This window comes from Hippocampus guttulatus, chromosome 21, assembly GCF_054856545.1.
Source record: "Hippocampus guttulatus isolate MCC_2025c chromosome 21, RoL_Hgut_1.0, whole genome shotgun sequence".
Taxonomy (NCBI): Eukaryota; Metazoa; Chordata; class Actinopteri; order Syngnathiformes; family Syngnathidae; genus Hippocampus; species Hippocampus guttulatus.
The window spans coordinates 1,037,742-1,098,689 of NC_141281.1; the positions used below are offsets into that span (position 1 = coordinate 1,037,742).

Here is a 60,948-nt window from a genome sequence, read left to right on the forward strand (position 1 = left end):
CCAACTATTGTGTGGTGTTCCACGAGGCTCAATTCTGGGGCCTTGGCTGTTCTCACTGCATCTTCTCCCATTGGGTTCCACCTGAAGGAAACATGATATTTCCTTCCACTGCTATGCGGATGACTAAGGCCACTAAGGACATTAAGGCCACTTTTATCCTGCCTGGAGGAAATCAAGACCTGGATGGCACTAAATTTCTTGAACTTCAATGAAAAGAAGACAGAAGTGATGGTGTTTGGTCCCAGTGGCCCTTGTACATCCCATTCTGTAGAATTTAGCCCCCTGGCTCCTTATCTTAAGCAAACAGTCTCAAACTTGGGTCATAAACTGGACAGTGTTTTTAAATTGGACCGACAAATTGGTGCCGTTGTTAAATCCAGCTAATTTCATCTTCGGCAGTTGGCTAAAGTAAGACCTCTCCTTTCTCATGACCATTTTGAAACAGTAATTCATGCCTTCGTCAAATCCCAGCTGGATGACTGTAATGCACATTCCTTTGGAGTCAGCCAATCCTCCATTAAGTGTCTCCAGTTTGTCCCGAATGCTACTGCTCGCCTCTTTACTGGTACTCATAAGAGGGAGCACATAACTCCTACTCTGGCATCCCTTCATTGGCTCCCTATACATTTTAGAGTTCTTTCTTCTGATCTGGCAGCCTGGCGCCCTTCGCCATGGAATCTGTGTTGTACCTCATCAATCTCAAGTTGTGACAGCAATTGCCGTTTGTGGATGTTGGAACAATGAACTACTAGTTGTTTCGTGGTCAACCGTGACTGTGGGTTTCGAAGTAACCATTCAGCCCATATTCTCTGCATGTAACCCCTCTGACTAGGGTTGCTTGTGTAGAAGCATTCCAACCGAACCATGTTTTCACATAGCGCCCATCTCCGCTTTGTTCCACTCGCCCATTTTTCATCAAGGTGCTCTGGTTCCCCAGCACCTAACGCAGACCTTGTTTGGCCGGGCCGGGCGACGTCTGATGTCATTCGTTTTATTGTCTCTCATCATTGTATGAAGTAGGCATTAGCGTGAAGGGTCTTGCCCAAGGACCCACACTGGATGGTGTGATGTGCTAATTTTTGCCCCAAGCATATATATATATATATTAAGATTAAGATATGCTTTATTTGTCCCGCAATGGGGAAATTACAATCAGAATTCAGAAAGGAAAAACGCTGGGTAGGGAGAGGGAAAAAAAACCACGCTCGAACTATCCTCTTCCGAGGATAATTTAAGTCCAGGATAAAAAAAGACCCTAGCACATGAATAAGCAATTGACAGTTACAACAAGTCACGAGACATAACATGTATAAGGGGGGGATGAATGGGAAGGGGGGGGGGGGGGGTAGGGTAGGGTAACCGCGACGCGTCCGAGAATGACCAGCTGCACGGTCACCGTTGCGCTCCGCATTATCGAACCACGTCACGGGGGAAAAAGAATCGGAGCGATGAAGACGGTGATAACAAGGATGTGTATGCGCGTGTGGTTGTCCAGTTGTGTATGTGTATGCGTGTACAGGTCATAGCTGCTTCGTCGAGGTCTGCTCATCATGAAGACAGTCCCGGCTTATCAGTCCATGGCCGAGAAGGAGGGGGGTTGGTGGTGGGGGCCCTAGACTCCGTGCGTATTTCCATCCAGGGGAAAGGCCAGATAGCGTTGTTTGTTTTGGAGAGACGGCCGCCAACAATTCCAGACAGCCTTGAGTCCTTGGTCTCAGTCTGATCCCGAAATTCTTTCCGCAGCGTGGATTCCAACGTCTCCATGGTATTATCGATCGCGCGGATTCGCTCCAAGACCGCAACAATATTGCGGCTGAGCTCAGTCACCGCTTGAGTCTGAGTGTTGGACATTCGCGCCAAGCCATCCAGAGTGACCCGCAGCTTCTTCACTTCCAATAGATCCGCTCCCGTCGGTTGAATTTTGCGATAGAACAGCAAGCTGCAAACAGCAGCATACCTGTTATCAGAAGGCCAATAATGTAGATGTCTTCCACATCCTCCACGGACAGTACTGTCAGGCACACCGGTCTCCACTTTCTCCATGGATCCAGGGCGTATCCGGCAGCAAGTGTCCCCAGAGGGCAAGCAGGCTCCCCACTGCCCGCTCTTTTCGTTGAAAATTTTTTGTCAATTACATCGAGAGACCAGCCAACTAATTCCATGGTTAGTTCTTCGGATGAAAACACGGTAGGAGGCTAGGGAAAAAAAGTTAGACAAAGACTGCACAAGACTAAGTGGCGAGCAGGGAAAAAAAGGTGGGAGGGCAGGGGAGCAGTGCAGAAGCGTCCGCCTTCGTCGAAGCCAAGCAGAAGGCCTATATATATATATATATATATATATATATATATATATATTCCTTTTTTTTTGGACCACTAACAAAAATGTTTTCTCAATATCATTTTTTTATTATTTCGTTTTTTTTTTTTTGGTTAACTAATAACCTTGCAACACAAATGAATGAAACATTTACCACATAATATGTATCCTGCTCATCTAAAATAGATATGCACATATAAGTTATAGAAAAGACTGCTTAAAGTTCGGTGTGCCAAGCTTGCGGTATCACATTCAAAATTAGATGAGGCTGGAATTGATGCCAGAAGTGCATGGGGAAAGTAATGAGCAAATGCTGATAATACAAATGTGATTTTTTCCTTTATTTTCAACAAATGTGCACAAAAGAAAACAACAACTAACAAATTTGAAAAGAATGTAAATGTTCTCGGCTCCAGCACGCCCGCGACCCTTGTGAGTATAAGTGGATTGGAAAATGGATGGCTGGATGAATGGATGGAGGAAAATGTTATTGATGTCATTGGGGTGTTGTGTGGGGAATTTTAGTGTGGGGAATTGTGATGGAAAAAATTCATACATACTATGATGGAAAAAAAAGCCAACAATGTGAACATTTTTTTTTTCTTTTCACATTTTTCTGAACTTCTAAACTAACTCAGTGGTGGTTACCTCGGTAAGCAATTAGTTTATAGATGGATTCATTTGTCTGTTAATTCCTATGCAAAGCCAAAGAAGAAAAAAATAAAGTGCAGCAGCGAGCTTAATCAGCAAAATTTACATGATGAGAGAAAGTTTCAATGTGCTGCATGGGAAATGTATTCAGTTCATTGTGACTCCCACCATTGTCCCAAAATTCACTGTACACTTCCTTTATTTATTTTTTTAAAATTTGATAGATCTGGATAAGCCCTCGGGTGCCCCCGGGACAGTCATATTTTCTCAGTGAGGACACCATAGAATGTGAGGGGCACATTCCCTGGAAAGCGTCACAGTACCGGTGACGTTTAGACTGCCATGAGATAGTCATGAGTTTAGTTTGACCCTACCCAGGATGTGTTGTCGTGAAAGCAATCCTGCTCAGTACGACAGGAATCACAGGTTCGGACATTTGGTATGTGCTTGGCTGAGGAACCAGTGGTGCAAAGGATGATGACTGAACGCCTCTAAGTCAGAATCCCGCTTCGATGCGGCCCCCCGGTTGGTCAGGGTAAGCAGCGCCGGCGCCATTCAACACTGGGCTGGGGTGCGCCTGGACGATGGGTGCCCCCTCTCCGGTTTACTCCAACTCGTGTGTGGAGAGTTGGGTGTTAAATGACTTGCAGACAAACCAATTCTGGGTCAGGCTTTCATTCATAGCAGAGCAGCTCCCTTGCTCCAATCTATTAAAAGTCATTCCTCGATCCGAGTTTTTGTTGGCGGGTTCCAACCACACCCTTCCCTCTCTACCTCCGCCGGCGGGTACGAAGGGGCGGGAGGGCCTGAATCTAAGTGCGGCAGGGCAAAGGACACCTGTGTCAGAACCAGGCTTGGACACAGAACACAGTTGCAGGGTTGAGAGTAAAAGAAGATATTTATTTGAAGATCAGCCACTGACTACTCAAAATGACAAGGCTGTGGAACCAGGGCAAGGACCGGTCAGATCTGTGGCGAGAGGCTGGGGTGCATGCATAAGGACGAAACACACTGGGACAGGACAAAGGGAGACAAAGAACCATTAAAACACAAGGTAAGGGTGGAAACAATCTGAGCGGGGCTGACAATCAGACTGGCACAGGAGGAAGGGTAAGTGAGCTGAAACGAGAGGAGAGTCATTCTTTCAAAATAAAACAGGAAGTGACCATACAAAAACAAACAACTCTCACCGCGGTGTGACAGCCTGCTTCTGGCAGTGGAATAATTCAAAGTGCCATGGCCTGAGCTCCGGGTGAAACAGGCCAGTGTGTGTCCAAGTGTGGCAAAGGACACCTGCCTCGGACAATGCAATAATTCCAAGTGTTGTGGCCCAAGCTCCGAGTGCGACAGGCCGGTGTACGTCTACGTCAGGGGTCACCAACGTGGTGCCTGCAGGCACCAGGTAGCCCGTGAGAACCACACCAGTAGCCTGCCAGTGCTGGGATTGTGCTAGTCGAAATTATGATTTCAAAATGCAAACACGGGCAGTAGTATCGATTCTACAGCTACCTATTTGGCTATCTAGCTAGCTAGCTACAGTATCTATCTAATATTCTAATATTATTAAATGTAATTTGTACAAATGTTATTTCAGGCATGTATCTGTATTTGGTAGCGCTTCACACTATCAGGACACATGAAGTAGCTCTCACTCTCAAAAAGGTTGGTGACCCCTGGTCTACGTCAAACCGTGGCTGGGCAAAGGACACCTGCCTTGGGCAGGTGTCAGTGGCAAAATCCGAAGTGTCATGGCTGATGTAAGCCTGAGCTCCCTGGAATTAAGCCCCAGCACCCTGAAAAGCGCCCAAAAAAAGTGCGGTCGCCACTGGTACTTTTGCCAGCAGACGTGCATAAAAAGTGTGCCTGGGGAGGAAACATCCTCTTGGACAAAGTGGCAGCAAAAACAAACAAACAAACAAAAAAGTCCCGGTAAGCTTCTATCTGTATTAGAAGTCCCTATACCGAAAAGTTCACCTTATTTATTGAATGACCCTTTTTTGTGTGTGTGTGTGTGTGCGTGGATTGCCAAATCAAATTGGAGCAGATTTGCAAAATTGCCACCTGGAAAGAAATATTATAACAGAAAAAAATGATAATGTCATCTTAATTTACTCACAAATTGACTTCGGTTGGTCCCGGTTGAATTGGACACCAAGCTGATTTATTTGCAGGAAGCCATGATTTATTCTGTGTTAATTGCAAGAATGGATCCAACAGCCCTTTCTGCCATCTCATGGAAGTGCGTTTTCTGGCTGTCACAATCTCACCGGCAAAGCTCGATTTAGATATATTTGTGTGTAAGGAAGAATCATTTTCAGACAAACTAGGTAGAAAATTTCCCGTGGCACTCCTGATGTAGGACACGAGTGTGCCATGGCACCCCAGTTGGGCATCAGTTGGGTAGGATGAGCTGATTGAGAGTGGAAAAGCATGCCAGAAGTCTTCTGTTGATGCGCGACTGCACTCTGGTGGTGTGCTTGATAAAATGCATCCTCCCTGCACACTCTGATTGCCTTTGAAACAGTGCAGTACAGTATATTCTTTTTGGGAAAAAAAACCCCAAACAAAACATAAAACTGGAAGGTCATTCAAAACACAATCATCGACGACGGAAATGAGTGAAACAGAAGCGCTAGAGAGAGACATCTGAGCAGTCATTCTGGAGCCAAGATGGCGGTAGCATGGTCACAGTTTCTGGTTCGGTCTCAGTGATTTGGATGGAACTGAGCATCATTTCACCTTGGGAGGCGTGAAGTGTATTCGGCACCTTTCGTTAAAAACCTGAAACAGAGAGTGAAGATTTTAGACTGTGACAATTTCTCAAGGGTTTAGCAAGGGTTTTACTTCCTTTTATGGACCATGGCTCAATAGGAAGAAAAGGACTTGATTCTTGGTTGTCTGCAATTGGTGTTGTGCATTTGAGCCGATTCGTTGGTGCTTTTTGACAAGTGAGGGATTATGTACCGGTAGATTGCTCCGTTAGCTTCTCGGAGGAGCTAGGTTTCTTTTGTTTTGTTTTTGTGAAAATGGGAAATATCGGTGCATGCTTGACCAAAAAAAATCCCCCAAAGGATTCAACGGTAGCGATTTGCTCTCACCGGGTTTCTCCATCCTGCTTTGGTAACATGGTTTGATAAGGACAAAGGAATTTAAATCCATCTGTTTGACCAGAGTGCAGTCGCTGACAAGTACACTTGCCTATCACACGAACCAAACTACACACAAGCACACACACGCAAAAAGCACAAAAATACACTTAGTAACTCAGCCCTCTGCAAAAATTGCCAGCAGTGTGCGGAATGTTTTGCAGAGAAGTGTTCCTCGAGCCGGTCCTTGGCCTAGAGGACCGGCTCGAGGACCGAGGGGCGGTCCTTGGTCCTCGGCCTTGGCCTCGGAGTCAAGTCCTTGGTCCTTGGCCTTGGCCTCGGGAGTCAAGTCCTTGGCCTGGGCCTCGGATTGCCGGTCCTCGGACACAATGAAGGATTAGAGCCTCGAATCCCTTGTATAAGGACCGCAAAAATCACGAAGGAATCTAATAAATTCCATCACAGGAAACCCATATTGATGGATTACCTCTGGCGCTTTAAGAGGAGCGGGTCTGCCACTGATAGGTAACAGTTAGCGCAACGTATAAAGAGCGGCATCACAGTTAGTTTCAATCACGGTTTGTTGCATTCGCGATCGACAGTTTAAATAGCGTGTAAAGCCTTTCTGTAACAGTGGTGTCTTTTATTTCGTTATTTTTGCACAGTCGTCACGTTTGTGCGGTCGCACTAGAATGTTTATTTGAACCAAGTAATTTGCGTTACAGCTGGAGTCAATAATGTCGGCAGTTCACTTCCGGGTTTGGCCGTTGGGATTTGGAGTCCTTTTGCTCGATTCCAGTAATGTTTGCTGAATGCTTTCTCATGTTTGGAATAATGAATATTGATAAAACATAGTTTAAAATCATGGTTGATTTAATAAATTTTTATGATTATTGTGAATTTGAAGGTATTAGATTAATTAATGTAGTATTAGTAGGAGTGGTAATAATAGTAGTACTCAGAGAATGTTTAGAGATCAGCCATCTCGTACCTCTGCGTCCCGCGTCCTAGATGCATAATTTTCCCACAGGACGCACAGTTCCAAACAATGTGCGTTTTTGGGACGCAAGGAAATTTCTCAGTCAAAACAAATAAACAAACAAAAAAACTACGGCAAGCCTGAGGATTTCACAGTAACAATCGTTACCGGTAGCGTGTCGTTTCCGTGTTTTTCACGGTACCGAAAAATAGTTTAATTATAAAAGTCCCCGCACTTGAATTGACTGTTTGATCCATGCGATTTCACTGCGCCTGTATGTGTGTTTGTGATGTGGTGTGGTGTGTGAGTGTGTTTCTTCTAATTTACTTTCGTTTCGTTTTGTTTTGTTTTCAGTGTTGAGGGGGACACAACAGATGATGTTATGTGCGCATGCGGGTTGTTATTTTAGTCCGCAAACTGAGGAATCGCGCGGATGAAAGTTTGAGATGGTGGCGAAAAAAACTCACCAAGGTCTACTAATTACAATACAGTAAATAATCCCATCCCTGGAATTCTATAGAAAGGAATATCCTTCACCCAGAATAAAAACTTATGCATTAACATTTTGACTAGATATTACGTGTTACCGGAAGTTGCGTAGGCGGAAATTCCACAACCCGTAACCCGGATGGAGACGTCATGCCGCGGGAGCTTAAATACACGCAACACCCACCCGATGCGACGGAACTGACTGACGCTAAAACAAGTTTTCACTTCGTGTTTTTCGATCATCAGATTCTAAATGACGACGTGTAAGTGAGTTTTTATTGCCGTGCATTTTACTGTAATTGTGAATGATTTTAACTTTATTCACTTATGTCCTGGAGAACGCGGCACTATCTTAAAAGCAGCACCCACTCGACATGACCGAAGAAACGTGTTCGCTTCGCCGTTTTCATTCATCAGATTCGAAACGAAGACATGTAAGCGACTTTTTATTGGCGTGCGTTTTACTGTAATTGCGAAAGATTTTAACTTTATTCATCGCATCGAAACGTAGAAGAACTGTAACGACTGGAGCGGAGCGAGTGAAATGGATCCGTTTGAGCAGGCTGGACACAAAGTTAAAAAGATCCAGCACACACTTGGAGTCGGAAAGACGCAAATTTACGAAACTTTAAAAAACAAGGCATCGATTCAACTCCTGATGACAAGCCACCATCCATCAAGGAAGCAATGCAAATGGCAACAAAAATCCTTCAGTATGCATAAGAATTACCAGACATCAGTGATCAACGGGACAGTTACTTGCAACTCGCAAGAAAACTGTATGACACGCAGGCAAACATTGTCATAAACCAAAGAATGCATCCAACAAAACAATCCAAAATACACATTTTTTTCCCAAGACAGAAAAAAATAAACATTAAAATACTGTATGTATTTTACTGTTGTGATTTTTTTCAACCTTTCTTGCGGAAATCAGTCTGAGATATGATCCTATCCTCCTAATGGGGGATTTTAATATCCATGTGTGCTGTCCGGAAAAAACGCTAGCAAAGGACTTCTTAATAATAATACATCACATTTGCAAGCACCTTTCATAACACTCAAGGACACTGTACAACCAAGAGCAATAATAAAACACAGATAAAATAATAAACAAAGAAAGAAAGATTTAAGGTGGATAGGCAAGTCTGAATAGGTGGGTTTTGAGCTGGGTTTTGAATATGGAAAGAGAGTCAATATTACGAATGTTGGGAGGAAGTGAGTTCCAGAGTTTGGGGGCAGAGCGACTGAAGGCTCTGCACCCCATTGTACTGAGACGGGCAGAGGGTAGAAAAAGGTGGAGGGAGGATGAGGACCTGAGTGAGCGAGAGGGAATGGAGATTTGAAGAAGATCTGACAGATAGGGGGGCGCAAGGTTATGGATGGCTTTGAATGTATAGAGAAGTAATTTGAAGTTGATTCTAAATTTGACAGGAAGCCAGTGGAGCTGTCGGAGGATGGGGGTGATATGATGGAAGGAGGGGGTTCTCGTGATGATCCGGGCTGCTGAATTCTGAACAAGTTGAAGTTTATGGAGGAATTTTTGATGGACACCGAAGAGGAGTGAGTTACAGTAGTCGATACGGGAAGTGACGAGACTGTGAACAAGTGGTGTGAGGAGTGAGTGAGGGACGGAGGCGGTTTATATTGCGACGGTGGAAATGAGCGGACCGGCTAATGTTATTGATGTGGGAGTGAAAGGATAGTGAACTGTCAAGGATGACACCCAGACTCTTCACCTGGGGGGAAGGAGATATAGTGGCATTATCAATTATGAGGGAGAAACTGTCGGCTTTGTTTAGAGTAGATTTGGTACCGACGAGTAGGAGTTCTGTTTTATTGCTGTTTAGCTTGAGGAAATTATGGGTGAACCAAGATTTGATTTCTGAGAGACAGTGAGAGAGGGATGAGGGTGGTAGAGAAGCGTCGGGTTTGCTGGAGAGGTAGAGCTGGGTGTCATCCGCAAAGCAGTGAAAGTGTAAGCCAAATTTGCGGAAAATGTTTCCAAGCGGAAGGAGGTAGATAATGAAGAGGAGTGGACCTAGGACAGAACCCTGGGGAACACCAGAAGAGACGGGGAGGGATTGTGAAATAAAAGAATTAAGTTGAATGAACTGAGAGCGGCCAGTGAGATATGAGTGGAACCAACGTAGAGGGGTGTTGGTGATGCCTATGGTAGAAAGTCTGTTGAGGAGGATGGGGTGAGAGATTGTGTCGAAGGCTGCACTCAGGTCAAGGAGGATGAGGATGGAGATTAGGCCAGAGTCTGCTGCCATGAGAAGATCGTTTGTGATTTTTATGAGGGCTGTTTCAGTACTGTGACGGGGACGGAAGCCGGACTGGAATTGTTCATAAAGACTATTGTCGGTGAGGTGGGAGTGGAGCTGAGAGGCGACAGTTTTCTCAAGAATTTTAGAAATGAAGGGAAGATGGGAAATGGGGCGTAGGTTATTGAAGTCATTGGGATCTGAACCGTTTTTTTTCAGGATTGGGGTGACAGCTGCAGTTTTGAAGAGCATAGGAACAATTCCAGTCGACAGAGAGGAATGGATAATGGCTGAGATGAAGGGATGCAGAGAAGGTAGGCAGGATTTGACCAGAACTGTGGGGAGGGGATCGAGCTGACAGGAGGAAGTCTTGGATTTAATGATGAGGTCTGAAATTAATGAGAGATGGGGGAGTTCAAAAGAAGAGAACAGTTTGCAAGGGGTGAGAAGGTCAGAGGAGGGGAGAGGTAGAGGAGCCCAGATGCTGGTGGATTTTGTTGATTTTTTCGTTGAAAAAGAGGAGAAGTGCGTTGCAGGTGTCACGAGAATAAAAGTGAGGTGGTAGGGAGTCAGGGGGTTGAGTGATTCTGTTCCAAAGAGAAAAGAGAGTCTTTGTATTTCCAGCATTGGAGCAGATGAGTCCAGAGTAGTAATGTGATTTTGCTTGAGAGATGGAATCCTTGTAGAGGGATAGTTGAGCTGCATAGATGTCCTTGTGAGCAGTGAGACCAGTTTTCCTGTAAAGTCTCTCAAGCTGCCGGGTTTGGGATTTCAAGGAACGGAGATGAGGGGTGAACCAAGGGGCAGACCGAGTAAAAAGGACAGAGCGGGACTTGACAGGGGCGAGCGTATTGAGGATGCTGATGAGACCAGAGTTATATCGGAAAACCAAATCATTAGGAGTGGAATCAATGTCCGGAGTCAGGGTGGTTAGCCATGCAGTAAGAGAGTCTTTAATATTACGGTAAACGATGGTCCGGGGTGATTTGGCAGTTGAGAGCTGGAGCGTAATGTTGAATGAGATAAGAAAGTGGTCCGTTATTGGAAGTTCGTCAGCAGTACAGTTCGAGGGGGAAATACCAGAGCAGCAGATCAGATCCAGGGTGTGACCTTTGATGTGTGTGGGAAAATCTACAAATTGATCAAAACCAAAACTGTTAAGTGAAGAAGTGAAGTCAATGGTGAGAGGAAGAGCAGTGTTGTCCATATGTATATTAAAATCTCCCAGGATTATTACATTTGGTGACAGAGAGGAGAGATGGGTGAGGACAGCAGACAGTTCATTTAAGAAGTCACGGTGGGGTTTGGGGGAGCGGTACACTGTGACAATAATCGTGCGAATGGATCCGGATATTTGACAGGCAAGGCATTCAAAGGAGGTAAGTGGAGGGAGAGAAACCGGAAGTACTTTCCACTTCTCGCGGTATAGTATCGCGAGACCTCCTCCGCGACCAGAATCACGGGGCTTGGAAATGTAAACAAATCCCGGGGGAGTGGAATCGTTCAGCTGTGAGAAGTCCCCGGGAGTTTGCCAGGTTTCATTTAAGCAGAGAATGTCAAGCTTACGGTCCGTGAGGATATCTTGAATGAGATTACCCTTCCCAGTAAGCGAACGGATGTTAAGTAGCCCGAAGTTGACGCCGGCAGTCTCGCTGCTGCGGGGACCGTTAGCCGACCTAGCCAAGCCGGCTAACGCACGATGGTCGATGGATCGGCCGGCGTTTCTGGATGGCCGACGGGAGGAAGACCAGAAGGAGGTGATGGTGTTGGATCGGTTGAGGCAAAAGCCCCGACGAGACCCACGGTGAATGTATTTCCGGGAAGGAAAGCGAACGATGTCCGGGAGCAGGTGTAGAGCAGGAGGAGGGCCCAGCCATTGGAAGCGGAGCCTAAGGAGCTCAGCCACCGAGTACTGGAGCAGACCCTCGACAGGTCGATGGAGGAGCGACAGGTTGATCCACAACAGTAGAACCCAGACACAGGCCCTGCCGACCCCCGTCACGGGGCACAACAGAGCAGAGATGGCACGGGGCCTGGTCCGAGAGCCGAGCAGGTAGGACGCTGAGACGCCGGGACGAAAATAGTCGAAGATGGTTGAGAGTGCGAAGCAGGCGTGGATGGGGGCTGGAGTGGAATGACTGTGAGATGATGATAGTGATTCCATGCGAAACAGTAAAACAATCGAGCGTAAAAACACCGTAAAACACAAAAGTTTGTGGGAGAGCAGCGGCAGCCAAAACACGCCAGTGTTCACTCAACCCGGAAGTCCCACAATGCAGGTAGGGGAATTACTAAGACTTATCGACTCTTTTAATTTCGTGCAGTATGTGACCAGCCCGACACATGAACAAGGACATATTTTAGACCTTGTCCTTGCTTATGGTCTACCGGTGTCAAATCTGGAAGTCCTTGAAAATGGGATTTCTGATCACATGGCAGTTTTATTTGACGTAGTCTTATCGCATGCTGCTGTGAAATCTGCCGCTCCTAGTTGTAAACGCCAAATTTTTAACCCTCGCACTGCTAGTCGTTTCTCTGATGCCTTTAATAACCTTTGCGTACCCTCGTCTAACACAGAGGAACTCACCTCTTGGTTCAACTCATCATGCCGTGCCATCCTGGATTTGGTGGCTCCTTCAAAAACTGTGCTCCCAAAACCTAAACCCGAGCCATGGTTTAACGACATTACCCGCGTAGCTAGGCAGGGGTGTCGCAAAGCCGAACGCAAGTGGAAAAAAGACAAATTGCATGTCTCTTATCAAATTTGGAAAGACTGCTGGCGTAACGACCAGCTCACAGTAAAAGAGGCCAAAAGAGAATATCTGTCAGACCTTATTCAAGCTAACCGTCACAACCCATGCGCACCATTTAAAACGATAGATTCTGTACTCAAACCCCCTCTGCCTACTTGCTCGGATTCTTCACCCGAGATGTGCAACAGATTCCTTCAGTTTTTCATTGATAAGGTCTCTACAGCTAGGACTCCGGTCTCAAATACCGCATCTGACCCCTCTGTCCATGTTCCATGTTCAGCTGTGCTAAATTCTTTTGTCCTGTGTCCTGTGTCCTTGGCGCTTTTGGAGGATGTAGTTCGCCAGACGAAGCCATCTGGCTCCCCTTGCGACTCTCTTCCCCCGCACTTCTTTCAGGAGGTTCTCCCGAGTGTTGGCGCATCAGTCTTGGATATCATCAACAGCAGCCTCTCTTCTGGTGTAGTTCCCCAACAGTTTAAACATGCTGTGGTCCAGCCCTTGATCAAGAAACCTGGTCTTGATCCAGATGTGCTGTCAAGTTTCAGGCCCATTTCCAAACTGCCTTTCATTTCCAAAATTCTGGAAAAAGTGGTGCACATGCAGTTGAAATTTTTCTTGGATGAACATAACATCTTGGAGGTCTTCCAGTCAGGTTTCAAGACGATGCATAGCACGGAGTCAGCCCTGTTACGTGTTTCTAATGACATCCTCCTGGCAAATGACTCTGGAGACCACGTGTGTCTAGTTTTATTGGACTTAACTGCAGCATTTGATACAGTGGATCACAGTATTCTGCTGACTCATTTGCAGCACTTGGTGGGCATTGGCGGTAGTGCTCTTGAGTGGTTTAGGTCCTATTTAGCTGACAGAACCTTCTGTGTCAGCCTTGGCTGCTCTGAGTCACGCACTGCTCCCCTTTCATGTGGTGTTCCACAGGGCTCAATTCTGGGGCCTCTGCTGTTCTCGCTGTATTTGCTCCCATTGGGTTCCATCTTAAGGAAACATGGTATTCCCTTCCACTGCTATGCAGATGACTGCCAGATCTATGTCCCACTGAGCAAGAAAGACACCTTCTCATTAAGGCCACTCCTATCCTGTCTGGAAGAAATCAAAACCTGGATGGCACAAAATATCTTGAGATTCAATGAAAAGAAGACAGAGGTGATATTGTTTGGTCCCAGTGGCCCTTGTACATTCCATCCTGTAGACTTGGGCCCCCTGTCTCCTTATCTTATGTCAACAGTCTCAAACTTGGGCCTTAAACTGGACAGTGATTTCAAACTCGATCGGCAAATTGGTGCCGTTGTTAAATCCAGCTTCTTTCACCTTAGACAGCTGGCCAAAATAAAACCTCTCCTCTCACATGAACACTTTGAGACAGTAATTCATGCCTTTGTCACATCCCGGCTCGATTACTGCAATGCCCTTTACTTTGGAGTCAGCTAGTCCTCCATTAAGCGCCTTCAGCTGGTCCAGAATGCCGCTGCTCGCCTCTTGACTGGTACTCGTAAGAGGGAGCACATAACTCCTACTCTGGCATCCCTTCACTGGCTCCCCATTCATTTTAGAGTTATTTTCAAGATCCTCTTATTTGTTTTCAAATCTCTGAATAATCTCGCGCCACCTTACCTCTCTGAGCTCATCCGCCCCTACACACCTACACGTATATTGTAATATTGCACAGCGTGAGTTGGTTACATTATGATGGTGGTTGATTTTATTTAATTTCTTACCTTCAGACTTCTATCATTGACGACTTCCTCAACGTTCAGCTCTGACTGCATAAGCTTGAGCTGGAGAAAAAAGAAAAGATTGATTCGCGACCCCGAAGCGGAAATCATGAGTGTGCGAATGTTTTTTTTCAAAAAGTGTACTTTGGTTTGCTCCTTCCTGAGCTGTTTGATGAGAGTCGTGTCGGCACTGTCTTTTGCTCTTGCCTCTCGCAGCTGCGCCACCACCTCGGACGTGTGCGTGATGCATCCCTTGATGGCTTTGTCCCGGCTGAGATGGGCCTCCATCATCTGCGTTTCAGGGATGGGCATTCAAACAGAACAGTCCAAAATGCTTCATTTAAAAAAAAAAAAAAAAAAAAATATATATATATATATATATATATATATGCGGCTGGATAGCTCAGTTGGTAAGGCATCGGTTTGGTGTACGGGAGACGGCGGTTCGAATCCCGCTTGGTGCAAAAATGAGCACTTAACACCATCCAGTGTGGGTCCTTGGGCAAGATCCTTCACGCTAATGCCTACCTCATACAATGATGAGAGACAATAAAACGAATGACATGCCGGCTCAGACGTCGCCCGGCCAAACAAGGTCTGCGTCAGGTGCTGAGGAACCAGAGCACCTTGATGAAAAATGGGCTACTGGAACAAAGCGGAGATGGGCTACATGCAGAGAATGTGGACTAAATGTTTACTTCGAAACCCACATTCAAGGTTGACCACGAAACAACAAGTAGCTCAGTCTTCCAACATCCACAAACGGTAACTGCTGTCACAACTTTAGATTGATGAGGTACAACGCAGGTTCCATGGTGAAGGGCCCCAGGCTGCCAGATCAGAGGAGGCGGTCATACCAGAGATTGGGATGCCAGCCCCAATGAATGAAATGCTGAGCTAGGCAGCAACTGACCTGAAAGCTAAGATCATGGCGAGAATGAAAGCTGTGCAACCTAGAAACCGATCACAACGACTATGTGAAGTACCACCTGAAAGTCTCATGGAAAGTGTGAATGCAGCACTGAGGGCGATCCCTACCATAACGATCACGGAAACCAATGAGTTCATATACGCGTCAGAATCAGTGATCCTAGAGATGCTTGGCTATAAGAGCAACCATGGAAGCCATGAGATACGTTACCCACCATGGAAAAGACGGTTGGAGGCGAAGATCAAGGCGGCTCGGAAAGATGTGAGTCAATTGACGGAGGCCCAGAGAGGTGTGATGAAAAGGCCGACACCTGAGAGGTACATCCAGATGACCATACCTGAAGCACTCGAAACAGCCAAACAAAGGCTCCAAGCCTTGTCCAGCCTAAAGCCTAAAGCGGTACACGAAAGAGAATGAGGCCAGACAAATAAACAGGCTGTTCGCAACACAACCTGCGAAAGTGTACGCTCAGTGGCAGGGTCCTAACAACGGAGCTGACCCACCAAGACTGGAAACTGAAAGGTACTGGAAAGGCATATGGGAGAAGGAGGTTGCACATAACGGCAGTGCACAATGGCTGGTGACCCTGAGAGAGGAGCACAGCAACCTCCCTGAACAGAACCCAGTTACCATAACAGTGGCAGACATACAGGAAAGAGTCTCAGATATGAAAATCTGGACAGCACCAGGCCCGGACTTGGTCCACACCTACTGGCTAAAGAAACTCACAGCACTCCATGAGCGCCTAGCAGCACAATTTGAACCAGCTGCTGAGGGATGGGACTCACCCAGGATGGCTAACCGACGGGCGAACGATCCTGATCATGAAGGATCCCTCAAAGGGTGCAGTCCCATCCAACTATCGGCCAATAACCTGTCTCTCCACAACATGGAAGCTCATGTCCGGCATCATTGCGGCTAAGATAAGTGGACACATGGATCAATCCATGAGCGAAGCACAGAAGGGCATTGGTAGAGATACCAGAGGAGCCAAACATCAGCTCCTGGTTGACAGAACAGTCGCACAAAACTGCAGGTCCAGACAAACCAACCTGTGCACAGCCTGGATTGATTACAAGAAAGCCTATGACTCGATGCCACATACATGAATCACTGAATGCTTGGAGTTGTACAAGGTGAACAGGACCCTAAGAGCCTTCGTTGCGAACTCGATGAGGATGTGGAAAACCACACTTGAAGCCAATGGCAAGCCACTTACCCAAGTGTCCATCAAATGTGGCATATTTGTGGTAAATTTCCCCAGTGTGGGACAAATAAAGGTTATCTTAATATACCAAGGTGATGCACTCTCCCCACTGCTGTTCTGCATAGGACTGAACCCCCTAAGCCAAGTAATCACCAAGACAGGCTATGCATACCACCTCAGAAATGGAGCTACGATCAGTCACCTCCTCTACATGGATGACGCTGGAGACCACGTGTGTATGCTAAGAGCGAAAGGGACATAGACTCCCTGATCCACACAACCAGGATCTACAGCAGCGACATCGGGATGTCATTCAGACCACGGACGTTAAGACCCGAAAGCTCTTAACCATGCATGGAGGGTTCCATCCCAAATCCAGCACCCTGAGACTGTACACAAGCCGAAAGGAAGGAGGACTAGTGATGTGAGAGCCACTGTCCAGGATGAAACATCCAAGCTCCATGAATACATCAAGGAGAAGGCTCCAACGGATGACGTACTCAGAGAATGTCTCAGACAATGGGGAACAGAGGATAAGGTGCTGGAAGAGGGACCATCATGGGAGTACAAGTCACTACACGGGATGTACCACCGGACCATAACTGAAGTGGCTGATCTCAAGAAGTCCTATCAGTGGGCTAGAGAGGGCTGGCCTGAAGGACAGCACAGAGGCACTCATCCTGGCTGCTCAGGAGCAGGCCCTGAGCACCAGAGCCATTGAGGCCCAGATATACCACACCAGACAAGACCCAAGGTGTAGGTTGTGCAAAGAGGCACCTGAGACGATCCAACACATAAGTGCAGGGTGTAAGATGCTGGCAGGGAAAGCCTACATGGAACGCTATAACCAGGTGGCTGGCATCGTCTACCGAAACATCTGTGCGGAGTATGGACTGGAAACCCCAAGGTCAAAAGCGAAGATCCTGTGGGACTTCCAGATCCAGACTGACAAGATGGTAATGGCGAACCAACCAGATATTGTGATCATAGATAAAGGGCAAAGGAAAGCCGTTGTAGTGGATGTCGCGGTCCCAAGTGATGGAAACATCAGAAAGAACGAACACGAGAAACTCGAGAAATACCAAGGGCTCAGAGAGGAGCTGGAGAGAGCCTCACTTGGGGCAGTGACCCCCAAACTAGATGAGTGGTTGCAACAGATCCCGGGAACAACATCGGACATCTCAGTCCAGAAATGTGCAGTGCTGGGAACAGCAAGGATACTGCGCAGAACCCTTAAGCTTCCTGGCCTCTGGTAGAGGACCCGAGCTGAATGAGGGACGGACACCACCCGAGGGGTGAGACGAGGATTAAAAAAAAAAATATATATATATATATATACGCTTTACGGCACTTGATGTACCAAAAAAATGATCAATTGTCACCACGATTCATGTGTCCAACTCAAGCTAAGTTGATTGACAGTTAAATCCAGTCAATGGGTGAGCACCCAATGTGTGTGATGATCATTCGTCATCTTTCTGAGTCTTTTTTGACACCTGCCCCAGCTTTTTTAGGAATGTGTTTCTGCCATAAAATTCGAAGTGAATGATTATTTGCAGGGCGGCCCGGTAGTCCAGTGGTTAGCACGTCGGCTTCACAGTGCAGAGGTACCGGGTTCGATTCCAGCTTCGGCCTCCCTGTGTGGAGTTCGCATGTTCTCCCCGGGCCTGCGTGGGTTTTCTCCGGGTGCTCCGGTTTCCTCCCACATTCCAAAAACATGCATGGCAGGCTGATTGGACGCTCTAAATTGTCCCTAGGTGTGAGTGTGGGCGTGGATGGTTGTTCGTCTCTGTGTGCCCTGCGATTGGCTGGCAACTGATTCAGGGTGTCCCCCGCCTACTGCCCGAAGACGACTGGGATAGGCTCCAGCACCCCCCTAGTGAGGATCAAGCGGTTCGGAAAATGGATGGATGGATGGATGATTATTTGCTAAAACCAATCAAATGTATCAGTTTGAACATGGAATATCTTGTCTTTGTTGTGTATTCAATTAATTAAAAGGTTTAATGTGATTTGCAAATTATTGTACAGTAATCTGTTTTCACTTCTCGCTTCTCGTTTTGCAGCTTTGGTGCTTCAAGGTTTTCTCCAAAATACTGTTAGCACAAAATAAAAATGTAATCAAAAAATAAAAACAAAGCCATATCGGCAGCCATTTTGCAGAAAGATGCGTTGTTTTCATGTTGATGCACGAGAGAGGTTTCCCTGCATGAGGTTTCCAGCTTCTCCCCTCAGGCAGGTGCTGCAGATCCATGCGCACCAAATCCAGCAGACACTTAAACAGCTTCTTCCCTCTAGCCATTAACTCCCTAAACAGTCACTGACGTAGTCACTCTTCTTGTACAACAAATACTGCTACTGGTCACTCTAAAATGGTTCAATGATTTTCTGCACCAACTGTACAAACTGTCATCGTATTGTATTCTACCACTGATCACTTTAGCTCTGCTTGATACTTTGCACATTGTCTCACAGTCGTCACTGGGTGGTACCACCGCACGACGGTTCACTTGCATTACGAAATGTCCTTACATACCTATTTGTCACGTCCTTGTTTACGATGATACTAATGCAGCGTGTTATACCGGAGACAAATTCCTTGTGTGTTCTACATACTTGGCCAATAAAGATAATTCTGATGCCAACTACTGAGATGAGTTGACTCAGAGCCTTTGTACACGCCAGTTCTGTACTGTACTTGCCACAGGCACACATACAAGGCGCATGATTGGTTCTCGGCGTGACATTGACCAATGAGAGCACGCGTGGATTTATCCCATGAGCTGATTGGCAGCTGCACCCAGCATTTTCCCTTGTACCTTGCCAGTCTCATCCACGCCGTTGACTGTGTCACATATTGTATCTTAGTGGTGTGTTCGCGATAACTTTTTGTTGTTGTTGTTGAAGCGACAACTTTCTTTGATTAGTTCAGCTGCACTTCAACACCTTGTTGCTGTTGAAGCAATGTGTCCAGGGTGTGTAGGTGAAAGTAAGCCCCGTCGTCCCTCCACAGAGATGGCACCATCAACAGGCACAATAAGATAAGATAAGATAAGAAAACCTTTATTAGCCTCGCAATGGAGAAATTCCCGATTCACAGCAACAAAGTTATGAAAGGAAGAAGTAGAACAACAAAATATAGGAGCTGCTGGAAAGGCAGCCACTCTCGCAGCGCCATTTTGAAGTCAAATTAACAAAAATAACAACACATTGGACACAGACAGTCGTGCAATCTTCACCACTTTTCTGCATACACTTTGTTGTCTGAAGCAGTTATAGATGAAAGAGGAGAGGATCAAACTGTCCTTTCACCAGTGGATCAGAGACGTCATGCTGAAAATGTGCATATGTCTGCTACAAGCTAAGTTTTGAAAGCAAACACGAAGTTGTAGCGTCCATTGACGAAAAAGAGATTGGCTCACATCTCCGGTCCCATGTAAATCCACTTCAATTCCAAGCCGCGACTCCCAGTTCCACATCCGCATCGGCGCTCCTTTCTTCTCGTCGTCGGCTCCTCAAGCCTTACATCCATCCAGCCGCAGACCGTTCAACAGCACCGATCTCCCCGCTGAACAAAGTGGGGCTGTGAAAAATGCTTCCCATTACAGGCGCAAGACACAAGCGCCCCGAGACTGTCCAGCGACGACAGTCAAATGGCGCCGACATTCCTCCCAGGCAAAAACAGTGCTGGTATACCCATGCTGCCGAGAAGGCGCAACCACCAAGCACACAGTTTCCTCCTTGATGAATGTCGTGGCCAAAAAATGCTGAAAAAGTCCACATCAGGTCCACACGACGTAACAACAAACACAAAGTGACAAAACAAACCAAAAAACAACAAAAAAAGCAAGGCTCATGAGAGCACTTGCCGACGTCTGCCAACTCGGGCGCCATCTTGACTTCAAACACAAGGGGGATTACATGCTCTCACACACCTGGGACACTTCAACGGTGGCAAGGGGCTGGTTCGCAGCTTAGAATTGTGGTCGGGGAGCCTTATTTTGAAGGTTTCCTGACCGGTTAGGGTTTTTTTTTTCAAGACATGTCACAAGGAAGGAGTGACAGACGAAGGCTGACGTGACGACCAAAACTGTCAGCCAAGTATGAGATTTTTTTTTTCCTCACTAAAAGAAGACTATAGTCTGATGAAAAAAAGAAACCTTAAACCTATTTCAACTCATAAAAAGACAAAGACGAACGTCATTGCGCTCATCACCATGTTTTGCTCCAAATTAAAAACCTCGGCTACACAGTCAGGGCCTCCAACAGGAGTCTCCGAGTGAACCTAAAGTCAGTACGGGTCAAGTGAGAGCCTTCTTCTACACCACCAACACAAGCCCCTTTACCTCTCCCAGAAAGCAATGTTGATAAATGTTAATTACTGTATATGGTTTTATAAATAAAGATTTATGTAAATACATCTACTGCAGTAATATTTGTCACACATGTTAATTATAAATACTGTTTACCCATTTTAAACATGCTGGTACTTACATACACATATATGACATTTCCTGGGGGGTAAATTCTGTTTTTATTTATGTTTAACACATACATAAAATATCGCAACATCATTGGAATTGGGTGTGTAAACTCCCTATTTGTATCAGTATTGAGATATCTGGGATGAACATTGACATATAATTTTGTCCATATCGCCCAAAGCTAACTCATGCCAACCTCAACCTTTGAAAATATCCGAAAGATCACCCCAATATATTGGATTTTATGCACGTTAAGCCTTTTCCTCTCGATTGGTACACACCACAGAGCTAAGAGTAATGTTTGAAAACTAGGAGAAATTGTCCCCAAAATTTGTGTCCCTCTCGACCCATACCGACTTCAACCTCTAAAAATATTAAAATGATCGCCACAATATTGTGAATTTGATGGGTGTGAAGCATTTTCCTCTGAATTGAAAAAGCTTAACGTTTAACAAACACACACGCATATGCACATTGGCACTCACCGAATCATACAGTTGCTTGCACGTTTGTGTAGCGTCCACCTTGCCCGAGAAGGAGACCGTGGGCACGGTGGTGTTCAGAGCGTGGACGATGCGATCGTCCATGGTGCGCATAAGCTTCAACACCTCCTGAAAAACATCACGAAAGAGCTGAAAGAAACTACCGTATTGGCCCGAATATAAGACGGCCCCCTCTTTTTCAAGACTCAAGTTTGAAAAAAGACTTTTTGAACACCAAATTAATTTTCATACAGAAAATAATAACAGTACATCTGAAACCAATGATTTGAGAGAAGAAGCATGTTATTTTTCCTCATTCAAATCTAAAGTGCAATCACATTCGTAAATGAATGGCTTCTGGTTTTTGAAATGTAAATGACATCATAACTTCTCAACTGCCGGTTAACCTGGCCGATCTTCGACCCACTTTTCTCCAGATTGTCACTACGTTTCTCCATTTTCTGTTATCCCTTCTATTATTTTCTTCTCTTTTCCTTCTTACCGCTATTTGTTTTATTTTTCTTCTTCGTGCTACCGCTATTTTTATTCCTCGTGGCAGGAGTTCACTTTGGCCTGGGGAGTCTAGTTCAGCATTCGCTTCAATGATATATATGGCGCCATATAGCGTCGTGAATGGGTATAATGTCTAGACCCCGAATATAAGACGACCCCCACTTTTTCAGTCTTATTTCAATGCAAAAAACACCGTCTTATATTCGGGCCAGTACGGTACTACCGAGAGCAACCGATCTACAAACCCAACTCCAGCGAAGTTGGGAAGTTGTGCGAATCATTAATTGAAAAACAGAATACAATGCAAATAATGTTTAAGAGGAAGATTCCGATATGCCGGACCCAGCAATGCAGAAATACCGAAAGCCACGACCGAGCAACTTGGGCTCTTCTAACACCTGAGCAGTGCCACACACTGATCGATTCGATGCCACCTCGCATTACTGGAGTAATTCAGGCAAAAGGTGCCCCGGCTAAGTATTGAATCCTGTACATCTACATACTTTTCATGTTTATACTTTTCGGTTGGCCAACATTTCTCAAACTCCTTTCTTTGTATCGTCTTATTAAGTATTATTCAAATTTTCTGGGACAGTGATTATTTTTTTTTGGATAGTTTATTACAAATCATCTACCATCTTTTCCGGACTATAAGTTGATCCTGAGTATAAACCATAAAATGCATAATAAAGAAGAAAAAAACCAGGTATAAATTGCATTGGACTATAAATTGCATTTTGGGGGGGAATCAAGTGTACACTATGCTAACTTTACATGACGCATAAACAACAAATGAAGAACGTGCCTGGTCTGCACATGTAACATATTAAGAGTTATTCAGATCACAAGGGCATAAAGAACATGCTAACAAGTTTACCGAACCATCACTGTCAATCCGAATAACAAAATCTTCTCATAACTACATCTTCATCCTCTGTGTCAGTTTTTAAGAACTCCGCGAACTTCGGAATTAGAAGATGTGGCGCTTCCTCTACTATGTCGCGTACGTAATAGTCAACGTAAGTTGTTTTTATCAGTGACCCTCAATGTTGAAGTATCACTATAGGCCTAGAGCACCCTCTTGTGGTTTAATGTATAAATAAAATGTGAAATGATATACAGTAATCCCTCGTTTATCGCGGTTAATGGGGACCAAAACCACCCGCGATAAACGAAATCCGTGAAGTAGCGACCAATTAACATATACATAAAGAAAAATGCTCCACGCGGGCCGTTGCGCTTGATCAGAGCGCACTAACACACACAGGCCAGCGATCCCAGGTGTGCAGCAGACGTGTTTATGATTCGTCAATTAAGGATGGTAGAGACCTGCTTTTGTTCTTATACGGCTCCTCTCTCTCTCTGGCGCGCGCACACACACACACACACACACTCGCGCGCACACACACACACACTCGCGCGCACACACACACACACACACACACACACTCGCACGCACACACTAGCAGCATCGTAAAAAACACTGAGACACTGAGACAGGCCATGACAGCCCAAAGACATTGACTGAGAAGGACAAGAACTGGGCAGATGGACTGAACCGTTTTTTCAACCGTTTCAACCAGTCGTCTGTCCCTTCCCCCAACCACCAACTGCAACCACTCTCACTGAGGACTTCTTCTCCTCCCCCTCCTCTTTCGACCAGCTCTCATCAACCCAGTCTGTCACCTGGTTCCTGCCTGTCCATCACAACAGAGCAGGTGAGGAACCAACTGAGGAAGATGAATGTGAGGAAGGCAGCAGGTCCAGACAAGATCAGTTCCCGGCTCCTCAGGACCTGCTCTGACCAGCTGTGTGACATTGTCCAGCACATGTTCAACCTGAGCCTGAAGCTGGGCAGAGCTCCACAGCTGTGGAAAACTTCGTGCCTGGTCCCAGTGCCCAAGACCCCCCACCCTAAGGAGCTGAACAGCTACAGACCGGTGGCGCTGACGTCTCATCTGATGAAGACACTGGAGAGACTCGTCCTCGCCCACCTTCGACCGCTGGTGAGCCCGGCACTGGACCCGCTGCAGTTTGCCTATCAGCCTGGCATTGGCGTGGAAGACGCCATTACCTACCTTCTCCACTCAGTGCTGTCACACTTGGAGAAGGCTGGGAGCACTGTGAGAATCATGTTCTTTGATTTCTCCAGTGCCTTCAACACCATCCAGCCCAACTTGCTGGGAGGCAAACTGCAGAACGCCGGAGTGGACCACCATCTCACAGCATGGATTACAGACTACCTCACAAATCGGCCGCAGTACGTGAGGTTGCAGAGCTGTGAGTCGGACAGGCTTCTCTGCAGCACTGGAGCGCCGCAGGGGACTGTTCTGGCTCCATTCCTGTTCATCCTCTACACCTCGGACTTCAGACACGCCACTCCAAACTGCCACCTTCAGAAGTTCTCCGATGACTCTGCGATTGTTGGCCTCATTACAGAGGGGGACGATCGGGAGTACAGGGGAATGATGAAGGACTTTGTGGACTGGTGCCAGCAGAATCTCCTCCAGATCAACCCTCTCACTCTGGAGGAGGTGGGCAACAGAAGGATGCTAACTAAGCTAAAAGGTATGATGGACAGTCCCTCCCACCCTCTCCAGCCCGCCCTGACAGCACTAGGTAGCTCCTTCAGCCAGAGACTGTTACACCCGCGCTGCAAGAAGGAGAGATACCGACGCTCGTTCCTACCAACTGCTGTCAGGCTGCTGAATAAAAAATAGCAACAATAATATTAATAATAATTAATGATGTGGAAAACAACTGTAAATAGAACTGCGATTTATCCATTTTGTATTTATATTGCACTTAATTGAACGGTGTTTGTTTTTTTTTTCTTCTTTCTGCCTACATTCTTGCTGCTGGAGGCTGTAAATTTCCCCAGTGTGGGACAAATAAAGGATATCTTATCTTATCTTATCTTATTAAAGATCAAAGAGTAACCCACCGTGATAAGACAGAAAGAAGATGCACAGCCAATCAACATGAACCCCTCCCCCCCTCACCCCACATGAACTGTATATGTTGCTCTATGTGACTCACTGTTGTTTTGCTGACTTTCACTGCTTCTCCCTGACCGTTTGCGGACTTCAAAAAAAAAAAAGAGAATATCAAAGCTGCGATAAACGAACCGCGAAATTGCGAGGGATCACTGTACAGTGAAAGAAATCTTTCACAACAGGGGGGTTTTCACTGTAGCGAATTTGATCTCAGATGTAAACACACACACACACACAAACGTGTGTGTACACGCAAACACAAACGTAAGTGTACTCTTTGTTTTTTTATTCCAATAGTGCATAAGTATGAGCATACACTTATGTGACACTTCATATTGTCAGTGTAGAAAGAAAAAAAGGGAAAGAAATTGCGAAATTTACAATCAGCATTCAGTTTCACTTCCATCAATTTCTTGGACAATGTCTTTTATTTTGATCACTTTTACCCTCTCTCTCTTCCAGCGTCAGCTTTTCTTAGCTGCTTGACATCCAAACATCCATTTTGTAGCCATTTTAGCAATGCAACGTTTTTGCTGCGTCTGAAACTAAAATAACAAATACTTCCTGGACTACTGCGCATGTGTAAACCAGTGTGGTGGTTGCTGTTGCCGTTTCTGAACGAAGCAGTTAGAGGTCGCTGTTGGATTAGACTTCATTGTAGTGAATGTCGTCACGAGGCAAGAGCAGAGAAATAGATTTCGTATAACGCAACAGGGATTTTTTTCATTGTATGGGGGGCAGGAAAGTGGGAATGGTGTGAATGCATGAAGAATTTTTCACAATAGGGGGTATTTTCGACCATGTAGGTTTCATTGTAGAGGAGTTTCACTGTAATACTGTATGTTAATCATTTCACTCATAAATCGCTCCAGAGTATAAATCGCACCTCCGTCCAAAGTATGTAAAAAACTGATTTATAATCCTGAAAATACAGTAAATTAAAATGAATTAACACTTGAAATGTATCCGTCATATGAAAAGATAAGACAAGAAAACCTTTATTTGACTCACAATGGAGAAATTCCCAATTTACAGCAGCAAAAATTATGAAAGGGAGAAGTAGAAGAACAAAAAGTATATACCGTATTTTCACGACTATAAGGCGCCATTAAAAGTCTTAAATTTTCTCCAAAATGGACAGGACGCCTTATAATGCGGAGCGTCTTTTGTATGCGCGGAGTTACAAAACCTGACTGACAGCGGACACGCTGTTTATATAGAGAAAAGGCGGAAGTGAGTGTGGACAGGCATGCGGCAAAGATGTCGGCCAATCAGTGAAGGGTGGGCGTGTATATATACATATATGGAGAGAGAGAGAGAGAGAGAGAGAGAGAGAGAGAGAGAGAGAGAGAGAGAGAGAGAGAGAGAGAGAGAGAGAGAGACGGCGGACGTGAGTGAGGACAGGCATGCGGCGAAGAAGTCCGCCAATGAGTGAAGGGTGGGCGTGTAAGTGGACGCTAAAGGGACGCCCCTAGCAGGTACCATCACCTGTATAAAGTGTGGCTATGTGCATTGTTGCAAAACAACTTCGGTTTTGGTTTCTAAGAACCACGAAAATAAATTCTACAAAGAGACACGCCTACGAAGCTCAGTTCAAACTTCAAGCCATCGGTTATGCTTTTGGCATGCGTGCCCATCTCACAGCAGCGGTGAAAAACCAAGTCAAGCAAATGAACTCTGACCTTGCCGTTATTCCCGGAGGCTTGACTAAAGAACTCCAACGGCTGGACATCGGCATCAACCGGGCGTTCAAAGTAAAGTTGCGAACGGCATGGGAACAATGGATGATCGATGGCAAACACAACTTTACAAAGAGTGAGAGGCAGCGCTGGGCGAGTTACGCCACAATTTGCGAATGGATTGTGGCTGCTTGGACGAACGTGTCTGCTTGCACTGTTGTTCGAGTTTTTGGCAAAGCCGGCATCATTTCTGTGGAGCCACATGGCAATGAGAGTGACTCTGACAACGAGAGGGAACCCGGTGTTTTTAATGGATTACTGGTACTTGCACAATTGTTCAATTCTGATACAGAAGATGAGGACTTTGATGGATTTCTGGGTGATGATTGATCGAAAAACGTGAGTACAATGTACGATGGCTAAATAAAATACAACCGAACTCAGTTTAACGTGTTAGCGTGCGCGCATGCATGCCGCATGTTTAAGCTGGCGTATGTTTTACCACTGTAAAACTGCACCCAATAATACAGTGTGTTTTGTCTATGTGTCAAATACAGAAATAGCACCCGTTATTCATGAGACTGCGCCCAACAATACGGTGCACCGAATGGTCGTGAAAATACGGTAAGTAAATATAAATGATAAAATATAAATACAAGCATATTCAAAATAGGTGATGTTTGTGAGTGGGGGAGTCATTGTGGAATGAATGTATTCATGACACAAGGTTTTCATGTTATTCAAATTTGTTGACAAGCTGTATATATCCAGATATAGCGCGAACTGTATTTACTAACATTGAGTTTCTGAAGTGTTTTGGAGCCAATGTGGTGATGTCCTTTACAGTACACATTGATGTTTTTTTTTGTTTTGTTTTTTTAAAGGGCCTGAGGGATTGAAGGTCACAGGCATTCAACGTTGGTTTTCTGCCTTACATGCAGTTATTCCTTTCGATTCTCTGAACCTTTTGCTGATATTATGGACCAGAGATGATGAAATCCTTAAATCCTTGCCATTGTACGTTGAGGAACATGATCCAGTTCGACCCTTTTATTTTTCAAATATTTATGTGATTTCATTTCATATTGCTCAATTTCTTTCCTCCTTAAATTTGTGGTAATTTTGTTCTGTACGTGCATTGATTTCTAATATTTGGGGCCGGGGGGGGGTTCAAGGGTTAAAAGCCATTATCGCTGTCCAGCAGGAATAATTGTCTGATTGTGGGACTGAGACTTCACAGCTGTATCCTGTGCATCCAGGTATTTACCAGGACTCTGTATAACAGGCAAAAGGATACACTCGTTTGACATATAATGTGGTAGCATGCCACCAAAAAAAAGCAAAGAACCAGCAAACTACACTTCTGAAGTTCATGCTAAATGCTCAAATCTGAAGCCCTGCGAGATTCACCAAGCGCTATTAAGTTTATTTTCAGGAAATTCGGGCTCAAGTGCAAATTGGTAGACTGCTTTCTCAGTTTGACACACCTCAAAAAAGAATGCTGTTACTGTAACAATCGTACCAAATCGGAATAGCGTATATACAATGAGACTTCCAAATCGAGAAAAAAACCCTCACGTCGGAAAAACTAGTGAAGAGCAGTTTATATATAATAGCGTGAGAATCTATACAAATGGACTCTCACGCTCTCTAATTTGCACTGGTCCCTCTTCAAGGATTCTCATTTTTTTCCGAGACGTTTTTTTGTTTGTTTGTTTGTTTCCCTTGCTCTCCTGGGGTTTAAGATAAGGGGATGTCGTTCGCATTTTTCACGTGTGGACTTGTTATTCTCATTCGTTGTACGTCAGCAATTACCTTCAAACATGTATAATAAATCGCTAAACATATCTCCGCATTCACTTTCCAGGGTTCTTCAATGAACTTTCTACTCGTGATCCATTCGGTTCAGAAAGGGTCAGTGTGGATGAATTATGTCGAAAAAGGGGAACGACCTCGAAACTGTCTCGAGTTGGATCCTTGAAGGTCGCCTACCGAGTGCAAGAAAGCTTACCAGAACGAACAAAAAATATTTTCCAATTACCTGAAACATGGAAAAGTCCTCACAATTTAATGCTGCGTTGGGCGCCGCCATAGTGGACCGAGCGGTCCTCTCTTTCAAGGGTGTTCAACGCAAAGCCTTTTGTGTCGATGTATCTTTTTTCTGCTCACTTGAACTCACTAGAATCAAATATTTGATTCAAAATATTTTATTTGTGCTGTCAGTAGAAAATAAAGTTACCCTGTTAAGTTTAATCGAATAGTTTGTTGTTTTTTTCCATCAGGCAAAAAACACGGACAAGTATAAAATTGTGGTCCTTTGTCACGCAAGGCTACTTGACTTTCATTAGCGGACGGCTGGCAGTGTTTACCTGCACGTACAAACGAACACAGGCGTACAAACAATATGAATTTCGTGAGATCCCGACTTTCAGTCACAAAGCTTTTGGGTTTGTATGAATTTAAATGTGATTTTTCATCGACACGTTTGGCTAAAGAGTGTTTACTTTACGGCCCGCTTTCGTTTAAGTGTTGTAACTTCCTGGTCGAGTAATGTAGAATAACAGTCCTACTTACGCTTGATATTTTAGCCATTTGTTCACTGTTTTGTGAAGCGCTTTGTTACAGCTGTCGCTGTTGTGAAAGCGCTATATAAATCAGCATGTATTGTATTGTATTTGTTTGCTTTACATTCAAATAGAAAAATATTAATGTGAAAATAAATAGCACGTTTTAAATGTAATTCTACACTAAAAATAAAAATACAATAATCATTCCTGAAATATTTATTGACATGCGCAGATAAAACTTAAACTGCTGTCTGCTGCTGAAATGGTGTCAAGTTACGGTAAGTTACCTTATTAATTGCTCCAGTTATCGAAGCGATCAAAGCGTGCCTCATTTTTTGGATCCATTTACTGTGTCACACTACTGCAGGTTTGTGTGAACAGGTGCTTGTTTTTGACATTCCCACCCCAACTTGGTGTATAGAGCACAAACTTGGACACAACATCGTTGTATGGCCAATACTGCACGCGAAGCTACTGGGGACAAAACGGATAGTACAGTGGATTTCTTCTATGGTTAAAATTCCAAATCATTTTTCTTCACAGGTCAGAGGTGCAGACTGGTCACGGAAGCATGGAGCCACAGAGGGATGTGCAATAAACCGCAGGAGGTCAAAGCAGAGCTTCCCACTGCAGCTCCAGCAGAACGTAACATTAAGATGCTCGAGTGTACACGCACTCACACACACACACACACACACACACACAATAAAATATGACATGGTCTTTTGGCAGACTCCCCTCGTCTTGGCTTCAAGATCCCTGGTTACAGACCCTCGGAGATGGATAAGAAGATGCTGCTCTGGTCAGGACGCTACAAGACAGCGGACCAGATCCCAGAGTTGGTCTCGTAAGTGGACTCATCCTGTTTATCTGTGTTTTGTGAACATCACAGGATGGGGGGGCTCTTTTCATGGTAATTGCACTGCTTCCAGACAGGAGGGTGGAGATGCTCTTATGATAAGTTTCAGTGTAGTGGCATAGGTTTTGTCCCGCCCACCATCCCAGCAGAACGCTAGAGTCCCCATGGGGGACCCTCCAAGGACTCCAAAAGGGTGGGTCTTCTGACCTGCTGTTTGGTGCATTGTCACAACCAATAGTCAGGATTTGTCCCCCAGGTCTGCAGCCCAGACGAAATATTCTTTTTTTTTTTCCTCCCCTTTTCTTTTCTTTAAGACCTTTACTCCAATGGCTTATTACGGTTACCAAGAGAGAGAAAAGACACAGATTTACATCAGTAGCAACTGGTGAGTGCAATGGACGGCCCAGTCAACAATGTGACGTAGAATTCATTTTTAGCATCGCGCTTTGTGTTAAAATTAACCAGGTGCATTATTTTTACTGAGATCACCAGATACAGTGGTACCTCTATTTCCGAACATCTCTTCATATGACATTTTCAAGTTACAAAACGCCTCAACAGGAAAATATTGCCTCTTGTTATGAAAGAAATTTCAAGATACCAAAGGTAAAAATACCGAATGGGCTGCTAATCGCAGCTCCGAGTTTACTGAATGCAACATACTTATAGCTGCTCTGCCTGGCATCCCATTGGCTAAGAGAGACTTCTAACATATGTGTCTATGTGTGTAGACAGATATGTGTCGATGCAGCATCCTCGTCATTCGCCTCTCGGGCCATGAGGTGTTCCGATAGTTTTACGTAAATGTCAATCCCCAGAAAAAGTGTTGACCAGTCCAGCAATCGCTCACTATTATGATGTTAGCCGTGGACATTTTCGAAGGATTAAAAGCCGACAAAAGCAAACGTCCTTGGATCCGTTTTTTAACCAAACGTCAGGAAAAAAAAAACACTTCTGAGAGAAAACATGGAGTAAAGAGGGCAAAAAACGATGAGGATGCAGGTAAAAGTTAAATTACCATCATTTTATTCTTTATTCTTTGCTTTTTTACATTATGCACAACTCTCATTTATTGGGCAAAAATCTATTTGTAACGTGTATTTGTTTCATATTGTTGCATTTTCATGCTTTAGGAAACATAATGTCAGAATTTTGGGGGGCTTGGAAGGAATTAGGGTATTTACATGGAAAACGCGTCTCGGCTTACATTTTCTCGTTAAGAACCAATTAATTTAATAAGTAGAGGTACCCCTGTAGTCATCAAATATCGCTCCATTCTCCCATCAATACCTCGCAATGGGTCACAGGAGTTGGACTTGAACTCGAGTCACTCGTCACATAGTGGCCAAAGCACGGACCCACGTATCGCAATGCCCTAATTTGTGTCTAAAGATGACACAGTTGCCGATCCTCTTCAGTTGTGTTATTCCCAGAAACACGAACAGAATGCACAATCATTCAGGAGCTGCTATTGGCCACAGTTGACATCCAGTCACCCCACACACTCCTGCTTCAGCTAACCTTTCAAACTTAACACAGCACTCCCACCATTTCATCTGCAATGTTCCTTTGATCCTCCTTCCATCTCAAAGCCATCCGACGCACAATTTATAACCAGGCGAACGAGCAACTTTTAACACAACGATTTACAAGCATGCTGAGACGTATTTCGCTTCACCGTTTGTGACAATATTGACAAACAATGTTGCTTTCTCACTGTAGCGTGAAGTGAAGCCAGTGGCGGCCATCTTACATGGCCACTCGCTATGTGACTTCATGGTCAATGGAAACGGTGAAATTTGTTCTATGAGGGGCTCTCATTAATCCAGAAAGGGAATCTGGTGTAACACACCTACTGCGAATAGTGTTTTTAAGGGAAAAAAAACAAAATTGTCCATAACTTTCAAAACGTAAGACACTTCTCATGATAACGAGTAATCGCCTGTGTTAGTCCACTTAAATATTATTACAGGCCCGTGGGTTAAAGGTAGAATCCTTGTCGGTTATTGCACATCTTGCAGCTCTAAATGAGTAAATCGTGCATTTAGAGCTGCAATGCATGCTATCCACCACAGTTACGTGATTATGGACTTCTTCTTCGCTTGCGTTTCTTCTACTTTGTGATAGTTGTCAAATACTGTGTTTTCCGCACTTTAAAGCACTTCAGAGTACAAGGTGCATCTTCAATGAATAGCCTATTTTAAAACTGTTTTCATATATAGGGAGCACCGCATTAGAATTCATATAGAATAGAACAGTCTTCCTCAACTGGCGGACCGCGATCCACGACCGGACCGCCGACCTCCTCTGTCCGGACCTCCTCTGTCCGGACCCTCGGCAAATTGTATAAAATAATAAATTATAAAGTGATTTTTACGTTATACATTTTATATTTTTAGACTATAATCTGCGCGTTACCGCGATCGCTTGTTAAAATTATCCGTTGTATTCTTTGCGTGCACTAACAGATGTATTGCAGTGGACCGCAGCAGCGAGACTGTGTGTGTATAATGTTTTGACTAACTGGAGACCCTGGCTGAGCAGGGCATGTCGGCGATAACGATGCGCTGATTGGCTCCTCTGAACTTAAGGTGTGTCCATACGTAAGCGTCAGCACGCGTCTATCCCAATACACACGCATTCAAAATGGATGATTGTGTCAGGAAACAGACGCATGCGCGACGCCACAGTGTGCTCACAGCTTCAACCCAGGAGAGCCGCACACAGACAATTAGACAAGACGAATCGCGGGAGGTTTCGATTGTGTGCAGTTCTGCTCCCGTCTACCCGGGGATCTTTGCAGCTGTTTAACAGCAGAACACCGCAACATGGTAAATGAAGATCCCAATGGCGTCCTCTAATAATATTTGCATGCCTCAGACATTGCATTCACCTTTAGTGGAAGAACAGCACTGCACATTCCTGTGCTCCCTTGTGTCAGTATTTAAAATGGTTCTTAACTCCTCTTCTGATATATTTTTCAGTGATTTCAGAGGGGATGTGAAAAGGGGAATTGTACAAATGAAAAGGATATTTTTGTTTTCATGTTTAGTATTTATTTTGGTAAAATTAGTATTTTGTTTTGCTTTTGTTAAATTAAGGGGAAAAAAAGACAACTACTGTTTAACAAAGTTAAAGTAAAAATGACTTATTTCCCTAAAAGGGCTATTTCTATTATTAAGCAGGCACAACTTAACAAAAATAAAAGAGTTCCTGTGCCTCAACACAATACCTCTCATTATTTGCGGTGTGCTGGCAAAGTGAATAATTGTTATTTTCACGCACCCCATTATTGGTTGGTTGTGAGGAGTGTTGATTTGTATAAGCTTGGCTTGACCATACTAAATGGGCATATCGCCCTGCTCCCCAATGACCGCCGTGCATGGGACCGGACCTTGGTCTTATTAAAAAAAAAAAAAAAAAAGCGGACCGACAGCCTTTCTAGTTGAGGACCACTGGAATAGAAGCTACATTACTGGCTGCAGTTGCGATATGCATCCACGAGATGGAGCTACGCAAAAAATACAATACAATACAGCTTTATTTATTTATAGAGCCTTCACAACCGTTGCAGCGTGATCTAGCGCTTTACAGAAAATTTTAAATACTACATCCAAGAAATTTAAATATTGATTAATATAAGGTGCACTGTTTGTTTGAATTGGATGCTTTTAGGTGTGCCTTACAGTGCACAAAATACAGCACTTTCGATGCGTCACCGCCACCTTCTTTAGCATGCTTTGAAGAACTGGCTGTATAGAATTACATAAAGCCAGAAAGCCATCTTATGTTGCCACTGTTTCAGACGAGCTTCTGTTGTTGTTGTTTGTTTTGGTTTTTTTCACTGAAAACACTATTCTCAGTGTGTGTAATGAGAGCCTGTAAGGTATAAGGCCTTTCTGAGAACCAACTTCACAGTTTGGGTTGACCATTCAAAGTTACTTATCTCTATCGTGAATTGTGCTCTCCAGCGATGAGGTTTACATATTTGCAGCGAAACTTTCCTGATACGCTTTGCTTTTATTTTAGTTTTTATGATTCCAACAACATGATGCAGACCAATATAAGTAGCACTCAGTTATACCTGGGAAGGGAACATTTTGAATTGCATACTTGGCGACGAAATTTGCATGTAGTGCTTCTCCCAGCCTTATTGGTACAGATGAATGCCAAATATGCAGTGATCATTTTATAGTTCACCCCCAGCGAGTCCCAGGGACTCGCTGATCAGAAAAGTATGAGTCCCATTATGTATGCATTTAGAGAGTCCCAAATTTCGAATTCTGAAATGGTCTACTTATTCAATTGCATCTGATAATAACACAAACAACATATACATAAAATTATAAAAAATTGCTGCAAAAATTAAAATAATTCAGGCATACAATATTTGCTGAGAAATAAGTTCTTATTTCATCCCATGGTTCAGTCTTTGAGTTCATAAATTCTTCTCTTTACTCTGCTTCCAATGATGCAAGGCTTTCTCAAAGTCAATTTATTCCTCTGTGATATCTCCGCAATAAACTTTCGCAACACTTGTTTTAACGTTACAGTGATCCCTCGCCACTTCGCGGTTCACTTATCGCGGATTCGCTATTTCGCGGATTTTCATAATGCATTTTTAATTTTTTATTTTATTTTGTAATTATTATTATTATTTTTTTTTTTTGTGCATTGTGTTCTGCATTCTGATTCGCTAAAAACTCACTCCCGCTTCTTGTATCAAAACATGCTACGAATTGTGCTATCATTTTATGTTCGAAAATTGTAATTTCGAACATCTCCTAAACCCATAATGTCGACGAAACGGCCTGGACCGACAAAAGCACCTGCGGATGGGCCCAAACGGCGGAAGATGCTACCTATCTCAGATAAAGTTAAACTTCTGGACATGCTAAGGGAAGGTAAAAGCTATGCAGCCGTTGCTCGCCATTACGGAATCAATGAATCTTCCGTTCGTTACATAAAGAAGGAGGAAAAAAACATAAGGACGACAGCAGCAGTCAATTTTAATACGAATGCAAAAAGGGTTGTAACTGTCCGCAACAAGACCATGGTACGGATGGAGACGGCATTAGCTCTGTGGATTAATGACCGCAGGAAAAAAAACATAACCCTGAATACAAACGTTATCTGCACAAAAGCGAGAATGCTGTATGAAAACTTTGCCGTCAGTGACGGGGAAGAGGGAGAGGATGCCGGGCCCCCAGCAAGTGCTGCTGACAAAGTGCCAAGCGCATTTAATGCAAGCAAGGGCTGGTTTGAAAAGTTTAAGAAACGCTTTGGACTTAAAAATGTTTGTCTGCACGGTGAGATGGCGTCTGCGGATACCGCTGAGGCAAAAGCCTTCGTGAACAATAAATTCAAGGCGATCATTGAGGAGGGGGGATATAAGCCCGAACAAGTTTTTAACATGGATGAGACTGCCTTATTTTGGAAACGAATGCCCTCCCGCACCTTCATCATGCAGGAAGAAGCCAAAGCCCCAGGATTTAAAGTTCACAAAGACCGTTTGACCCTGGCTATGTGCGGAAATGGACTTTAAAGTGCTTCTGCTCCTTGACAACGCCGGAGGTCACGGTAATGATTTGGCATATGATGGTGTGCAAATCGAATTTCTGCCGCCAAACACTACATCCCTGATTCAGCCCATGGACCAAGGAGTCATCCGTGCTTTCAAGGCTCTCTATACGCGCAACACCCTGCAACATCTTGTTGACGCTATGGACTCGGATCAAGATTTCTCACTGAAGGACTACTGGCGTGGATACACCATCGCATCGTGTCTCCAAAACATTCAGAGGGCCATTCAGGAAATGAAAACGGAGACTCTGAAGGCCTGCTGGAAAAAACTATGGCCAGAGGCAGTGCAAAACGCAACCGGAGGCTCGCTTGACGAGGTCCACCACTCTGCCGTAGAAACAGCTGTGAATCTGGCTAAACAGATTGGAGGAGACGGCTTTGATGACATGAGTCCGGATGACATAAACGCCCTGATTGATGGAGACGCACAGCCGCTGACCGATGCAGAGCTGGCAGAAATGACAAAGCCACAAAGCGACGATGAAAGAGAAGAGGGAGAAGAGGACACGAGAGATGAGGAGGAAGGACTAACGCTTGGTCGCTTAGCAACCATGGTGCGAATGGCCACTGAACTTAAGCGAGTAGCTGAGGAATGGGACCCTTTGATGAGCCGTTCATTACAGTTCTCCAACGTAATCGATGGTGGCATGTTGGTGTACAAGGATCTTTTTGCAAAGAAGAAAAAAGAGCGACAACAGCTGCCTATCACTATGTTCTTCTCCCGAACAAACACACCTGCACCGCGGGCTTCAGAAGAAGAGAACACTGCAGAGCGCAGTCAGGATGCAGCGGCCCAGTCTGAAGAGCAGTGAAACGGCCTACACGCGAGTCACTGTATTTGTACACATGTAATAGTTGCTAATTGTAAAAAAAAAAAATAAAGTTTTCTATTTCGCGGATTTCACTTATCGCGGGTCATTTTCGGAACGTAACACCCGCGATAAACGAGGGATTACTGTACACAACTTGGCAATCGTCTGCTTTCCGCGCGGTGAAGGCCGATCTCGCCAATCTCGTCACGCGAGATTACTTAACGCGAGATCAAAACAACAATGGCGGCGATTGTCAAACTGCGATCCATCCATCCATCCATTTTCCGAACCGCTTGATCCTCACTAGGGTCGCGGGGGGTGCTGGAGCCTATCCCAGCCATCTCCGGGCAGTAGGCGGGGGACACCCTGAATCAGTTGCCAGCCAATCGCAGGGCACACAGAGACGAACAACCATCCACGCCCACACTCACACCTAGGGACAATTTAGAGCGTCCAACAGCCTGACATGCATGTTTTTGGAATGTGGGAGGAAACCGGAGCACCCGGAGAAAACCCACGCAGGCCCGGGGAGAACATGCAAACTCCACACAGGGAGGCCGGAGCTGGAATCGAACCCGGTACCTCTGCACTGTGAAGCCGACGTGCTAACCACTGGACTACCGGGCCGCCCCCCAAACTGCGATCATTGCGGGGAAAAAAGATGTACTGTAGCAGGCCTGAGGATTTCGGACATTCGCAGAAACAGTTTTTCGGTTCCGTCGGGTTACCCAATGGGAAACCACGGTAACTAATTTTGGGTTCCGTAAACGTTCATCATGGGAACCCATTTTTCTATTTTGACTGATATCGATAATCAAGAATTCTGAAACTCAAAAATGTTTCAAGGGTAAATGTTTGAAAGCTATGCATTAACAATGAACATTCCATCAGTAGCTGTGTACTCCTGGTTTATTCAATAAAATAAATGGATCAAAATATGGTGTACTCATATGGCATCATGAATACAGCATAACACAAAATCTGAGTATTTTTTCCAGTCTCGCACTGCAAAGATTAATTGACTGGTAATCATTAATACAGGTAAGTATTGATGTGGCTTGACATCCTCTTCCAAAACGATGCACGTGTAATCTACTATCAATTTGACGAAAGAATCTAACACACGTCATCATGAGTTCTACCAACAGTTAACATGAGCATTACTACACCTTGTGACAAATGTTTTATTCCTAAAGTGACCATGCTACAACCAGTAAATGATCGAATAACCAAGACTGTTTCATCATATTTTTCATAGCGATTAGCCTATAGATCTAATGACCAACTTGCCTCGTAATCGTACCTCGCGTCGTATCTAGCTCTCGTGTTCTGTGCATACATCACAGGTGAGTTTAGTGATACGCCCTTCGGACATATCACGCCGTTCAGACTGGCATTCCCATTTCTTAATTGTCGTAATTAGTAGACCTTTGTGTGTTTTTTTTCGCCGCCATCTCAAACTTTCATCCGCGCGATTCCTCAGTTTGCGGACTAAAATAGCAACCCGCAAGCGCACATAACGTTACCTGTTCCGCCCCCACCCCAACACTGAAAACGAAACAAAACGAAGGTAAATTAGAAGAAACACACTCACACATCACACCACAAACACACATACAGGCACAGTGAAATTACGTTGACCACACAGGAGAGATTCGATCGCGTACAGTCAACTTGGGTGCGGTGACTTTTATTGGAAACGATTTTTCGGTACTGTCAAAATGATGCCAAAGAAACTATCGTTACCATGAAATCCTCAGGCCTGCCGTAGTTTTTTTTGTTTTGTTTTGACTGAGAAATTTTCTTGCGTACCAAAAATGCACATTATTTGGAACTGTGCCTCCCACGGGAAATTTATGCGTCTAGGACGCGGGACGCAGAGGTAACGAGATGGCTGAGTGCATTAACCGCAATCTTATTAAACATGGTGTGTGGGTGTGACCATCAGTAACATAAACTGGAAAAACAAAGTGAAAGTCTGAACAAAATGCTCCCCAAAAGATAATCATAGTCAGCGGATTACAAGATGTAATTCGTGAAATTTGCAGCCAAAGTGCAGGTTAACGATGTAATTTAGTGGAAGAGCTGCAATTTATGATATAATACAAATACCTGTTATTTTCAGCACTATAAGGCGCACCTAAAAGCATAACATTTTTCCAAAAGCTGACAATGCGCCCGATAATCCGGTGCACCTAATATGTGGTGCTCCAGTGTCTTTATATTCCCCATTGAGTTGTTTCCCTGTTCGTGGTCCGATGCCATCTAGTGGTGATTATTAGCAGGAACCAATGTAACCTATAAAGGTTCTGCCCGACACTAATTGACCTGCAACTACTTTGTGAGCTCTGCGTAGCTATTATAAAACAAAGATATTACCAAAAGCATCGTTAACTACTGACTAAACAAAGGAAGGAGATAAGCAAGACATCGAAGGATACATCGCCGCTTTTGGATATGAGCCCATGAAGTTTCTGTGCCTTTTTGTTGAATCGGTTGTCTTCATAATTTTTGTCTTTCATTTATTGTTTTGTAATGCCATTTGAATTTGTTTCATGCCCGTGTTTGTGACTAGCTCTAATGGCTTTGTTACAGGTGGAGCAGTTGTGAAAGCCCTATATAACTAAAGCTGTATTGTATTGTATTCCTTTAGTGTAGCTCCCTCTAGTGGATGCATAGCACAACTGCAGCCATTGTAGCTTCTATGAGCCGTATAACGCAGTGCACCCTATATATGAAAACCGTTTTAAAATAGGCCATTCATTGAACGCACACCTTATAATACGGTGTGTGTGTGACACACACGCACACACTATGGAGAAGACAAAAACAAATTTATCACACTTGTGTGTACGTCTCAGGCCGAGCCAAATTATGAAAAACAAAAACTTTGACTTGTCGTCCAAAAAATGCACTATACAGTAATCCCTCGTTTATCGCGGTTAATGGGGACCAAAACCACCCGCGATAAACGGAAATCCGCGAAGTAGCGTCCAATTAACAAACGGGTAAAAAAAAAAAATTTGTTTTTTTTAAGTCCGCAAACGGTCCGCGAGAAGCTGCAAAACAACAGCGAGTCACATGAGCAACATATACAGTACTGTACTCCATGTATATGTAAAAAAAAAAAATATATATATATATATATATATATATATTTTAAAAATATATATTTTTTTATTTATTTATAATGTTTGAAAAAATCCGCAATGCACTGAACCCGCGATAAACGAACCGCAAAGTCGCGAGGGATCACTGTATTACCAGGCCCGTCTGCCATAAATGACTTGTTCCATTTTGTGTGTCCTTGCCCCAGATATGAAATGCTCGACGCTGCCAGAAACAAAGTACGAGTGAAAGCCTGCTACGTGATGATGGTGGTCACAATCGGTGCCTGCTTGTTGATGGTCGTCCTGGGCAAACGGGTGAATTGTTTTTTTTCATGTTGGGTGGGTGGGAAGGAATTGTGCTCCAAATACAGTGGAACATCTTAACGTTAGTCAAAGTTTGAATTTTGCTAAATGTCCCATGAGCTTAATTGACAAACCTTGGTGGCTTTGGTTGAGATAATCTGTGACTGCTGTCGTGCATTTGATATTAGTCATTTGGATGGCTAGGTTCGCTTTTATGAGTGCCGTTACCAGTTTTATTGTGGTAGGTTTGCACTTTTTTTTAACATGTTGCAGCCATAAATTTCTAAGTGAATGATGATTTGCTGAAATATATAAATGTCATTGGTTTGAAGATTTAAAAAAAAATCATCTTTGTATTTAGTTAAATAGAAGTTGATGCATATCATTGTATTCTGTTTTTGTTTAACATGACGTCCCAACCTTATGTTAGTGCTTGCACTGTATTGTACTAGAAAGTCTTCGATTCTTTTATTTTAGGCTGCTGGCAGAAATGAGTCCCTGACTGGTCAGAACATGGAGAGGAAGGCCAAATGGAGGGAGGAAGTCCAGAGAGAGCAGGAAACCACCGTCAAGCCTCAGTGACGCAGAGACCGACAGTGTACCTGCAGGAGAGTCCTCTCTTCCCCCAATAAATTGGAGCGCTACAGTGGCACCCGACTCAATTGTACATGTCTATCGTTAAACATATTCAAAGTGAATGGGACATATTGTGTGGGAAACATATAAATGCCATTTTCACAAATAGCGGCCAGGCGAGCCATTTACATAACCACAGATGGGAAGAGGTACTGACACATTTTCATCTAATAAACTGGTAGATAAAATATATCAATTATACATTTTGCAGCATCCCCTATTGTAAAAAGCATTTTTTCTAATAAAATCTGGATGAAAAAAATACTGCTTTTCTGGTCAGCAACAGAGGGATGATCTCTGCATTTTAATGAGAATGATGTAGGAGCATGTTCTCCCATGGGCTTAAAGGTCAACCATCGTGTGAGCAATACTTAGAACTCAAAGTATTTCAAACATACTTTTTGTTGGGGTTTTTTTTATTCGTAACCCACCCCAGATTCATAGTTGGACACATAGCAAGGCGCTTAACAACGAAAATGTCTTTGTTCCGTAAATACTGACCAGTGATGTCATCGACAGAATGTGTGCCAGTCAGCCATTGTACTGCATTGTTGATTGTCCCATTAGCTATTCTTTGCCAATGTTCTCCAGTTATTTGGCAAAATGCCTTGTGGCTGTGTGTTGACGCGCTGTTGACATTCCGACAAACAGTTTGAGTGGCCAAAAGAAAAGAATGTGGACCAGAAAATTGGAAAGATACCATTTTGTTCTCGCAAAGCGAATGAATTTCACACTGGTGTTGATGAGCATTCTTTGTTACAAGTACTTCGAAGACCTGTTTTCTCAACCGGATTTGCAAAAAAGTAATGTGTGACAATCAATGAATAACTGGCTGTTTATGAAAAGATTTGATTCAAGGTATATGTACATGGATGTATTCCTTTATGAAAATATTTGTAACTATGAGTGCCATCGTTAATGGTTTGCAACTAACAATACAGCCAATATCATGCGCGGAGTGGTCGAGAACGCAATGGAACTTCCTTAGCAATTATAATGTAGGACACCAGCATACTATAACGTGTGCTCTCAGTGCTAGCGGGAATAGATGGATTATGTAGGTAATCCCATTGTGCGTAATTTACAGCACGGCACAGTATAGAATTGCAAACAATAATGCAAGGCTAATATCCGCAGCCGAAATAGATTACCGTTGTTCCAATCACAATGGGTCTCATCTCCACTCCATGTCCAGCCGGTAGGACACATTTTCCAAAACTTGACGTGTGGCTCGTGCATGTATCGTCCAATACACATCTTGCCAACAACCTCCTCTTCCACCAACTCTTCAAACACCCGGATCCAGTAAAATAAGTTTGAAATGTCATCATCTGCGTTTTGTTTTACTTCTCCAGGTACGGAGAAGCTCAAGCGTAGGTAGGTATCACAAATTTACTTTATCAGGAGATGTTAGGATATAAATATGCAGTCAGTGACACTCCTAAAACCTTGGATCTTATGGACCTTCCAACAGGATAACAATTCCAAGCATCCCTCCAAATCATCCACTAGTGCTTGGTTGCAGACGGAGGGCTGGAAGTTTCTGAAGTGGCCGTCTCAATCGCCCATTTTAAATCCCATTGGTAATGTCTGGCGGGACTTGAAGACAATTACAGCACACAAGCCCAAGAATGTTAATGAACTGAAGGCCTTTGTCCCATTTGGAATGGGAAGCGATACCTGTAGATGGCTGCGAGAACCTTATTTCAAGTCAAATTATTGCAGAAATGTGTTGTGCATATGTACTAAGTACATTAGTGACTAATTGGTTGAATAATTTTGGTAGTGACAAAATCATTTTGGTGTATAACAATAAAAAAATTGTAAATTAAGATGCATTTGCTCAGTCCTAAGATGATCTGATTCAAAACAGAATCCATCCATCCATCCATCTTCGGAACCGATTTATCCTCACAAGGGTCGCGGGGGGTGCTGGAGCCTATCCCAGCCGTCTTCGGGGAGTAAGCGGGGTAAACCCTGAACCGGTCGCCAGACAATGGCAGGGCACAGAGACAAAAGCACCATTCCCGCTCACACCTAGGGACAATTTAGAGTGTTCCATTAATGTGCCACGCATGTTTTCAGAAAATGTTGAGGAAACCCGTGTGGGCTCGGGGAGAAAATACAAATTTCACAAGAAGTCGGGACCCGGAATCAAATACTGCACCTCTGCATTGAGCCGGACGTGTTAATCAGCCGACCAGCGTGACACCCCATAAGCACAATGTATGGTATTCATTTTTTAAAAGATTTTTTTTTTTAAATCAGACAAAAAGGTCAACAACATGTCAAATTTCAGAGGCCTTTTATTTTGAAATGGAACATCAGATCTGAATGAGTCGTCCAGTTGAGGGATAACTAAAAGGTATTTTTTTAAGATTTTTTGAAAATCAGGCAAAAAGGTCAAGATGTCCGATTTTAGAGGACTTTTCTTTTGAAATGGAACATCAGACCTGAATGATACTAGTCTCGTTGATACCTAATGTGGCTGAGTATGTCCTAGACCTGGTCTGGTTGAGGGATCATTCAAATTTATTTATTTTAATCAAGCGAAAAGGTCAACATGGCAGATTTCAGAGGCCTTTTATTTTGAAATGGAACATCAAATCTGAATGACAGTCCTGTAATTGGATACCTTGTGTGCCCCAGTAGGTCCTAGACCTGGTCTGGTTGAGGGATTTTATTTACTTATTAATTTTTTTTAAATCAGGTGAAATTTTAGTTATTGATGTAGGGCAGGGGTGCCCAACCTTTTTTGACTGAAGATCAACTTTTCAAGCAACCGACCTCCCGCGATCGACCCGCTACTGCACGTGCACGCGCGCGCGCACAAACACACACACGCCATATTGAGTAACAGCCATAACGGCCCCAAACATGTACGAAACAGAAAAATAAAGTGGATGCAAGAGCTTGCGAGTTTGTAAAAATGATTCAGTGCCTACCTTAGTCGAGACCGGACGTGGTGTCATGAGACCCACTTTGGCAGCATCGTCAGTGCAACAACATCACTATCGTAGCTCACATTTTAAAACGCTTTTCTTGGCTCTCCCAAATTCACATTCTTTGCCAGTGCCATCGGTGAATTGTACATGAAACAAACTTGAGATTGAGAATAATAAAAATAAAAAAGATATAAGGCAACAGCTGTAATTACAAGCTGCAATTGAAGACTGCTGACCGCTCACAACCTCCGGTGATGCAGGTCACACGCCACCACGATTTGAGCAAATTTGGTACCTGTCTGAATGACTGTCTAAAGTGCCCGAAAAGGCAGTTGTTAGATTTCGATTGTTTATAGGTATCTTGGTTCATAGTACAAAAAAATGTCACAAGCAATTCATTAAAAGTAATTCTTTTCAAGGTCATCATGTGGATTTGCAGATCAAAATGACAGGCACTGCACTCAGTGGGTCACGAGATTCCTTTTTATGCAAAGGGCAAGAGAAGGGGGACAAGTCGCACAAACTCAACATGAGAGCGTTGATCATTCCATGTAGAGAAAGTTGCCTCTTACAGAGATTTCCCATGACGTCGCACATTTCTGGAAATGCCTGAGGCCGCCATGTTGGGGGTCAACGTACTGTCGTGTTCTGGTGCTCTGTGCATGTGTCAATCGAGAAATCTGCAGTGTGCAACAAAACAAGTCAAATTGTCAGCTCATCAAGACCTGAAGCAATTTTGAACCAGTGTGAAATGGAAGGGGAAAAAAACAACTAGTCATTGAAAAATAATCGTGGCTTTCACCCTGGCCAGATAATCATGAGTAAACATTTCATAACAAAGTTGGCAATCTAGAGGAAGAAAACGTTTCTGGGGTTTCCACAGGTGAACCTGTCGGAGGAGAACTATTGAGGCGCCAGTCAGGGTTGAAAGTGGTCGTAATCCTCTTCCTAATCTCAACCTCCAACTCGGTGGACAATCGAACACCGATCACGTGATCGAATTGTATCTATAAGCAAACATCCAGATAAACATTCCGGCGATCGGCCAGTATTTTTCATGTTTCCCATTGAAATGATCTGGATTGATGAAGATTTTACGGCACCACGTGAACCATGCTAAGATTCAGACCCTCCCCCCCAAACCCCCACCCGCCCAAAGATGATCCGCGAGTTAAATATTTGGCATAAAGAAGAAAACACTATGGCAGAACACAGCATGGGAAAGCCATGTCGTCAGCCAATTTTCAGTCCGACAGAAGTTAGCGTGCCAGTCCACGATATGCCAGAGTCCCTTTTTTTTTTTTGTTGTTGGAGTGGGGCGGGCGGGGCATGATTGGAAAGTACTCCTAGTCAGGGGATTCACCTTGTGATCAACCAGTTGAAGAGTCAAATTTGTTCACAACGAACAGGCGTCAGTCCTGAAAGCTAAAGTGCAGTGAAAATGAAATGATTGTGAGCACCAAAAAAAAAGTAAAAATCCCCACTGGAGAGTGTTCTAGGCTTTTTGTATGAGGGAAGACTGCATCGAATGAATGTTTCCATTCCACGGGAGTATAAGAGGCCGTCCAAACGAGGGTGATATGGAAGCTCCGCCCTCAGCAATGAAGTCAAATTCCTGATTTGTCCATCAATAGGCTGAAAGAAAAAGGGAAGAGGGGAGGAGGTGGGCGTCTTAAGTGCCTTTTCGTCAGTTGAGTCCAGGTCAAAATGTGGTCTCGTTGGTCAGTCTAGTGTCAAGGTGAGTTCGATGTCACTCACTCATTCAATCATTCATGTGCTCGCGCCGCTCAGTTGCCAAAGCAGCAGGATATATTTTGGGGATGACGAAAAGGGGCGAGCTTCACACAGGACAGCAGACCCACGCTCCAGTAATTGGACATAATCACAATCGAGAAGGAGGGAAGATGGATGGGTCGCTCTCGCCAGTCGTGGAGGACCGAGCGGGTAGACATTATAGCTGGAAGCCTTCCATGGGTGCCTCGCACTGCTGGAAGAGGAACTGCTGCTGCTGCAGGTCCACGGCGGGGACCAGCGAGGCATCTTCATCCTCGGCGTTGAAGTAGCGCTCGATCAGGTTGTAGGCTTTCTGGTAGATGTCCTGGTTCTCGTGGCCCTGCAGGAACTCCAGCTTGTCCAGACCTGAAGCACATCAAGCATAAGCGAAATGTGACAACTTTGCCCTTTTCGTGGATTTTTAAGGCTGCTGCACATTAAACGTCGAGACTGAACTGGACAATTGGTAACAAACTACAGTCTGTGTCTCACCTTCACACAATTGCCCCACCTAACATCCGGCTACAGCGGAAAAACTAACGCCTGGTTTTCATGTACATTGGCCTGGGAATCGCAAAAATTATTTTGAAAAGCCGCCAATTGTGTAGCCCTGGCATATGCTAGAATAACAAAAAAAAAAAACTGTTGATTAACAGTTTATTCAGCTCCATTAAAATGGCATAGCCAGACAAAGTATCTCACAAAAGTGAGGACATTTCTGCATGTTTGATTATCTTCTCATGGGACAACACGAAGGAAATGAACCTTTGACAAAATGAAAAGTGTGCAACTTGTATAACCGTGAATGTGGTGTTCCGTCAAAATAACTCCAACTACAGCTGTTAATAGCTTAACCCCTAGCAACAAAAGTGAGCCGACCCCCACCACGAGTCGGGATGACTATTTCAGAGAATTCCCCTCCTCCTGTTGATTTGTTTGTTTGTTTTTAATTACAGGACTGTAGTGACCGAATAGTAACCCGGCAGTATTGAGTTCTACAAGGTCGTGACATTTGAATGCACCCAGGGATAGAGGGTAGAGCGAGCTTGTATTTAGGAATGCGAAGATAAACGTGTGCATGGGCAGCAAAATGACAAAACAATTCTAAAAAGTGTCATCAAAAAGTTGACATTGCCTTGACTATCATGAACTGAACGTGCAACTAGAAAAATACCTGTCAACCCTTCTAGCCACCAGTCATGATCGCGATTTCTAAGAGACAGAACTGTCCACATAAAACTTTTTGATTTCAACCACGTTGTGACATATTCCTGGATAAGCCGTGGTGCATCAGCCACTGGACGTACCGTAAGCCTCCTCGATGAGTGCACAGTAGGGGTTGATGCCGCCCCCTCTCTTGGCCTCCAGATCGCCCAGCCGCAGGATGTTCTCGATGCCATTCAGGGCCACCTGCACTATTTTGGAGTCCATCAACGTGAGCAAATCACACAGGGGTTTTATGCACCCTAGGTCCACCAGATGTCTGCACCGGGTAGTAGATACACACAAGCAAATGAATGGTTAGGAGTAGCGCCAAGAAGCTCTGTGACACCATCCCAATATAACGGCAAGAGCATACTGAAGATTGCGTGGCACCATTTATGGGCTGCCGTTTTGGTGACTGCGCTTCAGAGGGATCGCCAGGCATGTTTGAGACTATAGACTTGGATGAACCGCAATCGTCCTCGTTTTCATACGATCAGCCAATAACGCGAGTTGCTCGTGCTGAACCAATCATGTGGCTTGAAAAGAAAGAACCATGCCAAGTGATGTTGACGCATGGAGCACATGAGTAGCCAGACGCAAGAGGTAGTGAAGTTTGGACTGCTGAAGTCATTGGAGCCGGCGCACTCAGCATTTTGTCCGCATGACTGACGCAACATTTGGGTCATGTGGACCAGTCAGCCATACGTCAGGCCATTTCTTGTGATGTGGTCACATGGTCATTCTGTTACGAGGGAGCGCTGCAGCAGCCCAGTGACGTACCTTTGGACGGTTCGGCCAAAACGCAATTTTTAAGCGCAATTTACATTAGACCTGGACAAGACCAATACAAGGCACTTTTAATACTGCAATATCTTGAATACAGTGACATCTCTAATAAGGGAAAAACTTGTGTGAAAGAGTCATTTCCCCGTCAGAAAGCTGTCTGATTTGGGACTCCTCACACTCACGTGCCACTGGATTAAAGACACTATTTCCCAAGCACAAACAGAGCCAAGCCACTACAAGAGGAAGGTCTACTATTTAAGGAAATGCCAACACGGAATTATTTTCATACCATAACCTAGAATCATTGGATAATGTATGTTTATAAACCCTTAACGTGGAAAGGCTACTGAGCGACAACAGCGGGGAAAATATCCGTGAGAAGTCCAACCTGATCTGCTCCGCGGAGCCCCCTGAGGTGGCGTTGGTAATCGCCCATGCCGCCTCCTTCCTTGTGCGGAACTCTGCCACTTGCAGGATGTTGATGAGAGGAGGCAGCAGATTAGCATCGATCACCATCTGCACTGGGACAGTATGAGTTGGTCAACAATGCACCAAGTGTGGGCTTTTTGGCCGTTATTTGACGGGAGGTCACGCACCTGTATTTGTGCTCGGTTCCCTGCTGTGATGTTAGAGATGGTCCAGCAAGCTTCCTTCTTGATGGACTCTTTGGGGCTGTTCAGGAGGTGGAGAAGGGACTGCAGGGCTGAACAGTTGAGGATGACCTAGAACAAAACATGCATCACATCATTCAAAGCGCTGTAGAACTTTGTGTGTGTGCGCGCATGTGTGTGCGTGAGATTCTGAATGTTGCAATTACCTGTGTCTGGAAATCATCACCAGTGACGATGTTACCAACAGCTCGTAGAGCGGGAGATACCACCTTGTAATCAGTGTGCCTGGAACAAAACACTGTTGTTCATATTATAGAAGACTTACAGTGCCATTAAAAAGTATTTGCTGCTTCCGAAAATGCATATTTTTGCACACTTTTGTTTAAAAATCACAAAACAAATGCGAAGATCAGACAAATATGCAACTAACCAGTAACAATTGCAAATAGCACAGCCACCTTACACCAGTTGCATATATATATATATATATATATATATATATAGATATGAGCATATATATATATATATATATATATATATATATATGCTCATATCTATATTTATATTGCACTTATATTGAACTGTGCACAGCTCTCTTTATCTACATTTATTTTTGTGCTTGCAAACGCTGTTTTTCTTCTTTCTACCCCCCAAATTTGCTGCTGTAGACTGTAAAGTTTCCCACTGTGGGACAAATAAAGGATATCTTAACTAAGTAAAATAAATAAAATGCAGTTCTAAAAATTTTCAAAGCTATCTAACACTGTGAAAAAGTACTTGCCCGACTTGATATATTGGTCGCCGTTAAATTCTAAAGAATTTGTTTCTTTCTCTCTTTTTTTTTTTCCAGCTCATCAGACTGCCATGACATGAAGTCTGTGGTGTGTGTGTGTGTGTGTGTGTGCGCGCGCGCATTTTTTGTGGGCTGGAAAGGGTTTATGTCATTTCAATTTAATTTATTCAAAATCGAGTGGTACCTCTACTTACGAATGCCGCTTCATACAAATTTTTCAAGTAATGAAATGCCTCAAGAGGAAAATATCAAGATACGAAAGGTAAAAATACAGTTTGGGCTGCTACTCGGAGCTCCAAGTTTCCTGAATGCAACATACTTCTCGCTGCTCTGCCATTGGCTATTACCTAGCATCTTCCTGGCATCCCATTGGCTAAGAGGGACATCTACCGTATGTGTGTCGATAGATAACTAGATATGTGTCAATGCAGCATCCTCATCATTCACTCCTCTGGCCATTAGGTGTTTCGATAGTTTTACGTAAATGTGAATCACCCAGAAAAAGTGTTGACCAGTCGGGTGATTGCTGACTATGCTGATGTTTGCCATGGATATTTTCAAAGGATTGTTTAAAGCCGACAAAAGCAAACGTCCTTGAATCAGTTCTTTACAAAATGCCATGCTTCTGAGAGAGAACATAAGATAAAGAGGGCAAAAAACGATGGGTGGGCAGTTAAAAGTTAAATGACCATTTTTATTCTTTATTCTTCGTTACAGTATGCACAACTCATTTATTGTGCAATAATTTAATTGTAACATGTATTGGTTACATATTTCGATGCATGTTTATGCTTTACAAAAAAGAGAGATTACATGGAAAACACTACTTTTTCTAGTTAAGATATTTCTTCTACAACCAATTGATTTCATAAGTCGAGGTATGACTGTACAAGCATTGCGAGCTTGGCCACGGAACTTACGTAACCAACAGTCAACACTTTGAACATTTGCCATTTGCTAAGTGCTAGCATGCTTGCGGTGATGAAGTGGCGAGTGGCGTTAATGTGTTGTGATCATCACCAACCCCAACCGACCCCAAAAACAGCAAGATGGTTCAATAAAGAACATTGCATCGTCTAAGAAAGCAAGCCATTTTCAACTTGAGACTGGTGAATAATTTGGAAAAAAATAATACACATATGTGGAGACCAACTTATCATATCGATTTATTTTTAAACATAAAATTGGCCGAACATGAGGTATCGCCCCAACGCCAGCGATAAACTGCTGGTTCGGGCAAGGCCACCACAGTTTAGCTTGTCGTGGCCCTCCCCAAGGGTTTAATGTGGAGCCCTGAGAAAAGTCTAAACAATTCTGATATTTTGGAAAAATTTCAAATGCAAAAATGCTGCCTAACACCCCCCCCCCCCCCCACACACACACACACACACATCCACACAAAGTGATGCTTACATCAACAGCTCCACCAGCCTGCGACAAACCCCCGAGTCGATGACAGCCTGGATTTTGTCATTGGGCCCGTCCGACAGGTACGAAAGAGCCCAGCAAGCATCGGCCATGATGTCAGTGTCATTGACGAAGAGCAGCCAAGAAAGCACGCTGAGACATGGGGACACCTGTGACAATAACACAATTACGATGAACACAATGTCTTACCATTTTCATTCTTCCATGTATCATTACAGTTAAGTGTAGTGGAATCGCGATTTTCTTGAATAATTCATTCCACAAGATATAACAAAAAAAATACAAAAACCAACAATAATGTAAACCCAAATGATCTGATCTAAACACCCAAAAATGTTGGCCCAAAGGGAATATATATATATATATATATATATTTTTTTAATACACCCATTTGACCTGTGCACGACACGATAAGACACTATTGGGCCAAAGAAAGTGTGGTAGAACTTTTATGATACTATGTTTTATTTTGAAAGCACGACTTTTGACAGGATGTCACACCAATGTATGTTGCCAAGCAGAATGTGAGTGTTAATAATGAGAAAAGCTTGCACTGTCTAATAGGCTCTGCAGTATGTTCAAGCTTTTTTTATTTTTATTTTTTTACATACACAACTTACAAAATACTTTGGCAATGCTTCTTTTGGGGGGGAAGAGGTGTAAAGTTACAAAATCACACTATTTTTAATTAAAAAATAGAAACAACCTTAATGTTACCCCAAAAGATGATTTAGGAAAGAGTTGTTTCAATATAAAACTCTTATTAACGAAGAATGGAAAGTTTAAGGTTACAAGATAGTAATTAGTAAGATGCTATACACTTCAATAAAAATGTTACATTTTGTACAAAAAAAAAGGGGGAATTTTAAAAGACATCACACGACTTTTGATTTGAAAAATACCATACCGTAAAAATTGTATACCGTATTTGGCCGTCTTTAAGTCGCAGTTTATTTCATAGTTTGGCCGGGGGTGAGACTGGAGCGACTCGTGTGAAATTGTTAATACCTTCTGATGTCATTTCACACGTTATTTTCACACTAAACCGCAAGAGGGCGCTCTAAACCTGTGTTGAGACGATAACTGACGCAAGCGACGTAGAAGGGGAAGTGCAGCATCTTCTACCTCCGAAGTTCTTTAAAGGTGACACAGAGGATGAAGATTTCATTTGATTTAGTGTTTTAGAGTGACATTGATGGTTTGGTAAACGTTTAAGCATGTTCTTTATTCTATAGTTATCAGATTAACATGTTACGTGAACATAACAGGCATGTTCTCAGTTCCTTGTTTATGCGTCATGTAACGTTAGCATATCGAACACTTACTCAGCCTGATGTTCTCCATTTTTATTATTTCTTGCCTTTCAAGATGACATGTCTGTTCTTGGTGTTGGACTTTATCAAATAAATTTCCCCCCAAATGCGATTTATATTCCAGTGCAATTTATGGGTGGGGTGGGGGGGGGGGGGGTGGTTCTTGTTTTTTATGCATTTTATGCGTGGTGTGACTGTAGCGAAGCCACTTGAGCGAAGCACGACTCAGCAGTCAATAATCCACTGCTCTATGTTGTGTGTGCGTCAGCGCGGACATGTACGCGTGCGCGCGTCTTTTGACTCAACCAATCAGCACTGACTCAACGGACTTTACACATCAAAGAGCTTTGATCTACCACACAAGCTAATATAGCCTAACCACAACAACAGCGAAGCTAGTTAGTTGAGACGACACCAAGCTCGAGGTCGAACGGACACGCTCTCTCTCCAGTCATCTGTATGTTTCTCTTTTCTTTCTCTATCCAAATATATATATATTTCTACAAACAATAGCTGTCCTGTCCACGTCTTTTTTCGTCCCACTGGGGTTTAGCCATTATATTTATAAAGAGACCTAAAATCTCTTTACGACTTCCACACAGGTTAGACTGATTGTCCGAAAAATATTGAAATCCCCCCCGGCCGCATTTGTGGATGTCCATGTTTTTAATGCTCCCATAACACAGTCTCACTAATCACTATAAAAATATTGAAAGTTGCCCTCTTTTTTACCGTTTTAACCAATCTTGGCTGTTTAAAAAGTTGCTCTCTCTTTTTCACTGTTTGGCTCAACTTGTAAGTCTCCTGCTTTGAAGGGAGTGCTCGGAGGATGTGCAGAGAGAAAAAATTTCCTTTGGATTGATTTAATTCGAACATAGAGTGTACTTCAGTTGCACATGATTTAACTGTGTTATCTAACATGTTAGACATTAGATTATTTATATAACAGGCTGTAGACATAGAAAATATATGAGGGTGGAACAAATTGTTTTGCATTTTATTGTTGAGCTGCCGTCAAGGGGTTGTAATGAGTTAAGTGCTGCAATGTACCAGCTTGCAAACGCGCCACTTGTTCATGAAGTCACGTCACAACCACAGTAGTGAATTCCCAGGCTAAACGAACCAGCACATTTGCATGAGTCTGGTTTGTTAAAGGTGATCAGTAGGAACAACAACCTTGTCAGGCTGTCAACATCAAAGTATGCAGTCGAATAAACTGCCTTTGAAAAATAATCAGACATCTCTCAGTACCAGCGTAATTACCGGTAAGCCTTTTTTTTAGCACACTGCATCAGCGATTGAAATTTATTCCAGGACATGGTTGTTTTGTTCGTCTGTAGCAAGTAGCAACGTGCCCAAAATGTGGTATTGAAGAGGAAACACTTAACGTCCTTGTGGGAGTGTGTTCTGCCTACAAGGACATTCGGAAATGAGACCTGGGGAATAAATTTCTCACAATCGGGCCAGTTGGTGAGAAAATTAGTATTAAAACTCTGGCCACATACCTGACGCGGGCTGAAAGGTTTGCCTCGTACGAACGGAGATTATAATGCAGTGTTCTGTCGCAATGTGCCTACTAACGGCCTAAACGGAGAGACAGATTGATATGAATATATATTTTTAATTTTAATTTAAAAAATGGTAAGAAGTATCACACGATTTAAACAAAAAGTAATATGATGACTGTTGTCTCCTTCAATTAAATCTATCAGTTTCAAAAATCAGTGATTGACATTCGGTGTTTAAGTGTTCAGCACTTGTTGAGCGATTTTGATAAAAAAACGTTTGGACACCCCTGGTATGATGTTTGTGGAGGTGTTTCACCTTTGTAAAGTCAGGAGGAGGATTCTTCCCCCTGCACAGGTTTGAGAGCGCCCACACTGCATTCCTCATCATTGTTAGCCGAGTCTGTTTTGCCAGTAACCTGCAAGATGGATTAATAGGCGTTATACGGTCATAGGATCTATGTGAGAAAGCAAAAGCGATACCGTTAGTCGCTACTCACTGCAGCAATGAAGGCAGAATGTTGCAATCAACAACAAAGTCTCTGCATTCTGTGCTGTCTCCCGCGATATTGCCCAGTGCCCACACAGCCTGCAAAAAGCACACCGAGGTCACTTTTATACGTCAACAAAAAAATGGATTAAAAGTGGTGTTGGCAAAAGTGCTTCCCCCACACCTGCTCTTGTACGTCTTCAAAATCTGAGCTGAGCATCTCGATGAAAATGGGAACAGCACCAGCTTGGATTACCACCCGCGTCTGATGGGAAGTGCCCGATGCGATGTTGGTGAGCACCCACGCAGCCTCGAACTATGACGACAAGGTGAGGGTTGGGGTGGGTGATCAACAGAGCAAAACAAAACAGAGGAGCTGGCATCCGTCACGTGATACTGTACCTGCAATGTGCAGTTTTCTCGCCTCTTCAGGAACTCCACAAAGCGTTCCACCACCCCCAGCGTGGCAATGACTTCGTCAATGGGCGGGTTGGGCTCTGTGGACGACAGGGCGGCAATGAACTGATTCACTGCCATGATTGACGCCTGTTGCTATTAACTGGAATCGGGACGTTCACTGCCATGGACGTTGAGGCAGGCCCCTTGGATTTTTAACTGTTTATAGTTTACATACTCTGGCAAGAGATTGCGATGTAAAAAAATATCGAAGAAAACATGGCTGATGTGGCAATTTATTTATTGATAATTAGTTGAAGTTAAGATGACCGCGGCATTGTGCAACACACAATATAATCTAACAAGATTATATATTGTGCATGATAACCCGATTTAACACCCCAGGATAAAGACGTGGTGTACAAGTGAAGGAGTTCGCTTTTCTTTGACGTGCCAACATCACCGTTAGCCATGTCAGACCCACGGCATCGCACTGAAGTCACTGTGAGGCAAGTAAAAGGTAAATGAAATACGTCAAAAAACGAGTCCGCTAAAAAGATAAAGTAGTGCTGAAATGGTTGGTGACCGCTAGTGCATGCAGTGCAACAGAAAATTAGTTCACTATGGTGCTTTGGGCTAGCATCTAATGCAAATAAGCATTGAAAAAGGCACGAGTGGAAGAGCAAATTTTGACATTACACTAAATTACAATGTACAAAAAAAAAAAAAATCCAAATAGGTTTAAAAAAAATCAATAATTAATATTAGTGACTGTTATGAATTACTTACTTTATGAAACATTTTTCAGCCATATCGCCCAACCTTAAGCACATTATGTTTAAAAAGCCTTTTATTTATTTTAATCCTTATATTGACCAGTTTATTTGACTTTTGCAGAGTTGTATTGACTTCTTATTAAACATCAAGTATTACGCAATAGAATAAAATCACCTAAATTCAGCCTTTTTTTCTCCGGGTCCTTACTTTCAATTGTAAAAAAAAGAAAATATATATATATATATATATATATATATATACAGTATATATATATATATATATATTAAACATAATCGATGGCCCTCTATGAAATGGTTGTGTTGTATTCTTCAGTCATTTCACACACCCCGAGAAGAGAATAACAGCTCAGTGAATAATCAAAAACCAACTGATTTTCATTTTGTCGAGATACATTTTTTACTTGAACTTAAATTGTGTATAGTGGTACACTTTACATTCTTCTCAAGAAACACGAGCGAAGTGAGTATGGGACAACGTATTGTCAGAATCAGCAAAAGTGATTCTGCTGCTTTAACAGTGCATTTGCGCCTGGTTTGTTTAAATTTAAAAAAAAAAAAGATGACTAAGAACCACAACTTTGCCCAAGTGTTAGCAAAAGGGAAGAGTAATTTTTGCCTTTTAAACTCCCCTTGAAAAGTAATTCAACGGCTCTTGCCAAGGAGTGCCTGCTTAGCTTGAGGACTTGCACACTGCAAGAATCAAAACAAGGGCACGGAAAATCCTCCTGGATCCCCCGCACCCTGCCCACCACCTTTTCCAGCTACTCCCCTCAGGCAGGCGCGACAGATCCATGCGCACCAAATCCAGCAGACACTTAAACAGCTTCTTCCCTCTAGCCATTAACTCCCTAAACAGTCACTGACGTCGTCACTCTTCTTGTACAACAAATACTGCTACTGGTCACTCTAAAACGGTTCAATGATTTTCTGCACCAACTGTACAAACTGTCATCGTATTGTATTCTACCACTGATCACTTTAGCTCTGCTTGATACTTTGCACATTGTCTCACAGTCGTCACTGGGTGGTACGACCGCACGACGGTTCACTTGCATTACGAAATGTCCTTACATACCTATTTGTCACATCCTTGTTTATGATGACACTAATGCAGCGTGTTATACCTAAGACAAATTCCTTGTGTGTTCTACATACTTGGCCAATAAAGATGATTCTGATTCTACTGGACACTAATGCTGGCAACGGGCGCTTAATTAGCAATTGAACATGATTTCAGGCGGGCGGTGTGTTGGTATTTGCGGCTAAATCTTGCGACTTGAACTGGCTCCAATTAGGTGGGGGAGACGAGTGAAGACAGCAACCACGCGGGCGGGAACAACTTTTAAAATAAAAGCATGCTAACGTATTGGTGTTGAAGGTTTCTTTCGTGAAGTAAGGTTAATTCTGAAGTTGGCCTTCTCACCGCCTGTTAGCATCATGCGCAGCATTAAACAGGTGTTGCTTGGGCTAGCTTGACTCTCTTCCAGAAAAAAAAAGTCCTCAAAACATTTTTTTTGGTTTTAGTTTTTGAACTGAGGTACTCAAATTACTCGAGGATACGTTTCACTTTGGGCTGAAATGGTAAATTGCGATTTGACAAAGCGCCATTTTGTCATCGGTAAGGCTGGAGTTTAAATGGTCATTACTTTATTGACAGCGGAGCGCAGGGGAAGAACGCTAAACTCACGCTGCCCCGCTAGCCTTCACCCGTGCTGACTTTTAGCTTTCAAACATGCTTGATCCTTGTCACTTCACATGATTAATAAAACTTCCCGTGTGTGTGTGTGTGTGTGTGTTAAAAAAAAAAGTATTGTATATTTTGTGATGTTTTGGCTGCCATGGTAGGTCGGAGCACAGAGGCATCTTTCTGATCCCTGTCAGATGTGTGCTCCTGTTCTAAGGGCTGAGTTTGATTTACGTGTCGCCGAAGTTTGAGTGCGCGCACGCAGGCACAGACACAATAGTGTGCAGATACTTGAGCCTTGACAAATAAAATGCATCTGTGCAAAGTTATCAAGCTTACAAATAGTAAGAGGATGTATTCTTAGATATACTTCGAACCAAAATACTGCCAAAAAGGTGTTTAATGATGAGACACCGCCGAGCGGAAATGTCCGCTGGTGCTTAAACGTTATTGATATTGAAAGAAATTATGTCATAAATAGGCATTGTCTTACTTTTCCGACCGGTTGGTATGTGTGTTATCTTTCTAACTGGAGATCGAGTAAACTTTAATTATATGTATAAATGTTTGTATTATATGTATAAACATGTGTTATGTATTTATCCATCTGTATCAATTGAGTGGGTGATCAATAAGCACAATCCATGTTGACATATGTTTCATAAAATGACATGACGTGTACGGAGGGGTAATAATCTAAAATTTAGTTTGTCTCTCCACAGTACAGTATATAACGTATTTTATAAATCGCACCAGCCATAAAATGCATAGTAAAAAAGAAAAGAATAGAAGTCACACTGGCATATAAATCACATTTTGGGGGGAAATTTATCTGATAAAATCCAACACCCAAGAACATCCAAAAACATGCATGGTAGGTTGATTGAACACATTAAATTGTCCATAGGTGTGATTGAGAATGTGAATAGCTGTCCATGAGTGCCCTGCGATTGGCTGGCAACCAGTAAACCAGAAAAGGCTCCAGCACACCAGCAACCTTTGTGAGTATAAAGTGGTTCAGATAATGGATGGATGTCTCTTTTTATTTCCACATAGCTAAAGAGATACCACGACAAATATTTAATATTTCAATATTTAATAAATCAGACACTGATGGCACGGCACTCAAATGTTTTCAGGGTTTTTTTGGGGGGGGTTTTCGTTTTTTTTCCCCATGCAAAAATGTTTTGTGCTGTTTCGGGCAAGTATTAGCCGAAAAAAAAAATCGTTCATCAGGTGTACATCATTGAAAAAAAATTGAGGACAAGTGCCCGAAGTGAGATTACGCCAAGGGTGCCCAACATTTTTTGACCTAAGATCTGCTAAGAACGCTAACAACTTCCGGTGATGCAGGTCACGCGCCACCATTGCTTAAAGGTGACCTGCTTTATTTTGTTTTTCAAATACTTTTTGTGTCAGTGAGACTGATAGAATGATTTGGGTAAAGTGTGCATTAACACCCAAAAATATATTAACATGCACAGAGACGTAAATAAATAAATAAAATATAAATTAAAAAAAAAAATTCCCCCCTCTACCGCCCTCGCGTGGATGAGTCCAGGTTGATCACGATCGATATATTGGGCACCCCTGGATTACGCATATTGTCCCTTGGGGCAACATGGATTTTATTTGTTGTAAGGTTTTGAAAGCCTTTCAGATTGCCATTGCTGTGTGTGACCCCAACAAGTTTTGCAAATGCAGTTTCGTGTTTTGCATGTTTTAATCCTATCGTCACTGGAGTAACGTCAGATGTCCATATGTACAGTACAGCCGTGCCATATTTACATGCTACATCATGCAGTAGAGGCTTGACGGTTGATGCTATGAAAGTGACAGTAATGAGACCAATGCTGATGTATTTGAGATGTCTCTTGTGTGTTTCATTTTCTCCCCCCATTTTTGAAGTGCACATGGTGTACAATGAACTACTTTGCATTGCAGTGTAGCAAGCCAACATGTCACAGCAATGCATATTCAGTAAATTACTGCCAAAATTATTGTTTTTTTCATTTGACTGTTTGATATTTCTTGCCTGAAAGTGATGATATTACAAATTGTGATAAGACTTTGGTGCGTTTAGACTTGTGCACAGATTTGGGTTATGCTGTCTGTATTCGACACCAAAGCGCGACAGTACAGCCCATTACCTTTTGAAAGGAGTTTCCGAAATCGCTGGGTACCGATGAGTTGCTGCTCAGGGGTAGTAGAGAAGATCATTTGAGTCATATCCTCAGAGATAACGCCACCCTGCACATAAAATAAGTTGTGTTAACCACCTGCCTGAATTAATGCAGGGCACCATGTCCTTTTAATACCCCTTACCATGAGCAGGTCCACATTGTTAGCCTGGGACTCCAGGTAGCCACTGTCAACCATTCCATCGTCGTCCAGCGCACTGCCGTCATCTTCCACCGTTGCGACATTTCTCCTTTTGAACAGCTGAAAAAAATAAAGTTAGTGAATAAATGAATTTGCTCTGTTGTGTAAATTGTTGATTTTTTTTTCTTTCACCTGTTCATCCTTCTTTTGCTTACGGAGCTGCAAGCCCTCCTCTTCCCGTCGTCTCCTCATTTCATCTGTGTTAAGCGACTTGTTCTTGTAGCTCTTCAGTCGGGCATTGTTGTCCTTACTCTGACTCATTGTGCCACCTGAGAAAACACACGACGACACTTAACTTTTATGCAACTTTTGACAGAACTGGACCATTGGTTGTGTAATGATGATGGCAGAATTGACGACAGTGTGCTCATTTTACAGCATGGATGGGAACACCATTTCCATATCTCCATGCCCTCCCAGCACATGAACGTTCGGTGCACACACACCCTGAAAATCTGAACCAATTTGAGTACTTTTCCTCCCTTATGATCAAATCAGCAAAGGCCCGATACTTGAATGTCTGTAAAAGATTATCCTGGGATATTCCCCTATTGTGGAGAGAAAGTGTACGTGGGCAGGACCCTACCACGGACTCAGAGATTGTGATCATGCTCAAGTTAATGCTCATTATCTACAATTATGGGCTCAAGTTTAAGTCTTGTTTTTTTTTTTTTTTGTTTTTTAATCAACACCGTGTGCAATCTGATTAGTTTTTAGGGTTGCATCGAATGCTGGCCGTATGTTCCCTGTTTCTACGTTTAGCATACGGGGTACTCTCGTGTGTTCAAGTCACATTTTTATTCATAAAAACTACGAGTCTTCAACCATGAATGCAATGTCAATTGAACAAATGGGAAAGCAGGAGAGGGTATTTCCGACTAGCATTAACTGCGCTGACCACTGCGACACGGTAAAAAAAAATCAGAATGACTATAACATTTGATGAGACGTTGAATCCAATGTATTCACAACTCACTAAACAACTTTGAGACCCTCGAACAGTACCGACAAACGAAGCCAAGCTATGTTAGCTCATGCTAGTTCGCCAATTCAAAAATGCAACGTTCGCTCGAGGGGGAAGGCAATTTTCCCGCAACTTTGGGAAACGCCGACGACTCCTTACACAGTACTTCCGAATAGGTCACCTTAACGCTTTTAAAAGCTCAAGTAGCTGGAAATGTACAAAAACCGACCTGTCAAATTGGGTTGTTAATCCCCTTATTCGTGAGGCCTTCTCGAGCTGTCGCCGGTATTGAACAGCGCATGCGCCAATCTCTCCCTCCTTCACCAGCTGTTTACAACTCCGCCCTGTCGATGGCGCATTACAGTTTTTTCTGCTTCTCTTGCCGATTAATAATAATAATAAAAATAATGGATAACATTTACATAGCGCTCGAAAATACACTTATACAATACATTAATAATCAATAAACGTGTCTACTCTTATTTCCCCATAGAAATGAATGGAAATGCTATTAATTCGTTGAAGCCAACCCAAACATTGTGTAACATGCTTTCTCAGACGAAACTTTGTAAACATGTAATGACAAATTAAAGTAGAACAGTTTTACTAGCCTTTTTTCCATCAATACACATCAAGCACAGCGCCAGGATTTCTTTCCTCTCCCGGGGCCAACATGCCTTGAGGGGCTGAGAAAAGAATCGCTTTTCATGACTTCACTTACTTGAGAGTTGCTCTCGTTTTTTAAAGAAAAGTACAATACACAGTAGTGGTGCACGATAGCGATGTTTATTTAACGAATAAAGGACTGAATTTGCCTGAAGGAAGAGATTTGAAATCTACCACTCAACTGCGGTAATTGATAATGTTTTCGTATCCCTTTCCATGCCTACTGTTCAATGTGACAGAAATGGCTATATTGAATGCTCGCATCACATCGGCATTTTCATTCATCCATCGATCCATCCAGCCATCCATTTTCTAGCGCTTATAGGGTCGCAACGGCAACAGCTTGAGCAGGGAATCCCAGACTACCCTCTCCCTAGCCACTTCTTCCAGCTCTTCAGTTTAATGGTGCACTGTTTCCAGAGGCGTGCGGTCAGGGGAGGCAGGTGAGGCAGAGCCTCACCTCTGAATGCCCATTGCATTGCGCAATCATTACAAACTGGGTTGATACATGCAACTGGCCCGTGCTGCTTGCCGTATATCTGCATGTCGCAAATATAATGTTTAGCCAATTGAATAAGATACCCTTTTTTGCTTTATATATTTGTAAATCTGACACTAAAGGAGTCAGTGCCTCACCAACCATGCACCTCACCGCACGCCACTGACTGTTTCCCCTCCTGAGACATCGGATGGTGGACCAGAATGTCCTTGAAGCCGTCCGGAAGTCGGCTTCCATGGCCTCCCCAAACTCTTCTCATGCCCGAGTTTTTGCCTCG

The 60,948-nt window shown here is 43.5% G+C and overlaps 3 protein-coding genes across 3 annotated transcripts; 1 reads left to right on the plus strand and 2 right to left on the minus strand.

Annotated features, from left to right (window-relative positions):
• Positions 1-5,127: 5,127 nt before the first annotated feature.
• Positions 5,128-28,677, minus strand: mix23 (mitochondrial matrix import factor 23). The gene is made up of 5 exons (XM_086101306.1): positions 28,605-28,677; positions 21,379-21,504; positions 14,416-14,562; positions 14,275-14,334; positions 5,128-5,748 (listed from the first exon to the last, which is right to left on the minus strand). Exons 1-5 carry the CDS (start codon positions 28,653-28,655, stop codon positions 5,698-5,700), a joined length of 435 nt encoding a protein of 144 aa, XP_085957432.1. The 5' UTR covers positions 28,656-28,677; the 3' UTR covers positions 5,128-5,697.
• Positions 28,678-28,877: 200 nt separating this feature from the next.
• On the plus strand, positions 28,878-40,449 carry fam162a (family with sequence similarity 162 member A). Its single transcript, XM_086102107.1, has 5 exons — positions 28,878-29,010; positions 29,674-29,775; positions 29,863-29,977; positions 39,701-39,809; positions 40,275-40,449. Exons 1-5 carry the CDS (start codon positions 28,968-28,970, stop codon positions 40,377-40,379), a joined length of 474 nt encoding a protein of 157 aa, XP_085958233.1. The 5' UTR covers positions 28,878-28,967; the 3' UTR covers positions 40,380-40,449.
• Positions 40,450-43,847: 3,398 nt separating this feature from the next.
• Positions 43,848-59,820, minus strand: kpna1 (karyopherin alpha 1 (importin alpha 5)). Its single transcript, XM_086102062.1, has 14 exons — positions 59,736-59,820; positions 58,675-58,811; positions 58,486-58,602; positions 58,311-58,410; positions 53,686-53,780; positions 53,468-53,599; positions 53,294-53,382; positions 53,113-53,212; positions 49,961-50,124; positions 47,961-48,039; positions 47,740-47,865; positions 47,532-47,659; positions 46,459-46,634; positions 43,848-45,517 (listed from the first exon to the last, which is right to left on the minus strand). Exons 2-14 carry the CDS (start codon positions 58,801-58,803, stop codon positions 45,330-45,332), a joined length of 1,623 nt encoding a protein of 540 aa, XP_085958188.1. The 5' UTR covers positions 58,804-58,811; positions 59,736-59,820; the 3' UTR covers positions 43,848-45,329.
• Positions 59,821-60,948: the final 1,128 nt, after the last annotated feature.

Bases quoted from the DNA above. Each gene is read 5' to 3' on its own strand.
- mix23 (XM_086101306.1), bottom strand. From the start codon at position 28,655: ATGGCGGCGCCCAACGCAGCATTAAATTGTGAGGACTTTTCCATGTTT. The intron at 14,563-21,378 runs GTGAGTGCCAAT...CCTGAAACGCAG, and splicing joins GCAAGCAACTGTATGATTCG to ATGATGGAGGCCCATCTCAG. The intron at 5,749-14,274 runs GTAAGAAATTAA...TCTCTGTTTCAG, and splicing joins TCAATGATAGAAGTCTGAAG to GTTTTTAACGAAAGGTGCCG.
- fam162a (XM_086102107.1), top strand. From the start codon at position 28,968: ATGAATTTCGTGAGATCCCGACTTTCAGTCACAAAGCTTTTGG. The intron at 29,011-29,673 runs GTTTGTATGAAT...TTTTCTTCACAG, and splicing joins TTCAGTCACAAAGCTTTTGG to GTCAGAGGTGCAGACTGGTC. The intron at 39,810-40,274 runs GTGAATTGTTTT...CTTTTATTTTAG, and splicing joins TGGTCGTCCTGGGCAAACGG to GCTGCTGGCAGAAATGAGTC.
- kpna1 (XM_086102062.1), bottom strand. From the start codon at position 58,803: ATGAGTCAGAGTAAGGACAACAATGCCCGACTGAAGAGCTACAAGAAC. The intron at 58,603-58,674 runs GTGAAAGAAAAA...TATTTTTTTCAG, and splicing joins AGCAAAAGAAGGATGAACAG to CTGTTCAAAAGGAGAAATGT. The intron at 47,866-47,960 runs GTAATTGCAACA...GTTTTGTTCTAG, and splicing joins GTGATGATTTCCAGACACAG to GTCATCCTCAACTGTTCAGC.